At 44.3% G+C, this 51,769-nt stretch overlaps 2 protein-coding genes across 4 annotated transcripts in view; both read left to right on the forward strand.

Annotated features, from left to right (window-relative positions):
• The window catches only part of LOC121535924 (nephronectin), a 12,948-nt gene extending 12,859 nt beyond the window's left edge, over window positions 1-89 (forward strand). For both annotated transcript variants that reach the window (XM_041843139.1, XM_041843140.1), the window contains exon 7: window positions 1-89. This exon is cut by the window's left edge and continues 1,268 nt beyond it. The gene's annotated coding sequence lies outside the window, so the exon portion shown is untranslated.
• An 8,831-nt stretch (window positions 90-8,920) lies between these two features.
• Window positions 8,921-39,750, forward strand: LOC121536002. Of its 2 annotated transcripts, none has more exons than XM_041843272.2 (10): window positions 8,921-9,051; window positions 10,709-10,987; window positions 11,200-11,292; window positions 11,458-11,514; window positions 11,719-11,798; window positions 11,996-12,089; window positions 12,519-12,590; window positions 20,735-21,028; window positions 22,329-22,420; window positions 38,297-39,750. In XM_041843272.2, exons 1-9 carry the CDS (start codon window positions 9,006-9,008, stop codon window positions 22,379-22,381), a joined length of 1,068 nt encoding a protein of 355 aa, XP_041699206.1. In that variant the 5' UTR covers window positions 8,921-9,005; the 3' UTR covers window positions 22,382-22,420; window positions 38,297-39,750. The 2 variants fall into 2 exon arrangements, with proteins under 2 accessions (XP_041699206.1, XP_041699207.1); XM_041843273.2 differs by having other exon boundaries at window positions 20,738-21,028.
• The last annotated feature ends 12,019 nt before the right edge of the window (window positions 39,751-51,769 follow it).

Genomic DNA, 51,769 nt, shown 5'->3' on the forward strand with positions numbered 1-51,769 from the left:
TGTTAAGTCATGTTAATTAACTAAGGCACTTTGAGAGATCGGCTGTTTGATTATGTAAAGTGTGTGGAATAAAGGTATAATTGTTGAATGGGGACCAACCAATAAAGTGTGTTATTATTAATGTTGTGTGGGCTCTGTAATGTATTGTGGCTTCTCTTGCCCTTCACATGGGAATGGAAGTCAATCGGGATTGTAGGCGTTTCATGATTTTGGATTCCGGAGCGACAATTGCCTTTGAATCCATATTTGGTCACAATAATACTTCTGACTTACTAACATGGTCATGCCCACTTCATAACCCATCATGGCAGGAAATCAGGCTAAAACAAGCAGCTACACACTCTACACACACAAGCACTCACACACACACAAACACACACACACACAGCAAGAGAGCACAGACAGGTCAGACAGGTCAGACCAAACAAACCAAATGTCTTGTTTCTCAGCACCTCTCTAATCCCCAACCCTTTCTGCAGTGACAGCATAATGACATGTCCCATTCCTGCACTGTCTGCTCTCTCTGAGGTTGCAGTGACAGTGGGTGGTGGTAGGGGGTGCTATGTTGTGTGCTATGTGGGCCCCAGTCCCTTTGGTTCTGGTTGTGGTTGTACTAGCAGGGCTCTATCTGGCAATGTGAGTGTCTGTGGCTGCAGTGGGAAGAGGCAGCTGCTGGATGGGCCCTGCCGCTGACCCCATTCATCCCAACAGCAGGTGTCATGTCGCGTTGCCCTCACATGCACACAGACGCACACACAGATGAGTGTGTGTGTGTTTGTGTGTGGGGGGGGGGACCTGGAACTACTTACAGCATAGCTGAGAACAAAGGGGAGAAATCAGGAAGAAATGCAGCCTCTTGGAATAACTCTCACCACAATGCCCAGACAGAATCCCAAACTCACCCCCAGAAGTGCGAGAAAACCTGTTTTCTCTCTTTCAAAGCAGCACAAATAGAAAACCTTTTAGATTAAAGGTTCCAGGGCCCCTTTATGAAAAGGACCTCACACTAAGTTGTGTGTAATTCCTACCAGAAACAGGTTTATTTACCAAAAAATAATAAGATTTAATGCCAAGTGTTAGGCTACAAATAAAGGACAACAAGGAGTGGGAGGAGAGGAAGGGGGAGAGAGAGAGAGAGAGAGAGAGAGAGAGAGAGAGAGAGAGAGAGAGAGAGAGAAAGGAGGAGGATCAGGAAGGAGTGGAAAGTTTCTTTTTGCTTGTGCTTGTTGTTCTCTGTCCTGTGTTGACGTGACACACTGTGATTTCACATGGAGGAGTAGCTACGGGAACACAGCACTGGGACCGTCTGCGTGGAGAGAATGCCCTCCTCAGGAAAGAAATAGGAAAACAATAAATATGGTAATTGAATTTGGACATCTGCGATGACAACAAGCTCTCTCGTCCTGCGGGCTGTGCTGTGTGTGTGGGGGAATTCAACAACGTCCCTCTCGGCTTTCATTATGAAACAATATTAACATTTTCCGAGCAAGTGAGCAATGGCTCTGACAAGTGCAAAGAGCCAACTACAATACTGGGGAGAGATGGTAGTAAGAAGAAACCTTGCCACCCACGTTGCTGAAAGAGCATGCTTTCAAACACAGGCACTGAGCTGCAAAACCACTAAAACCCCTGTCTTACCCATACTGTCCTATTCACTTTAGGTGAAATAAGCCAGTCTTTTCTCCCCTGGGACTGGCCCATCAGCGAAGGGATTTTCCATGGCTGTATAATGTACCCGGTGTGGGACTGGGTTCGCATCTCAAATGGCACCCTATTCTCTATTTAGTGCACTACTTTTGACCAAAGCCCTATCAAAAGTAATGCACTATATAGGCAACAGGGTGCCATTTGGGACCTGGGACTGCCACTGCTTCGACACCCAGGCAGTCACTCTGAGTAAGACAACACAGTCACAGTGTGTTTCCATGAATGAATAATTAAAATGACAAATGCTGACCCGGCCCACTCCAGGGAGCTCCGGCACAGCTTGAGATCATGTCGTAAAATTATAAATCTTGTTGGAGAACCATTTGCTCCTGATTTTAGCTCGCCACACACACACACACACACTCACACACACATTCGATCTGCGGTAGTGCAGGCTTGATATACTGCGTTATTACACAGCCTTGTGTGATGACACTCTTTCACAGGTTATAGAGTCTCAGATAACTATATAGAACCTGACAGAGTGCTGTCAGAAACGACTGTGGACATCATGCCTATATCCTCTAGCTCACATTTACATTGGATTTTCTATGTTATGTATCACTGTCTATACACACTGTCTATACACCTAAAATAGTTTTTGGATGTCCCCATAGGAGAACCTTTTGAATAACCCTTTTTGGTTCCAGGTAGAACCCTTTTGGTTCCAGGCAGAACCCTTTTGTGTTCTATGTAGAACTTCTTCCACAGAGGGTTCTACCTGGAACCAAAAAGGGTTATCCTATGGGGAAAGCTGAAGAACCCTTTTGGAACCTTTTTGTGTATGTATTACTGTCTCCAATGAAACATGTCAATGTACACTTATTCCATCTCCCACACTAGGGCATTCATCGCTCTTTTGTTGAAATCCTCATTCATATTACTAATAATCCTGACGGATGAATGTAACCCAGCTATGTGGTGGGTAACGTCGGTCCGTGTGGCTGAAAGATGTGGAAATACCCCTCAGACTTCAAACCTCTTAATAACTTCACTCCCAGGACCCCCTGGTTTCAAACCACACACACACACACACACACACACACACACACACACACACACACACACACACACTCTCCTTCAAGGGCCCAGACTCTGCCCTTTACCAGTGACCCTAATTCCTCTACTCACATCCACATGATGACTTTGAACTCTGTTTTCCCAGCATAAGTAGTATAAATTGCCCACTTTCTTGCACCCCTCTTCAACCACAAAATACCCCCCCCTCAACAATGTAAAACAATCGGAACACCCAAATCATGGGGGGTGCAATGAAAGCTGAGATCCAGCCATGTCCTGCTCTGCCCGGAATACAGTGTGCCTAAATCATTCCTAATACACGGTCAAGGGATTATCCTGGCAGAGCAGGAAAGATTTCCAGCTAATCTATATCGGAATGCCTGGTGAGGACAAGGTAAAGGAAGTGGCCGAGACTAGGAGGGTTGCTGCTCTTGGAAGCCAACACTCTTCATTATTTTTTTTGTACAGCAATTAAGGGGCGGACGGATGCGAGAGAGAGAAGCTAGAACCTATTTCTGGTCCTCTGGAACAACACATTTGCCTTGAAATTACAGAAGGAGGCTATCACTATTGTGTAATTTTGTGGTAACAGGAAGGTTTCCGAGCACCAAACCTGGAGGTTGGCAACGTGGGAAAACAATAACACCAGGGATGTGTAATGAACACCTGATAATACTGTGTCAGTTGGTGGCACGACCTTATATGGTATTTCCTGTCATCTGAGATTATAACTAAGATGTTTTAATTAGGCCAAGATCACCTACTATTATGGCGCAATTGGTATTTATTTGCCTTGCTGGCAGCAGGGTGCACCACTGCTCTGCGCTTAACTTCCCAAGCAGCTCTTTAAAGCCATAGGGGGAACCTGAGGTAGGGAGGGGGAGCAGAGCAGAGAGAAGCCCACAGAGAAGGAATCAATTACATGAAGATTAAATCAATGGGGGAAAAGGGCGAAAGCAGTAAATTTAGTTTACAAAAAGGCTGGTCAATAACTCAATTCAACTGTGCAGTGGAGGCAGCTGTTGGGGTGGGTTTAGGAGGGGGGGAGGAGTTGAGGGTAGAGGGGGGAGGAGTGTGTGTGGAGGGGAGGGGGGCGTTCTGGCAAGGACAGAGATGGGCGCAGTTTTAATTATTTCTGTATTGGAAGTGGAACAGTGGGAGCGTTGTGGAGCGGGACGGAACAGCTGCAACGGGGTGCAGGGATCGCTGGCTAGCTGGCTGGCTAAAAGTCTGGCTGGGCTCTCCCTCCATCCCTCCATCCAGCCCTCCTCTCCTTCTCTGCTGTGCCAGCTCAGGTGTCTGGGTCTGCCTGGGGAGCAGTGGGTGGCACACACGGTTGTGTGGCTCTGCGTTGGTTGGCAGCGGGTGGGTAAAGGCCTTGGGCTGGGGGCGATGTGGGGGAATGTATGAAAGGGCCGGTGGCTCGCTGGGCAGGCTGCCCCGAGGGGATCACTGTATGAGAGAGGCTGGGAGCCAAGGGCCTGTCACCGGCCAGCCAGCCCAGCGCTCTGCCCTGCTCTTACAGGGCCAGGGCCCAGGGGCCGACACAGACAGGGAGACTAACTGTAGCCATGCTCCGTGACCTGACCACGCTGTGGTACACACGCATGCATGCACGTATGGAGGCACGCATGGAGGCACGCATGGAGGCACACACACGCAGGTTAGCATTTTTCGTCATGAATATTGTTCTGGAGGCAGCTCTGCAGAGTGGTCACTAGCTGGCGCAGCCACAAAGTCATAAAATCTGATTTTAAACCTAACCCTAACCTTAACCTTAACCACACTGTTAACCTTAATGCCTAACCTTAACCTTAAATGAAGACCGAAAAGCTCCTTTTTGTTTATATAAATTTTTACAATATAGCCAATTTTGACTTTGCGGCTGGCCTATCTAGCGGATATCGCTCAGTTCTGCCTCCAGGACAAGACTCATCCCAAAAAACGTCAACCTGCCACACACACACACACTCCTTCACACTACACACCCTTATCCAACTGTATTCCTCCACCCATCAAAACGTTTCTATACACAGGCACAGCAACCTATTATATCCAGACATATTTTGACATTTCTCAATTGTTTTATTCCGCCTTATCTCACTGTAGTTAGCCTATCAAAATATCATATCAAAGCCTATCAAAACATATATATTTGTTTATATTTAAAATATTTTTGCATGACAAAACTAGGCTTAATGATCCCTAAAAGGTTTACTAGTGTTGCTCAATTTCTAAAGCTACAGAGACCAGGCCAAACCGGACCTCAACTTCCACTCAAGTCTAAACCCCAGGAACAACCCACAACCCCAGACCTCACCTCGACCTAACCGCACAGCACCACACTCACACTCCGGTCCAATGTTGAGATCTTATGAACCAATTGGTTTAGATATTATTTTACTGTAGGCCTCAACTCTGTCTACTTTGGCTCTGTAGACATCAACACTGGCCTGTACTGACTGTACATTTAGCTACATGAATTACTAGCACATTATTTGAGATTAAAAGGGTTTCTCAGAACTTTGGCTTGTTTTAATGGGGAAAGTGTAAATCATTTGACATGGAATGTTTCTTGAGGACTGAGTCAGAGTCCAACTTTCCGCCCAAAGGTACCAGCAGCGTCTGTCTCACTGTTGGGTCAGATGTTGCCAAGACACTCTCAAAAGCTCCATTGACACAGCGTTTTGAATTTAGAGGAGAGAGCTGTGATGATGGTTTTATTTGCCTATGATACAATGCTGACCTCTTGTGGATAAAAATAGAACCGGCATTCCAATCTCCAATGAAGGTCATAATCAGAGAAAGGGAGGTGAATCGAGAGCCATATATCTGCCCCAAATCTGCCCACTTTAAGCAGATCCTTAATTATTAAGCAGGTGAGGAGTTTTTATATGGGGGGCAATAAGAGTGTTGAATTTAATCAAGATAAACATTAATTTATATTTTGATACGTGAGGCTTATTTGTTTTAATATAAGTTTCGTAATGCTCACGTTGTTATGAGTGTACTTATACAAAAGTGTGATGCACGTGACATCCCGGCAACTTTGACAAAAAACACTTTATTTTGGAGCTGTCCCTGTTGAAATTCGAGACGTCTATGCATATTCACTTGTTGCTATATACAGGTGGTTGAGCTCAACACCTCTCATAGAATATTCCCAAAATTAGGGTGTGTAGGGATTTCACTTAAGGACCAATGGAATGGTCTAAAATGGTCAACTCCGCCTACTCGGGGCACGGGCCATGCAAAACGAATTTGCTCATTGTTTCCATGTAGCTGGAGAGATGGTAACGAAAGGTGGCGATGCCTCCAATTGGGTCCTTGCTATCTGGGATCCTTGGGACATCCCTACCCCCATTGAAGTTGACATGTTAAATGGTTAAGGGTTATTTTGGGTATGGTAGGTCATTGTTAAACTGACTTCAAAACGTGGGTCTATGTGTGTAACAATCAAGATGTGTTTGCTCATGACCGGAGTCACGTGCACAAGGTGGAAGTACACCTGTTGTATTCGGTGCATCAGTGCATGTGACAAACAATATTTGATTTGATTTTATCTGACATGCACGCACTGAATGCAGTTTTGCACATGTGCCAGGTGATAGAAATTTCAACTTCAGTACTGGTGCTCTAAAAGTCGGGTAAACAATTATGTCCTGTGGATATTTGGTCTCAAATTTCGAGCAGCTGAAGGACCAACCGCACAGCTAGACAACGGGTAGAGTAAGTTGTATTCAACATTCTGGCTTGTAAGGAAAATGTCCATGATTTTGCAGTGTTTTGTTTGACTGTATACCAATAATTGGTATCAAAGTCTCATTTATTAGGCAACTGGAGAGGATGAGGCCTTTAAGTCCACTAACACTACACTCTTAGAAAAAAGGATTCCATAAGGGTTCTTCTGCTGTGTCCATAGGAGAACCCTTTTTGGTTCCAGTTCGAGCCCTTTTTGGATCCAGGTAGAACCCTCTGTGGAAAGGGTTCTACATGGAACCAAACGGGTTCTACCTGGAACCAAAAAGGGTTAATTCATGGGTTCTCCTATGGGGACAGCTAAAGAAACCTTTTAGGTTCCAGATAGCATATTTATTTTCTGAGAGTGTACTGACTACTGCTATGGTAAGTAGTTATTTGTCCATAAAAAGATTGCATGAGCTCCATCATCACTGTACAGTCGTGGTCAAAGGTTTTGAGAATGACACAAATACTAATTTTCACAAAGTCTGCTGCCTCAGATTTGATGATGGCAATTTGCATATACTCCAGAATGTCATGAAGAGTGATCAGATGAATTGCAATTAATTGCAAAATCCCCAAAAAACTTTTCCACTGCATTTCAGCCCTGCCACAAAAGGACCAGCTGCCATCATGTCAGTGATTCTCTCGTTAACACAGGTGAGAGTGTTGACGAGGACAAGGCTGGAGATCACTCTGTCATGCTGATTGAGTTAGAATAACAGACTGGAAGCTTTAAAAGGAGGGTGGTGCTTGAAATCATTGTTCTTCCTCTGTTAACCATGGTTACCTGCAAGGAAACACGTGCCGTCATCATTGCTTTGCACAAAAAGGGCTTCACAGGCAAGGATATTGCTGCTAGTAAGATTGCACCTAAATCAACCATTTATCGGATCATCAAGAACTTCAAGGAGAGAGGTTCAATTGTTGTGAAGAAGGCGTCAGGGCGCCCAAGAAAGTCCAGCAAGTGCCAGGACCGTCTCCTAAAGTTGATTCAGCTGTGGGATCGGGGCACCACCAGTGCAGAGCTTGCTCAGGAATGGCAGCAGGCAGGTGTGAGTGCATCTGCACGCACAGTGAGGCGAAGACTTTTGGAGGATGGCCTGGTGTCAAGAAGGGCAGCAAAGAAGCCACTTCGCTCCAGGAAAAACATCAGGGACAGGCTGGTATTCTGAAAAAGGTATAGGGATTGGACTGCTGAGGATTGGGGTAAAGTCATTTTCTCTGATGAATCCCCTTTCCGATTGTTTGGGGCATCCGGAAAACACCTTGTCCGGAGAAGACAAGGTGAGCGCTACCATCAGTCCTGTGTCATGCCAACAGTAAAGCATCCTGAGACCATTCATGTGTGGGGTTGCTTCTCAGCCAAGGGAGTGGGCTCACTCACAATTTTGCCTAAGAACAAAGCCATGAATAAAGAATGGTACCAACACATCCTCCGAGAGCAACTTCTCCCAACCATCCAAGAACAGTTTGGTGACGACCAATGCCTTTTCCAGCATGATGGAGCACCTTGCCTTAAGGCAAAAGTGATAACTAAGTGGCTCGGGGAACAAAACATCGAAATGTTGGGTCCATGGCCAGGAAACTCCCCAGACCTTAATCCCATTGAGAACTTGAGATCCTCAAGAGGCGGGTGGACAAACAAAAACCCACAAATTCTGACAAACTCCAAGCATTGATTATGCAAGAATGGGCTGCCATCAGTCAGGATGCGGCCCAGAAGTTAATTGACAGCATGCCAGTGCGGATTGCAGAGGTCTTGAAAAAGAAGGGTCAACACTGCAAATATTGACTCTTTGCATAAACTTAATGTAATTGTCAATAAAAGCCTTTGACACTTATGGAATGCTTGTAATTATACTTCAGTATACCATAGTAACATCTGACAAAAATATCTCATAACTCTGAAGCAGCAAACTTTGTGAAGACCAATACTTGTGTCATTCTCAAAACGTTTGACCACGACTGTACGTGCCTGCTGTCTGTTGCCTTCTAAGGAAAGAACTGAGAGGTTACAAGGAAGACATAAATACAGCAAAATCAACAACAAGTATCTGTGGCAACCTGATAAAGATAGACATGACCCAATGCAGTCATAAGATGAGGTAAGATAAGGGTGTTTGGCGTTGTAAGTGTACCACACACACAAGCATCAGGAGTCCAAATTCAGTGTCCTCTTTTAATGATGGAATCAAAACCTATTTCCAAACAATAAATGTCTGGGGTTGGGTATGGGCAGAATTCTAGATGATAGAAAATCATTACTCCTCTGCTTTTGAGAGAATGTGGCTGAATTCTGAACCCGAAGGGAAGTAGTTTTGTATAAAAGTGCGTAATTTCCCCCGGTACTTCTTTGAGCAACGCTATTTCTCTATACATCCTGTGGTGCTGGATCGTCTCTGTGGCGTCATGGCCCAGCTTCATGAGAGGGATGCACTAGACTGCACTGTTCTCCCTCATTCTGTTAGTGACACAGCCTATAGCAGGCTACCAGAGTACCAGGGAAAGTTAACTACACACAAGGGTTACTCAAAATGGACAAAATACCATTTACTTTTCCCTGTCTCATTGTCCTTTTGGGTAAGCTGCCTCTCTGCCTTTCTCAGTTTTTGCGACATTTACAGTATGTTTACATTTTAGTCATTTAGCAGACGCTCTTATCCAGGGCGACTTACAGGAGCCATGTTGATGTGCCCTTGTGCAAGAGCACATCGACCTAGTCGGCTCGGTGATTAGAACCAGCGACCTTTCGGTTACTGGCCAAAAGCAATTTTTTATCTTTAAAAAATATATTTATTTTATTTTATTTTGGGGGGCTGGCCAAATGCTCTTAACCACTAGGTTACTTGTTGAATTTGATCTAGTATAACATTACTTTGATGTACTTTGCTTGTTTTTGTTTAGTTAAGATCAAGTCATTGATTATTTGGTGCAGGTTATTATACAAATACAAGATTGTTTTCTCAACTGGTTTTGTCAATTCCTTTTATCTGCCAAAAAGCTGCAGATGTAATCAATGCTCTATCTATGCAATGGATTCTTCTCTATATATTCTAAACAGTGTTGGGGAAGCTACTCTGAAATCATAGTTTACCAAACTACCTATTACTTTACATTGGAAAAAGATAAGCTACACTAAAGCATACTATGCTGACCTTTTTTACAAGGAGCATGTGTGCGCCTAAGTTGAAAAATGCAGGCGCACACAAATACATTTAGGAGCACAATGAAAAATATCTGAGATATTACATCCTTCATTTTTCTATTCCAGGTTGCACAGCAAAATATTTAGGCGCATATACGAGTAAAATGGTCGCACTGTAGAGCCCTGCCTTAAGGGAAGTATAGTTTACTTAACTAAAGCTACTTTAAAAAAGTAGTTCACTACATCCAAGCTACTTTGTGAAAATGATCATATCTAAATCTCAGTGGAGGCTGGTGGGAGGAGCTATAGGAGGACGGGCTCGTTGTAATGGCTGGAATGGAATTAATGGAACAGTACCAAACACAAGGAATCGGCTATGAAAAGCCAACTGAGATTTATTCCTGATTATTATTTGACCATGCTTGTCACTTATGAACATTTTTGAACATCTTGGCATGGTTCTGTTATAATCTCCACCCGGCACAGCCAGAAGAGGACTGGCCACCCCTCATAGCCTGGTTCCTCTCTAGGTTTCTTCCTAGGTTTTGGCCTTTCTAGGGAGTTTTTCCTAGCCACCGTGCTTCTACACCTGCATTACTAGCTGTTTGGGGTTTTAGGCTGGGTTTCTGTACAGCACTTCGAGATATTAGCTGATGTAAGAAGGGCTATATAAAATAAAATTGATTGATTGATTGATGGAATCCACATGTTTGACTCCGTTCCATGATTCCATTCCAGCCATTACAATGAGCCCGTCCTCCTATAGCTCCCCCCACCAGCCTCCTCTGCTAAATCTGAAATGCCATAGACCAGGGTTTCCCAAACTCTGATACCGAAAAAAGGCAAGGAAATGATTTCCTACATCACCCATACTTTCTTTTCTTATTGCAAAAAAAGTAGTGTGTAGTTCCAGTAGTTAGCTACACCGTTACATGGCAACAAAGTTATTAACTACTGAAAACACTACCAAGATTAGAATTCAGTTCAACTACCACCAAGCTACTGCAAAATGTAGTTCAATTACTAGTTGAGCTACATGTAATTCACTACTCCCCAACACTGAATCTAAACTATACCCATGTCTTTTTCCAGGTCTTGTCATGACTTCTACCACCACAGCCCAGACACAGCCAGTCAATCCCACTGTACCCCAGCCCACCTCAGCCTCCAACCCAGCCATCGACACAGCCACTCCAGGAGACAACACCACTCCAGGAGACAACACCACTGCTGTAGACAACTATGATTTACCATTTTCCACCATAACCCCAAGCTCAGGCGTTCCTGATCTAACTTTTGATAACATCCCTATAATCAATTCCACCGGGAGGCCTAACGCCACGGAAACCACAACACTGAAGACCAGTCCAGGTATGTTGGAGGTGCTGCTTTCACTTTATGGTCAGTTTATGGTCAATGGTCGGTACCAGAGATGGAGTCTCGATCTCGTTGTCTTGGGTATTGAGACCAGTCGATAAATACAGTCTCGGTCTCGAGGGGTCTAAGTCTTGACTCCATCTCTGATTGATGCTAATTTCCTACCTGCTTTGGTGGAGGTAAAGTAACAAATCATTTATCTCAAGATGGATCTCCAGGCGTCTCTACGAAAAAGCCCCCAGCAGAGGCCAGCAGCACAGCTGCTAGCACTTCTGCTACTAGCACCACCAAGGATACAAGTGAGTTGATCTCACCAGAGTTAAGTGAATCCATTGTGAAGTGAATCCATTGTGAAGTGAATCCATTGTGAAGTGAATCCACTGTGAAGTGAATCCACTGTGAAGTGAATCCACTTAGAAATGATTCCATCAGTACACAACTTGTATGTTCTCTTTATTTAAAAGGTTTGGCGGGAACTACTCAACAAAAAACCCCTGCGGGAAAAACGTCCAACCGCATTGGTAACATGATTGCATTTAAAAATGTCTCAAACATGCCCAACGATGTGTGTTCTGACACCAAATCTGAATTGGTTAACCATTTGTCAGAGTAACCGACATTATAAATAACATGAACATTTAGGTCATTTAGTCATCGTATCCAGAGTGACTTACATGGCCTTTATCTTGTTGCTCAAAAATGGATTGTTTTCTGTTTCTTAATAGGATTGATCATCCTGTTTGTGATCATCGTCACTGCCTTTGTGCTCGGAGCAGCATGCTTATTGACAAAGAAGAGGTCAAGGGTGAGTAATGTATATGCTGTTTGTCAAATTCAATTCCAATGTGATTTGATCAATTCTAACATTGTCTAACAAAGCTTCAACTTGGCTTTGTACAAACACCAAACGCTAGCGTTCAACTATGTCTGTCGATGCCAGTATGCTTTCTAGCCCATTGAAGTGTGTGTGTGTGTGTGTGTTGTACCCTGTTGTGTTTCCAGAGGTACTCCGTAGATCTCCGAGACAGGCATGAGGATCTGCCTCTGAGTACTGCGGAACATGACGCCGTGTTTGACAACTCCTCAACACAGAAGGGTGACAACATAGAATTACATCACATATTTATAGAATAAAACATGTATTATATATCTGTATGGAGGAGGATACACTCTACATTAATTTACACTATCATTATCAATGATCCTCTACTACACATTAATAGTGTTAGGGAAATGTAGACTTTGTAGAAACATCAAAACACTAATGTTACTGTAACTGTAAACCCAAATCAGATTAAATTCGTCACATGCTTTGTAAACAACAGGTGTGGACTAACAGTGAAATCCTTCCTAACAATACAGAGAGAAAAAAAAAAACTGTACCACCATAGCATTTAAAATAAATAAGTAATAATGAGCATCTAGCTAATGCTACTGCACATTAACTCGTGGTCAAACTGATAATACATGTTTGACTGTAGTAGTAACCATGACTAATGCATGTTGTCTTTGATCACTTCTCCAGGGATGGACACCTTTACCGCCGTGGGTCTCAACAGCACCGAGGTCCTGGTTAAGGGAAGTGAGGGAGGAAGAGGTGAGACTGATGAAGTAATGGACAAGTGCTCTGAAGTGAGAGAGGGCGCTAGACACGGGAGGTGGAGGGGGGAGGTTAAAGGAAGGGGAAGTAGAGATGGGGAGATGGGGGGGTAAAGGAGGGGGAGATCGACACAGGGAGATGGGGGTAAAGGAGTGGGAAAAAGACACAGGGAGATGGGGGGGGTAATGGAGGGGAAGATAGACACAGGGAGATGGGGGTAAAGGAGGGGGAGATAGACACAGGGAGATGGGGGGTAAAGGAGGGGAAGATAGACGTGGGGGGAAGGAGGGGGAGATATACACAGGGAGATGGGGGGGTAAAGGAGGGGGAGATATACACAGGGAGATGGGGGGGTAAAGGAGGGGGAGATAGACATGGGGGGAAGGAGGGGGAGATATACACAGGGAGATGGGGGGTAAAGGAGGGGGAGATATATACACAGGGAGATGGGGGGGTAAAGGAGGGGGAGATAGACGTGGGGGGGAAGGAGGGGGAGATATACACATGGAGATGGGGGTAAAGGAGGGGGAGATAGACACAGGGAGATGGGGGATAAAGGAGGGGGAGATAGACACAGGGAGATGGGGGGGTAAAGGAGGGGGAGATAGACGTGGGGGGAAGGAGGGGGAGATATACACAGGGAGATGGGGGGGGTAAAGGAGGGGGAGATAGACGTGGGGGGGGAAGGAGGGGGAGATATACACAGGGAGATGGGGGTAAAGGAGGGGGAGATAGACACAGGGAGATGGGGGGTAAAGGAGGGGGAGATAGACGTGGGGGGAAGGAGGGGGAGATATACACAGGGAGATGGGGGTAAAGGAGGGGGAGATAGACACAGGGAGATGGGGGGTAAAGGAGGGGGAGATAGACGTGGGGGTAAAGGAGGGGGAGATATACACAGGGAGATGGGGGTAAAGGAGGGGGAGATATACACAGGGAGATGGGGGGTAAAGGAGGGGGAGATATACACAGGGAGATGGGGGGGGTAAAGGAGGGGGAGATATACACAGGGAGATGGGGGGGTAAAGGAGGGGGGAGATAGACACAGGGAGATGGGGGGTAAAGGAATGGAATATAGACACAGTGAGGTGGAGAAGGGGGGGGTAAAGGAGGGGGAGATATACACAGGGAGATGGGGGGGTAAAGGAGGGGGAGATATACACAGGGAGATGGGGGGGTAAAGGAGGGGGAGATAGACACAGGGAGATGGGGGGTAAAGGAGGGGGAGATATACACAGGGAGATGGGGGGTAAAGGAATGGAATATAGACACAGTGAGGTGGAGAGGGGGGGGTAAAGGAGGGGGGAGATATACACAGGGAGATGGGGGGTAAAGGAGGGGGAGATAGACACAGGGAGATGGGGGGGTAAAGGAATGGAATATAGACACAGTGAGGTGGAGAAGGGGGGGGGTAAAGGAGAGGGAGACAGACACAAGAGCATCTTCCTCAGGTAAGTAAGTAGCCTTGCATGAGTCTTGGCTTGGGTGAGCCGGAATGGCTCATAGGAGCAGGATCTCCTGTTTCCGTAGCGTGAGGCACCCCTTTCCTCAGGTACTCAGTCATTATGATGTGACTGAAGTGGCTAGTAGAAAAATACATGTACTGTCCTCTCATAGGGTCAGTTTGCTGGGCCTATGACAGTGTGCCCCCAAAAGAGGCACAATTCTCAATAGTTTTAGTTTTTATCTGAGTTATTGCACAGTGATCTGTCAAGTGTGATGTATTGTTTGGTTACTGGAATGGGTTTTGTGTTCAGAGTGGATTTCCTCTTTTGCAACAGCCGTTAAAGAGAAGAGAGAAGGAAGTCGATGTGTGTTAACTATACTGTACATTCATAGTTATCTACATTTTAAAATGACCAGAGTCCCAGCTGAAATAATAAAATGTTCAACTTCATTTTAAAACGTAATGTTATCTTGTGTGGCAGGTGTGTGGGGATAATGCGATAACACTGCTCTTGCCGGCTCTTGCTCATATCACTGTTTTTATTCAAGTTGATGCTTGAATAAAAACAGTGATAAGAGCACTGTGTGAGGTTTAGAGTCCCTAAGAGCTTGCAGTTACGGTCACGACCGAAATGATTGGCACCCTTGATAAAGATGAGCAAAAAAGACTGTGTCAAATAAATAATGCAAATACTGAGCTGTATTGTATGGGAACATTATATTACTAATACAATTGCTCAAAGAAAAATATTTTGTTTAACAAGTAATAAAACGAATCTAAAAAAAGATGGTATCAAAATGATTAGCATCCCTAATGATTCTTATAAATAAAATCAAACAAAATTGAATCAGCTTTAACATTGTAGTAAAAAAAAAAAAAAAAATCTAAGCTTAAAGGGGAACTCTATTCAAAAACTATATTTTAGTGTTTTTTTCATTAGTCCACTGTTGATACAGTCCCAAAATGTTTTGCATGTCAGCAGTCAAGTTTTCAAGATATTGGCCTTTCAATAAGAATAATGATTTATTTTTTTTTGGGGGGGGGGGTGCTTATATTTGTCCTGTTATACACAAATGTGTCATGGAAATGTGTTTTTTTGCATATCACAACTCCCCCTGATGACACAAAAAGCATCATTTAAGGAACTGTATTGTGGCTTTTCATGGCTTCCTGTTTCACTGGGGTTCAAAAAGGTAACACGCATGTAAAATCCATTTGTCCTCCATCACCATGGGGAAAAGCAAAAAAACTAACAAATATACTGCTTACCACTTTTAAGGCAACAATTACAAAGTATAAAACAGTGGTAAACATGCCTGGTAGAGGACCCAAGTGTATGTTGTCCCCAATCACAGTGAGGAAGATGGTTCGGGAGGCAAAGTAAAGACCAAGGGTCATAGTTGGAGAATTACAGAACTTGGTCGCATCCTGGGGTCACCAAGACACCAAATCTACAAATAGACGCCACCTCCATGCCAATAGGAGCCTTTATAAAAACACCTTTATTGATCAACCAACAAATGTAAACGCCTGGTGTTTGCTAAACAGCATTGGCACTTGGATTGGAACCGGGTGCTATGATCAAATTCGACAAAAATAGAGCTCTTTGGTCATGCACACCAGTGATGGGTTTGGCGTTTGAATGAAGGATGCATATGCAGAAAAAACCCCTCATACATACTGTAAGATATGGTGGTGGATCTTTGATGTTGTGGGGCTGCTGGTCCTGGGGCCCTTGGTAAGGTCAATGGCATCACGAACTCTACCAAGTTACAGAACATCTTCGTCAAAAACCTGGTTGCTTCTGCCAGGAGGCTGAAACTTGGCCGCAAGTGGATCTTCTGGCAAGAAAATGACCCCAAGCACACATCAAAATCCACAAAGAAATGGTTAATTGACCACAAAACGAAACATTTGCTGTAGCCATCTCATCTCCGGACTTTTGACACCTATCCTTTTTATTTATTACCTGTTAAACAAAATACTTTTTTTGTGAGCAATTGTATTAATATAAAATAATATAATTTCCCCAAAACGTTGAGCATACAATATAGCTCAGTATAATGTATTTATTTGATACAGTCTTTTTGCTCATCTTTATCAAGGGTGCCAATCATTTTGGTTGTGATTATAGATAAGAGCTTCCCCACTGGGCAAAAACTGGTTGAATCAACATTGTTTCCAGGTGGAAAAACTGTTAGAATCAACTTGGAAAACTGATTTGATTAGAAAAAAGTCATAAATTTAAGGGAATTTTTATTTATTTTTTTAACCTTTTTAGCCTAAATCCAATGAGATGGTGACATTTTTGGTCATGTTGAATGCCCGTTAGTTAGCAACTCAACCAAATGTACTGTAAATCAAACTAGATGTTGAACTGCCCAGTGGGTCAGCTCTCATTGCCCACTCCTTTGCGACACCATGGTCACCATTCATAACACATTTGATTTGTAAAATGTTTTCTCACGCCCCAGGCAAACTCTGCCTGGTGTCAGATCATACATAGGAAATACTTTGAATAACCAGAGCCGCATGACTCGTGGAGGTTGATATGCGAGAATAGACTGTATGACACGTGTGTGTGTGACTTCAGTCTGATCTCAGTGTGATAACCTCCATATAAGGAGTAGACTGACGTCGATGCAGCAGACCTGGGTTCAAACAGTATCAGATTTCTTGCCAACGCGTTAAGCGTTTGACTGAGCCTTTCTGGAGTGTCAGATAGGAAGGGTTTACGCATTTGGGACTATTACAAAACGTCAAATGATTAGCATGAAGTTGCCCATGCATTCCAGTGCGCTCAATATTTTGAATGTAATACTAGAGACACTAGAAAATGGAATGTCCCATCTTGCTCCATTGAGTGACAGCACCCAACCTACTCTGTGATGAGGTGCAGTACTAACGTCCGCCACTGGATGGAAACAAAAGCCTAGAGAATGAACAGGAGAGTAAAAATCACAGAGCAAGTTGTTCATTGGCTTTGATGGATATGTAACTACAGCTTCTATTGTATAGGCTACCCTTGATATGTTCTTGTGTTATAAGACATTACCTTTTATACTTCGGTATATTATTCTCAGTGATTTAAACAGAAGACGTTTCAAAATAGTGACACGTTTTGTGTCAGAAAATCCACAGCTCAGCCTCCCGAGTGGTGCAGTGGTCTAAGGCACTGCATCGCAGTGCTAGCTGTGCCACTAGAGATCCTGGTTCGAGTCCAGGCTCTGTCGCAGCCGACCGGGAGACCCGTGGGGCGGCGTACAATTGGCCCAGCGTCGTCCAGGTTATGGGAGGGTTTGGCGGGAAGGGATGTTCTTGTCCTATCGCGCACTTGCGACTCCTGTGGCTGGCCGGACGCAGTGCACGCTGACACGGTCGCCAGGTGTTTCCTCCGACACATTGGTGCGGCTGGCTTCCGGGTTAAGCGGGCATTGTGTCAAGAAGCAGTGCAGCTTGGCTGGGTTCTGATGACGCACGACTTTCGACCATCGCCTCTCAGTACGGGAGTTGCAGCGATGGGACAAGACTGTAACTACCAATTAGATACCACGAAAAAGTGGTAAAAAATAAATACAATCAGAAAATCCCACAGCTCTAATATGCTGCTCAGCTGGCTGTGGGTGAGCGTATCTATTTCAAGAGTGCTATCTTGTCAAACAAGTGTATCGTCCTCAACTCCATCTTATCTGCAAAGTAAACATGTTAATGTACTAAATAGGGCTCTCACCTGACCTTTTTTTTAAAATCTAGGCGCACGCCCGCAAGACCATTTAGGAGCACAATGAAAAATATTTGAGATATTAAAGCTAGAATCCTACATTTTTCTAGGTGCACTGGTGTTCCTAAATTAAAATTCCAGATCGCACAGGAAAATATTTAGCCAAATGTGCGAGTAAAATGGTCTCACTGTTGAGCCCTGCTAAATAATCCTGGATGTCAGGCCTCAGACACCTGTGTAATAAAACACACATTGTGAAATAATGAAAACATCAACAGTTCTAGTGGGAGAAGGGAACGTCATGTAGCATTAGCTGTTTAATTCATTCTCAATCTGTGATAGTCCTTCCTTTGACATTTCATTCAGGTTGAAAGTGGTTGGAATGGGTCTTCCCAGGCTTTGTGACTGTCATGTCTGAGCTTGTCTTTCTTTCTCTCTCTGCCCTGGGCCATACTTTGTGGAATTGGTCAGTTTTGATTGCAGCATTTAAAAGTAACTAACCTTCAAATAGTTTTATCCTCTCCTTTTTCAAAATCATCAACTCAAGACGTTGCATTGACAAAATGATGGCTTCTCAGACAGACAGCTAAACTGGTAATAGGATTCTACAGGTGCACATCATTTTTGACTGCTGTTTTGATACACCTCAGTGGCAACAGACATCTACTACTTTTTCAGCTCTTCCGGCCACAACCTTTCAACTTGACTATTTTCTGTGCTCTTTCCAGAAGAGATACAAGTCAAACAAATAAAACTATGGTCTGGGGAGGTGTGAATTCCACTGTTGTAACAGCATACTGCTACCCCATGACTTAAAGTCAGTCTGTTAAAAATGATAAGACAACTGTCACTAGTACTGGGTTTGAGATGGACAAAATGGAAAGACTCTTCATGTGAATGAAGCAGAGTAATGAGAACTCCATTAGAATGAAGTACGCACACACACACACCAAACGCGCTCAAACACAAAGGCCCACAGCCACACACTTAGACATGGTCTCTGTTACCTCTGTGGTCTTTATGGGTCAGTGCCAAGATGCTTGCAGTGCAGTCAGTCTCCTTTACTAGAGGTGTGGAGAGAAAGCCCTTTTTAAATATCTGGGTTGTTGTTGGTCCTCTGTTTATGTATTTGTGTTCCTTTTTGTGGTTTGGCTTGACCAAAATGTCCTACATGTCCGTCAGCTGATCGATTTGGTCGACTTCGACTTTGTAGTATTGTTTCTCAGTACCATGATGTAAGGGTTAGATTATGTTTTTGTAAATATGTACTTGGTTTGATGTTGTAAGAAATCAAATGAAATCAAATTGTATTTGTCACATGCGCCGAATACAACAGGTGTAGACCTTACAGTGAAATGCTTACTTACAAGCCCTTAACCAAAAACCCTAACATTATCATTCATCCTAGCTAGCACGCAGAGATCAATGCCCTGGCCGCACTAATTAGTCAGCTACTCTCAACTTGTACCTCTGCCAGCCGCTCTCTCCTTCTTAGCTTTGGCTCCAGCTGTGAGGGATGTCCTGACCTGAAACATAACCTTAATCTCTACCAACTGCTCCGGCGACCGACCATGACACTTTCTTTTCTCAATTATTGAGTCTGGTCCCAGAGACTGATTAGCCCTCATCAAGGTTAATTACAGATCTCACTCTCCATTCCCACATTCCCTTGGACAGTAAAATAGCGTGTTGGCTTTGAGTGAGTCAGGGGGGCCTGGGAGAAACTGAACTAATGATGGGGATTAGCGTTAGCAACCAGACACTGAGTGGTGCGGTGGGGGGCTGACCGTCAGAGAGACACACACACACACAGCTTTGTTTTCATGCATTTTCAGGACATTTTGGGGAGTAAAAATGTATTCCCTATTTTCCTAAACCTAACATTAACCCCAAACTCTAAACCTAACCTTTAAGCCAAAAATAGCATTTAACAAATTCAGGACATGAAAAAAGTCCTGATTTTTCAAAATGTGTCTTGTTTACCTACCTTGTCAGCACATTGTGATGACTTGTCAGGACATTGTGGTCCTGATAAGGTAGGAAAACGTGTACACACACACACAGTAGCCAGAGGTAGCAATAGTGGTTAACAGATAGCGGTTTACAGATATGTCCTGTCCAGCACAGCAGTGGTGTTACCCCCCCACCCAAGCCTCCTAGCCTACTTGCCCCCTCAGCCCCCCCATCACCTTGGGTAAGATAATAATGAGGCGGCCATACTTTCCCACAGCTCTTAACCAGCTGTGTGGCGCTGCTCTCCCAGCCAGGCCTGGTCAGTAATCAGGACCTCATTAGGCGACCAACCAGAGGCCTGGCTCTGGCCTGGATCAGCTGGTTTAGTAGAGGAGAAATCCCCCAACAGTCAAATTGGGCAGAAAACAGTCTTGTAGGAACAGAAAGAGAAACACTGCAGGGCAGGAGACTCAGATAGGAAATGCTGTCATTATAGTAATGCTTAGGGGTAATGACAAAGCACAGTGTTGCAGAGCAAGGTAAATATGCCTTTCTTAGGTGGGAATTGGGTGAAAATGGGGGCGGCAGGTAGCTTAGTGGTTAAGAGCGTTGTGCCAGTATCCGAAAGGTCGCTGGTTCTAATCCCGAGCCGACTAGGTGAAAAATCTGCTGATGTGCCCTTGAGCAAGGCACTTAACCCTAATTGCTCCTGTAAGTCGCTCTGGATAAGAGCGTCTGCTAAATGACTCATAATAATAATAAATAAAATGTGTTAACTACAGGTATATGCAATTGTGTGGTGTTGAAATGTGCTGTGTCAAGCTATTCTGACATATTGTGTGTATAATTTGACTGGATTTGTTTACCTAGGCTGCAATTATTGTACAATATATACATTACACATCTTTTTGTCCAAAAATCATGTGATGAATCATCTGAATGCCTAACTGAGCATGGATGGACTTGATATCTTCCAATATGTTAGACACTGACATGATTAGCTCTGTACTCCCTCCGCAGCAGATAGTGAGAAAAGCTCTGACCACCCTCCACCTGCCAGCCCTGTGGACAAACCTGATGCTGTGGCCCCTGGAGATGTGGCCGCTGGGGCCCCTGGAGTTGTGGCCGCTGGGGCCCCTGGAGTTGTGGCCGCTGGGGCCCCTGGAGTTGTGGCCCCTGAGGCCCCAGTGGGGGAGACTGACGACGAGAACACTGTCTCCAACAAGACCTCAGTGGAGTCAGTGGAGGCCAACGAGAACAAGAACAACAACAACACCATCACCACAGCCAGGATCGCTACAACAACACCAAGAGGTTGGTATAGTTCAATATCTGCTACAACCTCTCCATCCTCTGTGTGTGTCGTTCTGACGGGTTGGGATAAAAGAGAAGTCACAATTCTGTTGAACATTTCTATACATCTTCTTCTAACGTCATGGTATCTATGGCTATTGATGTCATGTTGTTCCTCGCCGTTCAAAAAAAGTGGGCTAAACAAACCACACCTCTCTTCGCTTCTTTGCGTAGTTTGAAAATACAACGAGACAGATTGGTTTATCCACTTCCTCTTTCTCTGTAATTGACTCAGGGATACAATGTTGAACAGAAATGTTCTACTATATCTTGAACATGCCTCCCCTGGGGAGAATGTAATTAACACAGGATGGTGATAGCTCCACAGCTCCCAGACTATGTCCATATCTTAGGGCGAAGAATTCTTCTATAATTGTGTGGTGAAGACTGAACCAACAACTCAACAGGACATTTAGTTCAAGCTGTCGTTGTCTAAAGCAAAAGACAGTTAATAGTTGTGGCGTTCCTCATAGCAGTGGAAAATAGGTTCATGCACACTTGGGACGCTTCAGTGAGTTTTAAATGTCTTGTGAAAAGCATCACTAAATGGTCAAGCCATTGCAAGTGACAGGCAATGGTTAGCAGCAGATGTGTGTATTTGACCTTTCCCCTTTACTAAGAGATGTCCTAGAGCTCAATCCGAGAGAGAACTCCAGTTGGCCTTTCAGTCTTTCAGCGGTCCAAAAATGCATGGAATGTTTGTAAACTGTGGCTATACGGTCACTCGTAAGGATGACTATAGGACACATATTCCATTGTTTAGTCCCACTACTATCGGATGGTTCTACAGTATATGATTCAGAACACATGTTCTACCCATCACATCACATCGGTATTGAATGTTCTACTTTGGCAGGGATGAATGTTCTACTTTGGCAGGGATCCTGACTTTAGGTCTGCTGCCATTACTCAAATATTTTCTGGAATGTATGAGTGCAGGGATACAAGTATCTTATATCAGCATACATCCTTTTGTAACCATGGTGAAATGTAGCTATAGGTCTAGGGTTAACACTCCCCATGTTCATCACTTCATCTATGTCCTGTCTCCTCATTATGTTGTTTCTCTTCTCTTCTCTCTCTCTCTCTCTCTCTCTCTCTCTCTCTCTCTCTCTCTCTCTCTCTCTCTCTCTCTCTCTCTCTCTCTCTCTCTCTCTCTCTCTCTCTCTCTCTCTCTCTCTCTCTCTCTCTCTCTCTCTCTCTCTCGTCTCTCACTCTCACTCTATCTCACTCTTACTCTCACACACACACACTGTCTCAGGATGGGCCATTACCAGCAGCTTCTCTGAGGTTCCTCTGGACAACCCAGCCTAAAAGAGATCCTCCTTTATCTGCAGCCCCTTCACAACCACGGTAAGCCCACATCGGACCCCCAGTTAGCCCCCAACAGACCCCCAGACAGCCCCCATCGGACCCCCACCGTAACCCCTAGATCCCCAATCACCCCCCAACCTCCCCCTGCAGCTGCTGAACCACTTCCCCAGCTCAGGTGTTAGTAAACGGATCAGCCCCAGCCAGGTCAGCAGGCCGCAAACGACTTTTGCTGGAAGTGCCAGAAGTGTTACTGAACCGGTCTCCCTGAATGAACATTGCAGTATAAATAGGACGTCATAACCACCAATCTACCGGTACTGCTGGTTATTAACATGTCGTTATCTATCTGCATTAGATTATGGGTTCCCATCTTCGTAAATCTTCTTGACGAGGCTAATCCACATTGATTTATATATATATTCCTTGAAGGGATGTTTGTGGTTGTCGATGCATCTGGACTCAATTCTCCATTGACAGTCATAAGATATTGCAGCATATATATAAGTTTAATTACTTGTGTAGGGAGGATTTATATAGGCTCCTGGTTGAGTGAGGGGGACATATGTAGGCGTATTTGTTATACCTCTGCAATTTTCTAATTTAGTTATTGGACAGATGTCATTTAGCCTCTACAAGAACAAGTCGTACTGTTAGATGGAAACGACCACAACTTGCGCATCAAATATCTTCCACAATCTACCAAACAGCTCCCAACCATCTAAAATATCTCCTTGCCCACTTGCCGCAAAACAATGCATTTCCGATTTCCACTCATACTCTCTCATATACCTTTTCTGCTCATACCTCTGCTTCTTATCTCATTTCGATCAGGCACTCTAGATAGATTTCTCAGACAGACCCCAGCAGTTTGGGTCCTCTCAGTCAGTCAGTCAGTCAGACAGGAAGTTATAAATATAGCCCCCTGCACCTGTGTTCCTCTTCTCTCTGAAGCCTGCCGCCAGTGTATTGCTGCAGTCCAGGGTCTGGACCTTGAAGACCTGAGGAATCCACCCCGCTCTTAACAGACGATGATAGGCCCAGATCTTAGGCCCTGCCGCCGAGACGCATCGTGTTAACAGTCACGGATCGTGTCCCTTATCACAAAAAAGCAGTCCCCCAGAAATCCCTGGCATCTCAGGTCCATCTTGGGTTGTCAATCCCTCACTTGTTCGCACCCCTCTCGTCCGTCCTCCCCCCTTTCTCTATCGCTCAGTCAGTAGTTTTGCTTGGCACGCTTTTTTGTGTGACCCTTAAGATGACCTGTAGTGTTGACATTTCCTCATACTGTATAGTAGAATCACATAATGTAGAAAGATGTCTAGTGACCATCCCTTATAAAACTACATTTACAGCAGAATTAATTAGGTCTTATAAAACTACATTTACCACAGAATTAATTAGGTCTTATAAAACTGCATTTACAGCATCATGAATTATGTCTTACAAAACTACATTTACAGCATCATGAATTAGCTCTTATAAAACTACATTTACCACAGAATGAATTAGGTCTTATAAAACTGCATTTATAGAATAATGAATTAGGTCATGCAGGAGAGTGCAGTTAGAAGAGAAGGCTACTGCCTAGCACCCCTGACAAACATAACACAGTTTTTTATAATGCAGGTATGCATGTATACACTACGTATGTACACAAATATGCACAGTGTAACCATAGTCATTCTTAAAGATGACTGACGTGTCTCCAATCTCCATCTTTAAGGTGGGTGAAAACATCAGAGAAAGTCTCGCTAGCTTCAAATAAGGTGGCTATGCTGTGGCTGTGTATGTAATTACAATCGTCGTCTTCAGACCGCCATAATTAGTTCATTAGAGGATTGGATACTTGGTCCAGACAGAGCCACTCTCTGAAGAAATGACTACCTTGGTCCAGAGTCTTTTACAGTACAGGAGGCCCCATACCACCTACATTGTCCCTGGATCCATTTGACACGTGATTTATTTACAGATGTATTTAACAGGATCGTTGGAGACAGAGTAGACCATGTAGATGGAGAATAACTAACCATAGATAATATATGATGACGTTAATAATCCTACATGTGTAATGTAGCAAAATACAAGTGTTAAAATGACATGTTTTATGCTAGTTTCTATTTACCTATGTCACAATCATTTATAATCACATATACACACCGTGTAACATTATAGTTCCTGGAGATTGTGCTACGTAATTGCTCCTATACCATTGCCTTCCAGAACTTTTGTATGACTTACACAAACAGTGAGAGCTGAGTCTACCAGGGCTACCTTCTAGCAGCAGGTTATTGATATGGTGTAGAGTTTCACACTGGGGGAGTGATATTTGATCACGGTAACTACAGCAACATTATTTATATTTCAGCATAGGAAAGCAAGTATTCCCATTGATAGGCTTGGTAGTTACACTCTTAGAAAAAAGGGTTCCAAAAGGGTTCTTCGGCTGTCCCCATAGGAGCACCCTTTTTGGTTTTAGGTAGAACCCTTTTGGGTTCCATGTAAGGTTTTACATGGAACACAAAAGGATTATACCTGGAACCAAAAAGGGTTCTTCAAAGGGTTCTCCTATGGCACGTGTCAAACTCATTCCACGGAGGGCCGAGTGTCTGCGGGTTTTCACTTCTCCCTTGTCCTTGATTGATGAATTAAGGTAACTGATTAGTAAGTAACTCCCCTCACCTGGTTGTCTAGGTCTTAACTGAAAGGAAAAACCAAAAACCAGCAGACACTAGGCCCTCCGTGGAATGAGTTTGACACCCCTGTCCTATGGGGACAGCCGAAGAACCCTTTTAGGTTCTAGATAGCACCTTGTTTTCTAAGACGATAGCCTATTATTCTCACTGTTGAATTGTAGTTATTAACTCTTTATTCTAAATACAGTGGAAAAGAGGATCGATAATACAGTAGATTCAGCTGTGGATTTCACATTCAGCATGAGGAAAAAAGGCCCTTCTTGGAAGGCAAGGTCGGCCTTGCTCATACACAATAAGAAAAGCTGTCTATTCTGTGCTTTACATACAGAGAAAACAGACTGAATCGACCTTGTAAAAAAGGAGCCAAGAAAGAAAGAGAAAAGCTAGAAACAACCACTCCTTTCTTCCTTCCACCTGGTTTAGGTAGTGATGAGCAAGCTGAAGTTGAAAGGCCTCTTGCCTCCCCCATCCAGGGGAGATAATGGATATGACCTGACAGCTCATAAAACAGCATAATTAGCTGGTTAGGCCGGCTGTGTTATTTTCCAATCAGGGGTTTTCTTTCATGTCCGTCAGCCCACGTTGGAGGAAAACATTTCCACTGCTGTCGGGGGGAACGGGGGTTATCATAAATTTGACTCTGGAATAGCCCGCCGGTCCAAAGAGAGGGGAGAGAATGTGGACAAGCTTAGCTAGTAATTAGTGTGGGCTATTTTATTGGCCGATAGGGGCTTTCGTTCGATGTGATTGGACACACAGGTTCAAAGACAGGGCAAGGCTGTGTAGAGACTCAGAGGTCAAGGGTCAGATTATGTTATCTCATTGTGCTTAGATATATTTGTCATTCATCTACCCCAAAATAAATCATTTTCTTGTTTATGTAGTGGCATTGCTGTCCCCAGTAATAAAAAAGAAACCAGATCTCCATTTTGGGGTTTGAGACTACCATTTTGGACGTCCCAATGGATCTATGGCAGGATAACAGTGGCGTAGGTGTGAGAGGGGGCCTGGGCTCAGTAATAACAGTGGCTGGGTGTGAGAGGGGGCCTGGGCTCAGTAATAACAGTGGCTGGGTGTGAGAGGGGGCCTGGGCTCAGTAATAACAGTGGCTGGGTGTGAGAGGGGGCCTGGGCTCAGTAATAACAGTGGCTGGGTGTGAGAGGGGGGCTCAGTAATAACAGTGGCGTAGGTGTGAGAGGGGGCCTGGGCTCAGCAATAACAGTGGCTTGGTGTGAGAGGGGGCCTAGGCTCAGTAATAACAGTGGCTGGCTGTGAGAGGGGGCCTGGGCTCAGTAATAACAGTGGCTGGGTGTGAGAGGGGGCCTGGGCTCAGTAATAACAGTGGCTGGGTGTGAGAGGGGGCCTGGGCTCAGTAATAACAGTGGCTGGGTGTGAGAGGGGCCTGGGCTCAGTAATAACAGTGGCTGGGTGTGAGAGGGGGCCTGGGCTCAGTAATAACAGTGGCTGGGTGTGAGAGGGGGCCTGGGCTCAGTAATAACAATGGCGTAGGTGTGAGAGGGGGCCTGGGCTCAGTAATAACAGTGGCTGGGTATGAGAGGGGGCCTGGGCTCAGTAATAACAGTGGCTGGGTGTGAGAGGGGGCCTGGGCTCAGTAATAACAGTGGCTGGGTGTGAGAGGGGGCCTGGGCTCAGTAATAACAGTGGCTGGGTGTGAGAGGGGGCCTGGGCTCAGTAATAACAGTGGCTGGGTATGAGAGGGGGCCTGGGCTCAGTAATATCAGTGGCTGGCTGTGAGAGGGGGTCTGGGCTCAGTAATAACAGTGGCTGGGTGTGAGAGGGGGCCTGGGCTCAGTAATAACAGTGGCTGGGTGTGAGAGGGGGCCTGGGCTCAGTAATAACAGTGGCATAGGTGTGAGAGGGGGCCTGGGCTCAGTAATAACAGTGGCTGGGTGTGAGAGGGGGCCTAGGCTCAGTAATAACAGTGGCTGGGTGTGAGAGGGGGCCTGGGCTCAGTAATAACAGTGGCTGGGTGTGAGAGGGGGCCTGGGCTCAGTAATAACAGTGGCGTAGGTGTGAGAGGGGGCCTGGGCTCAGTAATAACAGTGGCTGGGTGTGAGAGGGGGCCTGGGCTCAGTAATAACAGTGGCTGGGTGTGAGAGGGGGCCTGGGCTCAGTAATAACAGTGGCTGGGTGTGAGAGGGGGCCTGGGCTCAGTAATAACAGTGGCTGGGTGCTGCTGGGTGGTGTTTCCTGCATGTATGGGTTTTGATGTAGTGACTGAGATGACAGGGCTCTGTCATGTCACCTGACTGGGTTTATGGTTTATCACAGGGAGGGATTGGTGGAAAGGCATATACACATACACACACACACACACACACACACACACACACACACACACATACATACACACACACACACACACACACACACAACCAGGACAGAAACAGCTGGTGTCAGCTGATCTAAAATCTGCCTCTTGTGTCCTGCGCAACACAACAATGTTAGCCCACTGAGCTAAAAGCCTAAGCATTCGCTTGGGGAGCTAACATAAGTCTTCAGGACTCAGGAAGTTACTCATTAGACAAGTTTGATTCCCCAAACCATCTCCATTACATAAGCAGTGTACCCTCCGCCCTGGCTCACCAACTGAGTTAGACATTGTGCAGGGCTCCACACTGAGAATCATTAAACAATAGACCAATAATCTATTTTCAGCTCAGGTCGTGTAATATGACAACAGCTGCATTTATCTACAGACTGATATTTATAATGTTAGATTAGTATTATGTGGCTCACATAGCATGAGTAGTCCTCTATCCTGACAATTATTAGTTATTACAGTATATAGCCATGAGATTAAACACTTGTATTTCAAATTAGATTAAAACACACACGTTTGTGTTGGTGGCTGACTGCTGTCTGTGACCGAAGTTTGAAGGTGGAGTCAGGTTTCAGTGTTGATAGTACTAACTGTCTGAGGGTCCCAAATGCCCTATGACAAAATGGCGTCTCTGGCGTCTAGCTTTTTAATGTGATACTGTTATATACAGGCTCTGGATGCTACTGTTAGCCACTGTTGTTCTGTCAAAAGACATTTCTTTGATAATGAAATGTATGCATCTTGTTTGACATGATGTCAACTTTTAATCCCTAAATTCCATTACTGACTGAAAGACCACATAATGATAATGTTGATAGTCATTGTTTATCACACGACATTGTCAAACGACACCCCACATCTAATTTTGTAAACACATTACCCTAAACATTGCATACACCCCTTCTTTAATCCCTTGTGCCCTACTTCTTTAAAGCAGCCCCACACAGAAGGTCTTGAATTTCCTCCCTGTCTCCTTGTTTCTACCCAGCCAGTGTGTTGAGAGATGCAGAGTAAAGGTTCCCTTTGATGCTCAGATAAAGAGTTAGAAGGTCTTCAGACGCCCTATGCTGGCTGGGCTCAGCACGCACGCGCTCACGCACGCACGCACACACACTGGCCTGGGTCCCCTCCTACATTGAAGTCAGTGGAGGCTGCTGAGGGGAGGACGGCTCATAATATGGCTGGAATTGAGTCATTGGAATGTTATAAACCACATGGAAACCACATGTTTGATACCATTCCTTTGACTCCATTCCAGACATTATTTTGAGCCGTCCTCCCCTCAGCAGCCTCCACTGGTTGAATTTGCTGTGCTACATCCATCACAGATGGTGGATTTCTCTGTAAATCCTCACGCCTTCTTTGTTTACCTCTATTTGTACTGCTAACCCAGGCTGGATTGTAACGGGATAGGTCTAGCAGTGGAGCTATTGACATATACATGTATATTCCACGTGGGAGTATATTCACTTCTGGTTGGTAGGCAGAAACAGAAGCACTTCCTACAACCGCAACCCAGCTGTCTTTTCCTTTTGGCTTTTTATAAAGCGACGAGGTCGTGTACTTCGGACAATCTAAATGTGTTTAGAACGCAAGAGGTGAATTTACAAGAGGGTCACTTACATGTGTTAATTAATCCATTATAAACATTCACCCGAGGCTTCCTGTTAGCTTTGCATCTGTCGTGAACTTGTCGTAGCCTTTTGCCCTTTTCCTGTTTCTTTTATTCTTTTATTTTTTATTTTTTACAAACACTCAGTTAAAACATTAGTATATTTAGCCATGACTATATTTAAACGTTAGTATGCAGCCCTATCTCACAGTACAGTACACAGCTACTGGTGTGGGTGGAATGTAGCTAATGTAGCTGGCTAGCTGCTCGCTATGGAAACACTTTATCACTTCCTGTGGCAGAGGTCAGAGCAACCTGGGTGTCAAATTCAACTCGTGAAAAATCCAATAACTGAGTGAGAAATACATTTACTAGTTCAACCAGTTGATTTAGTGGCAGTTGTTTGCTATAACGACCTTAAGTATACAAGTTAATCAATGACAAAATTGAGATAACCCTTAGCTAGTTTAGATACCATTTGGCTCGTTGACTATTCTGGATCTCCACCATTGTTCACCCCACGACAACCTTCATTTGTAGCCTGTGCTAGAGGACAAGGCTAGTTGAAACCTAGATTGCTTTCCAAACAATTTAGAGGCAGCTTGTTTTGAAAGCAAGCCCCATTATGCGGTCATGGCTTGCCTTTATAGAAGACGCCGAAACCTTGACAAATGGGGTCAAGGCAACAGATGCTTGAGAGCTATCTATAACCAATAAGGAACTCCAACCTCTCTCTCTCTCTCTCCCATAGTCATATAGTCGCCTAAAATATAGCCTCTTGTTGCTATCAAACTCTTGTTGCGTAGTAAGCTGATTAGCCTTGTTCATTAGCTTTCTGTAGGATACAAGGGAGTATAATTGAGACATTGATTTGTGTATGTATTGCTAGCCCTGATCCCTGATATTTTTACACACTATACCGTGCCTCTTTATGAAAGGAAGTATCTCTCCTTTATGTGACCTGAAACCATGCGACAACCCATTAGTCATATCGGCAGTGCGTTTACCACTGCTATCTGGTCCAGAGATCAGATCTCGTTTGTGTAATACCACACACACATCTCACGTGTTCACTTCCTGAACTTGTCTCCACATCACAAAACCGCTAGGTGGGGTCGGTCCAACTTCCTGCTTGGGTTCCTTGACCTTCAGTGACCCTTCGCGATGGGAGCTAAGTGAAAAGGTCAGAGGTCAGCGGAACCTAATTAAAGGGTATACACTGACCACAAGGAGGAGAGTGATGTACTCCCTGTGTCCTAGGAGACACACCCACATTCTTTAGTGGTCACTGAGACAGGTCCATGCAGAGGTTGAGGTAGAGGGAATTGTCCTCAAGGAACATCTAGACCTGCACACACTTAAAGCTGCAATATGTAACTTTTTGGGCGACCCGACCAAATTCACATAGAAATGTGTCATTCTCAAGTCTAAGAAGCGGTAGATCTGTTCTAGGTGCGTTATTTCTATGCTTCCCGTTCTTACGTTTCAGTTTATTACACCAGCTTCAAACAGCAACATATTTTTGGTTAATTATAAGATATTTCACAGCGGTTTAAATGGTACAATGATTCTCTTGCTTGATTGGTCAGATAAACTGAAATTAGGCAAACTATTAGAATTTTAGCAACAAGGAAATGGCGGAGCGATTTCTGCATACTGCACCTATAAACATACAGATGCCACACACACACACACAAGGTAAAGGAAGAGAATTCTTAAGAGCTTCCTTTTACAATTTCACTGTTCACCATACCCTCTACCTAGCCTATCTTTGATGGACGTCAGAGGACGGTGACCTCTGACCTTTTGAGTGTTTATGTTTTAGACTCTTCACAAGAGTTCCACCGTAGCGGTCACATTTGCCCTTCTTCTCTCTCTTGTATTCCCGCCATGCTATGCCAGCAGACAGCTGGTTGCCAAGTGCTGTGACACACACACACACCGTTATCGACTTCGCTTTACGGAAATGGTATTTACACCTTGGTAGCTTAGCTTGTCTAAATAGGTGTCACGCCCTGGCTCTGGGGACTCTAATATGTTGAGCCAGGGTGTGTATAGTCTATGTGTGTTCTAGGTTTCACTTTCTGGTTTTGTAATTCTATGTTGGCCAGGGTGGCTCCCAATCGGAGACGGCTGTAGCTCGTTGTCTCTGATTGGGAGTCATACTTAGGTAGCCGTTAGGCATTCATTTGGTGTGGTTTCTTGTTCGTATTTGGTTTGTGTTTACCATTGACTGTCACGTCATCGTTTTGTTGTTTTGATCGTGTGATCATTAATATAATAAATATGTTCGCCTTCAACGCTGCGCCTTGGTCCTCCTCTCTCACCGACGATCGTGACAGAAGAAACCACCAAGACTTGACCAAGCAGCGTGTCCAGGAGCCATCGCCAGGGAGATCTCTAGCAGATCTCCTTCGCCTCCTCGACTGGGTCAAGCCGAGTGAGGAAGAGAAGGGCTTGACATTGAGGCAGAAGGGCGAAAGGCTGGCGAGGGACATGGAGACCTGGTCCACGGGTAGGAGAGACGCCCAGAAATTTTTTAGGGGGGGGCTAACGCCGTGGACGACGGGCCAGCAGGAGACCGCGGCAGAGCGGCCCAGCGGATTGGCAGAGGAGGCCGCCAGGTTACGGGGGCCACTGGTCGAAGAGGGGGTGGAAGGTGTAGAGGCACGGCGAGAGGTACTGGGGTGTGTTACCAGTCCGGTCCGGCCCATTCCAGATCCCTGCGTAGGACCAGTGGTGTGTGTCCCCAGTACGGTCCGGCCTGTTCCTGCTCCCCGCACCAAGTCAGTGGTGCGCTTCGTCAGCCCGGCTTGGCCCGTTCCTGCTCCCCGCACCAAGTCAGTGGTGCGCTTCGTCAGCCCGGCTCGGCCCGTTCCTGCTCCCCGCACCAAGTCAGTGGTGCGCTTCGTCAGCCCGGCTCGGCCCGTTCCTGCTCCCCGCACCAAGTCAGTGGTGCGCGTCGTCAGCCCGGCTCGGCCCGTTCCTGCTCCCCGCACCAAGTCAGTGGTGCGCCCGTCAGCCCGGCTCGGCCCGTTCCTGCTCCCCGCACCAAGTCAGTGGTGCGCTCGTCAGCCCGGCTCGGCCCGTTCCTGCTCCCCGCACCAAGTCAGTGGTGCGCTTCGACAGCCCGGCTCGGCCCGCTCCTGCTCCCCACACCAAGCCAGTGGTGTGCGTCGTCAGTCCGGCACGGCCCGTGCCTGTTCCACCGGTGGCTGGTCCGGCACCGGTCAGATGCTTCACGCCAGAGCTAGAGCAATCCGCTCCACCAGTGTGCAGTCCAGCTCCGGCCAGCGGGGCCAGACCGGACCAGGGGTACTTTGGGGGGTTGGAGAGGGAGCGGGGTTCAGGCCCGGAGCCGGATCCGCCGCCTAAGCGGAGTGCCCACCCGGTCCCTCCCCTGTGGTATTTGGTGGGCGCGGTCGGAGTCCGCGCCTTTAGGGGGGGGTACTGTCACGCCCTGGCTCTGGGGACTCTAATATGTTGAGCCAGGGTGTGTATAGTCTATGTGTGTTCTAGGTTTCACTTTCTGGTTTTGTAATTCTATGTTGGCCAGGGTGGCTCCCAATCGGAGACGGCTGTAGCTCGTTGTCTCTGATTGGGAGTCATACTTAGGTAGCCGTTAGGCATTCATTTGGTGTGGTTTCTTGTTCGTATTTGGTTTGTGTTTACCATTGACTGTCACGTCAACGTTTTGTTGTTTTGATCGTGTGATCATTAATATAATAAATATGTTCGCCTTCAACGCTGCGCCTTGGTCCTCCTCTCTCACCGACGATCGTGACAATAGGGGTCCGTTGTTTAACACGGGCTTTCCAGATAGCATCTATCTTCGTTGCGGGTAGCAGCAGCCCTGGACATTGTGTGTGTGATCTGGTAGCGTGCTATGATGTGATGCCCACTTTTCCCAGACACTATTCCTAGGGATAGAGGCTACTACTCTATTCTATTATTGCATCCGGATGTTCCATTGAGCTTTACAAAGGAGACCAGGCCTAAAGGCAGTCTATTGCAGATCTTAATTTGAGCCAGTTTGCAACAGGAAATGTGAATTATTATGTGGATTATAATTCATCAACGTTTTTGTAGGGGTAGATACATTTTTCGTAAGGGAAAATCAAGTCTGAAATTTCAACGTGGAAAATGACTAACTTCAGAAGCCATTTTGAACCTCAAATAGACCACGAGTTTTAAATGTCCTCCTCAACAGGGCGATCAAATTAAGATCCTACATCTGTACCTAAACTCTGAAGTTTAAATCAAGTCTCCTAGACAAACAATGAAGGACAATGATCCAGTCATTGAACAAAACCCTTACAGTTTCTCTAATAAACACCCTCTGTCACTTCCAGTTGTCTTGCAAACAGTCAGTGCTTTGAGAACCTACTAAGAGTTCAGAAAATCATTTGTGGGGAGTTGGGAGGTGCAGTTAGTCGAACGTCTCTAGCAGTCGGCAGAACTAATGTCAGGCTTTGTTTATGGAACAGAATTCCCCTGGGGCAGGATTATCCAGATAAACTCAGAGGAATGGAGTCCGCCCGCCAAACGCAGGATTAGGGAAGTGGCCGATCCTTTCAGCTCCTCTAGAGCCCCTGGGCTCAGTTTTTCAAAAGTTATCTATCTGGATTTTGGCAATCGGATACGATTAAATGCATAGAAATATAATGAATAGAATGTGAGTCCCCATTCAACTCAATCATTCATCCGTTTTATTCATTCTATTTCTATGCATTTAATCCTATCCGATAGGCGAAATTCAGACAACTTTTGAAAAACTGGGCCCTGGTGATGCCTTCTCCACATCGTGTGTGTGAGCTGTCAGGAATGTCACCCATTCACAAATACTGTCACCTTTCTATGTACAAAGCAATAGGTACTGTGGATGGATTTAGTCTTAGTTCCTGACAAGGTCTTTCTATTCTCATGAGCCATAACCAAATCTCTACGTCAGTCAAGAGAGAGCATGGTATTTCCAACTATCTTACTATCTCTGGATGGACTGACGTCACAGTACCAAACCAGTCGTCATTCTGATCTCATTGACAGTCCCCATGTGATCAGATTCTGTGCTGGTGGCTCACTGTTTGGGAGGAGCAGCAGCCATATCAGCTTTATGTCCAACCCCACAACGTGTTACAGTCTGTCACTTCAGTAGCATGTAAAGGATAGACCTGTCACCATCCTCTGCTTGGTGTATTTTCTGCCGGTGTCCCCATCCAACATGTTTGGTTGTTTTAGCATTCCTGTCCACTCCTCCTGGGTCTGACCTGCTCTCCGGGCCTGGCGGGGCTACTGTGATCAGAGACTTGGTGAAAGATGGACATTCACCTGCTGGTATCGCCTCAGGCATCAGCTCCAACCTCCAACATTCCTTCCTCAGGCCCAAACTGACGAGTCACACCAGTGCTTAATATGCCTGTGTCTTTCAGTGTGTTAGTCATCACAGTCTGGGAACTTTTCTCCCCACTCTCCAGGTGTAAGAACAGTTTACTTTAAATGAAAGCTTTAAGAAAGTTAAACTGCGGCCACTACTGATACACTTTGAAGTGTGTGTATGGTGATTTTAAAATGGAGATGTTTTACCAGATGTTCGATAGTGAAATATTACTAGTTGAGAAATAGTAATACAAGTTGATGAAGGGCTGTGCATATTCATGACTATGATGAATTTGGCTTTTGTTGTTGTAAATGTAATGTATTATGGTTATATTGCACATAAACCCAATAGAAGAAACACCTTACCTTAAAATGAACTTGTGGTTGTGTTTGTCCTCAGTGAGCTTTCACATTGATATTTACAACCGCATACTAAATCTGTAGTAAATCGCTGTGTTGCTTTGACCTAATAGCTATTAAACTTTTTAGCACTTAACCTTTCAGTTGTTAATCCATCAGATCAAACAGGTTTTTGCTTCCCCAGTTATTTTCTCCTATGGGTTATTTTGCTGTTTTTACATGCCCATACTAATAGGTACAGTGAGGGAAAAAAGTATTTGATCCCCTGCTGATTTTGTACGTTTGCCCAATGACAAAGAAACGATCAATCTATAATTTTAATGGTAGGTTTATTTGAACAGTGAGAGACAGAATAACAAAAACAAAATCCAGAAAAACGCATGTCAAAAATGTTATATATTGATTTGCATTTTAATGAGGGAAATAAGTATTTGACCCCCTCTCAATCAGAAAGATTTCTGGCTCCCAGGTGTCTTTTATACAGGTAACAAGCTGAGATTAGGAGCACACTCTTAAAGGGAGTGCTCCTAATCTCAGCTTGTTACCTGTATAAAAGACACCCGTCCACAGAAGCAATCAATCTATCAGATTCCAAACTCTCCACCATGGCCAAGACCAAAGAGCTCTTCAAGGATGTCAGGGACAAGATTGTAGATCTACACAAGGCTGGAATGGGCTACAAGACCATCGCCAAGCAGCTTGGTGAGAAGGTGACAACAGTTGGTGCGATTATTCGCAAATGGAAGAAACACAAAATAACTGTCAATCTCCCTCAGCCTGGGGCTCCATGCAAGATCTCACCTCGTGGAGTTGCAATGATCATGAGAACGGTGAGGAATCAGCCCAGAACTACACGGGAGGATCTTGTCAATGATCTCAAGGCAGCTGGGACCATAGTCACCAAGAAAACAATTGGTAACACACTACGCCGTGAAGGACTGAAATCCTGCAGCGCCCGCAAGGTCCCCCTGCTCAAGAAAGCACATATACAGGCCCGTCTGTAGTTTGCCAATGAACATCTGAATAATTCAGAGGAGAACTGGGTGAAAGTGTTGTGGTCAGATGAGACCAAAATGGAGCTCTTTGGCATCAACTCAACTCGCCGTGTTTGGAGGAGGAGGAATGCTGCCTATGACCCCAAGAACACCATCCCCACTGTCAAACATGGAGGTGGAAACATAATGCTTTGGGAGTGTTTTTCTGCTAAGGGGACAGGACAACATCACTGCATCAAAGGGACGATGGACGGGGCCTGTACCGTCAAATCTTGGGTGAGAACCTCCTTCCCTCAGCCAGGGCATTGAAAATGGGTCGTGGATGGGTATTCCAGCATGACAAAGACCCAAAACACACGGCCAAGGCAACAAAGGAGTGGCTCAAGAAGAAGCACATTAAGGTCCTGGAGTGGCCTAGCCAGTCTCCAGACCTTAATCCCATAGAAAATCTGTGGAGGGAGCTGAAGGTTCGAGTTGCCAAACATCAGCCTCGAAACCTTAATGACTTGGAGAAGATCTGCAAAGAGGAGTGGGACAAAATCCCTCCTGAGATGTGTGCAAACCTGGTGGCCAACTACAAGAAACGTCTGACCTCTGTGATTGCCAACAAGGGTTTTGCCACCAAGTACTAAGTCATGTTTTGCAGAGGGGTCAAATACTTATTTCCCTCATTAAAATGCAAATCAATTAATAACATTTTTGGATTTTTTTGTTGTTATTCTGTCTCTCACTGTTCAAATAAACCTACCATTAAAAGTATAGACTGATCATTTCTTTGTCAGTGGGCAAACGTACAAAATCAGCAGGGGATCAAATACTTTTTTCCCTCACTGTAGGTAATTGGCCTAGACACACGCATCGCTCTTTACAAAGTGGACAATTACATTTCTATTCTATTGTATTCTACCATGCAGTGTAGGAATATTGACTGCATGGAACAGGTGTGAAGGTTAGAGGAGACCGTTGTGATGACGAGTGGTCGTTTCCAGAAGGCCAGATCTGCTTTACTGCACGCTGTAAAAGCCCAGAGGAGAGGGAAAGAGCGATGATAAATTGTAACGTTTGAAACTTTCCCTCTGTGATGTCATAAAGCAATGATAAAACAGGTATATAGTCAGTTTAGGACAGAAAGTATTTCTGATTTCACTTAGTTTCCACCTGTCGTTCTTAGAGGGGGTGAAGGCAGTAAACAGGTCTATGCAGGTTGTAGGTAATGAGACTGAAAACCGGTTGAGGTTTTGCTGTATTACTTTCCATCTCCAAAATGATTGGTGAAAACCTTCCTCCACTACAGTGCAAACACTTGACCCATAGACCTTACTACAATGTGAGCAATCTAATCAATTGGAATCACTACTTTTGTGACCCAGCATTTGAGCTCTTTTGTTCAGAGACCAGATTGAGGAGGTGGTAGTCTCTAGCTGGATTCAAGTTAGCCTTAGTAGCATTTTCCCCAGAGTCACTAAATCCCCAGTGGAATGTCAAGTCTTTCAGTGACTAGGTTTCTCCTTCACTATAGTAACTGCCTAACTGGGGTCCTCTCCACACAGATCCCTATCTGTTCCTATATGGCTCAACTTTAGCTCAGTTTAGCCCAGCCACTCTACAGAGCTGTGCGAGAGCTCACCTGTCCTGCAATATGCAATCAGACCCTTAGTAATCACATAAGCTCTGCAATATGCAAACAGACCCTTAGTAATCACATAAGCTGTTCTCTGTTACCTGGTCTCCTTTTTATTGCATGCATTTGAGATTAACGGGGGTCACGTTTGAAAGTGCAACGGCAGGATATAAGAACTGTAAGGATGAGATACTCATACAGCATGGTCGGTTTAATTTATTTGTGCATTTACTATATAGAGTGCACTCCATCCATACCCAATAAACACCTGTTAGCTTACTTCAATTCTTATTTGGGTATGTAGGTGTTTTATGTATGAAATCCGTACACGCAGCTTTTTGTCAATCTAAAAGTTAATCTAGGCTAAGTCATCTATGAATTTTTAAGGGGTTGAACCACCTCAACTCCACAGTCTTCACACCTAGGGGGCATACACCAGTTCGGAGAATCCATAAAAGGGTTATCATAAATCACTTCAATAGAGTTTTTTGATGAGGGGGAGGGAGGGAGGGGGGGGCATGTCAGGTATCCTGTCCCTCAAACAGATGTTTCAGCACAGGGGTCAAGGGTCATGTCAGAGGCCACATAAACATGGTCAAAGCAGAAGGTACGGCAGGGGGTTACAGGTGAGGAGAGCCAGGATAATGGTGTCACAGGATGACTAAGGACACAACTTTCCAGGAAAATCCAGCCAGGTAGAAATATAGATGGAGAAAGGTAGCCCAGTGATAAAGAGGGAGTTTGATCTCCCCATCGTGACGCCCCATCGATTACAAAGCAAGATTAGCAAAGGTTGAAGCTAAGGGCGTTTCAGATGAGTAACTGTTCTGCACAACAAAATGAATCATTTGAATCATGAGTGTCTCACTGACTTCTGTTGCTGACTTCCACGTTGTTTTCTTTGTGTTTTTTAGACTGAAGAAAAAAACGTGAAGTAAAAGGTAAAATCATCGGAAACGCCTGAAAACAAAAGTATTTCATTCAATTCATATTATATAGGCTAGCTGATTAAGTTGATGTTTTCTCTGTCTATAAACCATTTGTTAACTATCGTTGTCTTTTAAATCTCAGGATAACCTATGGATATGCTAAGTTAACTTTCACAAATGCTATCTTTATATTCTGGTACTTACATTTTATTATACTGTATTTTTGTCATCATAGCCTTAGGAGTGAATAGGCCTAATTTTGATTAATTCATCTTGTGTGTATATAGTTTAGATAGGTATTATGTCTTTAAGGAAGAGTAGCTGTCAGGATGTATTCATGTTGTTATTCTGATTTACTTAGGATTTATTCCATGGCATTGTTGAATACTCATTTCTGATTGGCTTGAAGGGCATTCTAGAGCGTGCATTATATATTTATATGAAGTCATACGAGATATGAGGTCATGTATGAACTTTCAATTGTTAATATCTCTGTTTCCAAGATAATTTTTTTGGGGAGATCAGTTTCAAATCTTTATGCAGATTCTTCACATTCCCCCTCACCCTCAATCTATATTGTCAATTCATTTGTCATTTTGAAAAACCGGCAAAACTTCCATCGTCATGTTCTGTACATTTTGATTACATCCTTTTTGGCTCTTTTGATGTCAGTCGCTAGATAAATGTAGTGAATGTGTCACAATATTTCTGTTATTGGGCCATCAAAGTCCTACTCAGCTTGAAGCGAGTGTTTTATTAATATTCTACCCCTCATGTGAGCTGGGCCAACGTTGCAGATAGAAATGTCATGATTAGAGCTGAAGTTATTCCTGATTCCGCATGTCAGAGAGGCATGCTTGTTCTGCACAATATACTTCTATCTGAATGTTGTGCCCTGCTGAAAGCAGCGCTGGTCCCCACCTCCAGTAAACTGGACCCTGCGAGGCCACCTGTTATTACCCTCATGAATTAGAAACCAGGCTATCGAGCCAATCCACTGCATCTCCATCCAAGAATAAATCCTAAAAGGCTTATGGGTGGATTGCTGTGGATAATGCTAATGCTAATAATAGCAGATATGCTATAATTTACATCCAGTAAAACAGGACAAATAAAAGGAAAGGTCCGCCAGGGCTAGATACCGTGATATAGCCTAGCTATGACGACTGGAAAAGAAACAGCTGGGAGAGGTGGGATACAAACTGTTTCCTTTACAGGATAGTTGATCCTCTTTCTACACACTCATTCACAAACATCCCAATGTAGTGTTTCATATTATACCTCCTTTTTTTCATGCATCAAGTCTCAAATCTTGACCCAAAGAAAACATGTAAAAAGCAAAGTAGTCTAGAAGATGTTTCCATAAATAATTCCTTTAATGCTCTGTGTAGAATACCTGTTTCTCATGTTTGTACATTTAAATAAATCTATCAAAAACATTGGCAGCATTTAGTTGTTGTATTTCTGAAAGGTGGAGACAGCACTTCCTTCTCACAGATTTTTCAGGAGGATTTTTTTTTTTGTCAGCAAACCTTTCAAAATAGCCGTCATTGTAACGAAGTGCCCCTAGTCTCAAACATGTAATTTCTTCTTGCTGACTGGCCAACTGTCCAGCTGCCCGCCTCCGGTCCAGCCGGTCATATTATGGTAAGTGTAAACACGGGCTACAGGTGAAAATGCATTCGCTTCAAAATGACAGCGTTAAAAGACAGGAATTCCCTGACACTGTGCCACACACATTCCTGGGACTGCAGTGCAGCACTCCTTCAAGTCTCTAGCAGGGCTCTTTTAGCTGGTCTGGCGTTCAATAGCTAGCTCATTATCACCGCTAATTAGACCTTGAATATAGCCTTGGAACATGGATTGACGATGACATTGTGTTTGTAGACTATCTAGCACTCCATCTAAATCCTTCAGTGTGAACTCCTTCGGCCGTGTGCCTTCTCACACCGCTGGAGGTGTACGGTTATTCCCTGACAATGCCATCTGTTGTGCATTAATGCTTACCTTATGACCATAAATGACTGTATCGTGATCAAAAATACTTTTTTAAATCTTATATAATGTAGTTATAGTACCACCCATCTAGTGCCTAGTTTTTGGGCCTGTTCCAGGTGCTATATGAAGCTTGTCTCCAGGGCTTCTGTCCTGTTCTGCCTAGTGATAACGCAAGGTGATAACACCAGCGGACCAATCGGGTGGTTTTTACATCTTAATCCACCATTAAGAGCTGAAATGCTGCGTTGGGCCTTGTGGTGAGGTAGTGACGGCAGGAGAGGCACTGGAATGGAGGCTCATACCCTTCAAACCTGACCACAGTCATGGGGGCCTCGCGCCAACCAGCTAAAGGAGGCAGAATACTACCCTCCTCCTCCCATCCTCTCCCTGAACTGAACCGGATCCAAATGTATTAGGATCCTTCTTGGTATCCCCTATTTATACGCTGTGTATTTTTACAGGCGGGCCAGATGATTAGGATGCTAGCGTCAAAGTGTGAAAGCAAAGAGAAAGTGGTTATGGTGAACCCTTTTTCTGGGTGCTATTCTGAGGATGTGGAGGGGGGTTATCAGAGGTGATCAGGGCAAGAGTGTGGCCTCTAGAACTTCTGCATGTTCAGAACCTGGTAAATTGGACCTTCTAAACATACAATACATGACCAACAGTATGTGGACACCTGCTCGTCGAATATCTCATTCCAAAATCATGGGCATTAATATTGAGTTGGTCCCCCCTTTGCTGCTATAACAGCCTCCACTCTTCTGGGAAGGCTTTCCCCTAGATGTTGGAACATTGCTGCGGGGACTTGCTTCCATTCAGCCACAAGAGCATTAGTGAGGTCGGGCACTGATGTTGGGCGATTAGGCCTTGCTCGCAGTCGGCATTCCAATTCATCCCAAAGGTGTTCGATGGGGTTGATGTCAGGGCTCTGTGCAGGCCAGTCAAGTTCTTCCACACCAATCTCGACATATTTCAGTATGGACCTTGCTTTGTGCATGGGGCATTGTCATGCTGAAACAGGAAAGGGCCTTCCCCAAACTGTTGCCACAAAGTTGGAAGCACAGAATCGTCTAGAATGTCATTGTATGCTGTAGCATTAAAATGTCCCTTCTCTGGAACTAAGGGGCCTAGGCCGAACCATGAAAAACAGCCCCAGACCATTATTCCGCCTCCACCAAACATTACAGTTGGCACTATACATTCAGGCAGGTAGCGTTCTCCTGGCATCCGCCAAACCCAGATTTGTCCGTTGGACTGCCTGATGGTGAAGCGTGATTCATCACTCCAGAGAATGCGTTTCCACTGCTCCAGTGTCCAATGGCGGTGAGCTTTACACCACTCCAGCTGACGCTTGGCATTGCGCATGGTGATCTTAGGCTTATGTGTGGCTGCTCGGCCATGGAAACCCATTTTCATGAAGCTCCCGATGAACAGTTCTTGTGCTGATGTTGCATCCAGAGCCAGTTTGGAACTCGGTAGTGAGTGTTGCAACCGAGGACAGACGATTTTTACGCGCTACACGCTTCAGCACTCGGCGGTCCCATTCTGTGAGCTTGTGTAGCCTACCATTCGCGGCTGAACCGCTGTTGTTCCTAGACGTTTCCACTTCACAATAACAACACTTACAGTTGACTGGGACAGCTTTAGCAGGGTAGAAATGTCACAAACTGACTTGTTGGAAAGGTGGCATCCTATGATGGTGCCACGTTGAAAGTCACTGATCTCTTCATTAAGGTCATTCTACTGCCAATGTTTGTCTATGGCTGTGTGCTCGATTTTATACACCTGTCAGCAACGGTTGTGGCTGAAATAGCTGAATCCACTAATTTGAAGGAGTGTCACCCAGCGACAAATTATGCAACATTTCTCCAAAGGTAGCTCTTTACGCTCATACCAGTTACGGGTACAAAATAGCAGATTTGGACATTGATAAGCACCTAAATTGTAACGCAGCGGCTGTACAGTAACATGGAATACATGACGTCAGAGCTCAAGGTCTCCACTTCACAGTGCAGTATTGGTTTTGACTGACAGCGGTTCTGAACTTGAACACCGCACGCAACAAAAAATTGTTGTGCAACATCTTTTGTTGTCTGAGTGAGGGAAATGCTGTAAAGAAAGAGGACTAGATGTATTTTGAAAGACAAGATGATTAGGATTATAATAAATATACCGCGATGATGTCATACAAGCCAAACACCCGTTAGTCCAAATGTACACTTCACATTTCCATCATAAAATGTCATGTCAATGTTTATGATCACTATGCTTGATGTACAGTTAGAAGATGACATGGCGTCATCAACCCCGGGTTGTTCTGAACAGAATGAGCCTGTTTGTCATATTGTGAAGAAATTCGGCGTGGAACAAGCATGCACTCGTGACTATTCTATGCACACCAAAATTACGATCTGCTTCTCTGAATTGCCTTGTGAAAGCCTAACACTGTAAGATCGTAAGAATGGCTTACCAAGAAACACTTCCAAAAGGACTAATTCCAGATAAAAAAGGAGTTGGAGCACTACAAAAAAAAGTATGACTAAGATCGTATTTTGTAACTTAGCTAGCCCTGTTGGCAATATAACAGGCTTTCAAATGATGCCCACCAGATTGCGATTGATAATGAACCTTTTTGGAATGGGTAAACAACAGTAAGTGTGTGATGCCGGGGATACAGGGCTGTGTTCAAAACTACTACAAGTCTGCTTGCGCTAGTTCCTCAACAGCACAGCTAGGAGAGCTCAAAAAGTACCTTTATAGTTGAAGACTCTTCTTTGAGTCATAAAAGTGCATTGAAATTACTTAGGAACTGTGCACACTTTGGAGAGGTGTGTGGCCACTTGGAGAAACCAATTAGTCCTCTCACTCAAACCCTTGTCATTTTTTTGTCTTATGTTGTACCTACCCCAAATTTGCCATGAATATTCTTATGTTACTGAATGTATCCAGAGTATTTTCAGATGTTGTTATCAACAAATCTGGCGAAAAGTACAGTAAATGTAATATACACATAAAATCAACAATGTCATGTTTGGATTCAGTCTTGTGTCAGATTGACTGTTTTGTCCTCACCTTTAGTCTAATAATTTCCCCATAATCTCCAAACTGTTCCCTTTTGATTGCTACCATGGTTATGCATACGCTTTCCATATTTCTTCTGTAAGAAACAGTACAATTTAGCCCTGTCCATATAACAATTTCCACGAGTGTAAGTGGTTAAAGTAACGTTATACCTGACAGAATGGGGACAGCATGGACAAGTGGGCTAGTCTGGTCATTCAATGATACAGTACAGTGCAATGTAATATTCCTATGTAATATACTGTAACTGTGGCAGACAGCGTCCCGGCAGGGTGCAGGGCTTTTGCCTGGTCAGCAGCTGCAGACCCAGCTCTGCTATGTAGGACACTCCATCCACAACTAAGAAAACATTCCACCCCACTGCAACTGTACTATCCCCTTCCCTCTTCCCCCAAGATACCTCAGGCATCAGTTCGGGAGTGTCTGTTCATCCCTAGAGCGTGTTTACATTGCAGGGTTTTACCCTCATGTAGCCTACAGTTCCAGGTTTTCCACTAAAAGTGCTAGGGGCCCATAGGTTCACTGAAGTAGGATTTTCTATGACAAGACCCAAGAATGAAGTGACTGAATTTATAGGCAGGTGCTGAATATTTGCCATTGCCTTATTGTCACGGAGCACATGTCTGTGACTTCTAGACAATGACACTGAAACAAATTATTGGTTTGAGAAAGACTCTTTATTCATTGTGTCACTGCAATGTATTATTATCAAATCATGTTTTAATTTTGTTTTTTATAGCTACAAGGGACCTAAAATTCCAAATCAAATAGCTAAATGATCCATGGTATGACCATCTTAAAAAAATTCCATATGTTAGCTTAGTAGAACACCCCTCATGTGTCCATGTGAAATTATGTAAAACCGTTGTTTATGATGTGTTGGGATGTACATGTGAAATTATGCATTTATGGTAGAAATGTATTATGGGATATCATTTTGGAACATTCCTAGCGGAAAGGAGTTCCGGGAAAGAGTTCTTAGGTGTTCAGTTGGCCTTTGCCTGGGAGAGAGCAGGCTGGCTAGAGTAGAGCCATATCTGAGTTTTGTTATCGGCAAAGAGTTGTTGCCTGAATAGTTTTTACTGAGAATATCTTGGATTTATTCAAGTCTCTATGTTAACGTCCTGTTTGTTATTTGCTGTACAACGTATATTGGCCAATTCGTTATGCACCTGTTAATATTGTAAATAAAAGTGGTGAGCACCAGAACATCCTGTCTGTCTCCTCACTGTCCGATCCTCCGCCTCAGCTTCTGCTTCACACTTATCAACAGTCCTGACAAATCTTGCTCACTTGAGCGCAAAACTGTGGGTGATTAGGGCTGCGTTTACACAGGCAGCCGAATTCGGATAATCTTCCACTAATTGGTCTTTTGACCAATCACATCAGATCTTTTCACATCAGATGTTTTTCAGAGCTGATCTGATTGGTCAAAATCCTATTAGTGAAAAAAAAATCAGAATTGGGCTGCCTGTGTAAACGCAGCCTCAGTCATGACTAGCCAGAGTGTATGGACACTATAATTTGTCGTCTGTTAGCACGGTAGCTTTGATGGTGCATAGGTGAACACTGAGGGGCCTAGTAAGATAACGGTATGTCCTCTACCATTAACGTTACTCCCCCTTACTACTGACATTGGCCTACAGGGATGCATGTCCACAACTGTCCCGTGCAGCTGGACCTAGCCATTCATCAACACCATGATGTAGAGGTTATGAGATGTTCAAGAGCGATAAACTTTACGGACTTGTTGAGAATGCCAAGAATGTTTTTAAACACGGCGTGAACACAGTGTGACAGATATCACCAGACAACCTACACAACGAGGTGTTACAGTACACAGCAGTACGCAGCAGGAAGTGGTGTCATGGACATGGTTAGGAATTTACAGACATATATATATAACGCTAAAGTAAAAAATATGTCTTTATATGGTAGTCTACACTCTTAGAAAAAAGGGTTCCAAAAGGGTTCTTTGGCTGTAACCGTAGGATAACCCTTTTTGGTTCCAGGTAGAACTATTTTGGGTTCCATGTAGAACCCTCTGTGGAAAGGGTTCTACATGGAACCCAAAAGGGTTCTACCTGTAACCAAAAAGGGTTCTTCAAAGGGTTCTCCTATGGGGACAGCCGGAGAACCCTTTAGGTTCCAGATAGCACCTTTTTTTCTAAGTGTAGATGCCATAATTAAATGATTTTGCTTTATATTTTTTACAAGGTTACTCTTAACATAAATGTTACCTAATAATAACTTTGTTAATGCATTAATTTGATTATAAAGTGGAGAAAGTCTTATATTTGGGTCATTCAGATTTGTGGTTAATTGCTGCCCTGGACACACAGGTGAGTATTCATACACTGAGTATACAAAACATTAAGAACACCTGCTCTTTCCATGACATAGACTGACCAGGTGAAAGCTATGATCCCTTATTGATGTCACTTTTTAAATCCAGATGAAGAGGAGGAGACGGGTTAAAGAAGGATTTTTAAGTCTTGAGACATGGATTGTGTGTGTGCCATTCAGAGGGTGAATGGGAAGAGAAAAAATGTAAGTGCCTTTGAACAGGGTATGGTAGTAGGTGCCAGGCGCACCGTTTTGTGTCAAGAACTGCAAAGCTGCTGTGTTTTTCACGCTCAACAGATACCATGTGCATCAAGAATGGTCCACAACCCAAAGACATCCAGCCAACTTGTCCCAACTGTGGGAATCTTTGGAGTCAACATGGGCCAGCATCCCTGTGGAACGCTTTCGACACCTTGTAGAGTCCATGCCCCGACGAATTGAGGCTGTTATGAGGGCCAAAGGGGGAGTCCAACTCAATATTAGGAAGGTGTTCCTAATGTTTGGTATATTCAATGTACATGATAGATGTTTGACAATGTAATTTATATGCATGACTAGTCATCTGTTAGGGACTTCTGTAAATCAAATCCATGGAAGATAAATAAAACATTGTGAGAGCTTGGGACTATAAGGTTCTATCTGCAGAAAGATGATTCTGAGATAATTGGCTTTAAAGTTCCGAACCCTCATTGGTTTGAATGGTGTCAGTGATTTTTATCTTGTATTCTTTGGAAGTTAACAACACGAATTGGGGTATTTAGAGTACTATATACACAACCAGTCAAAAGTTTGGACACCTACTCATTCAAGGGTTTTTCTTTATTTTTGCTATTTTTTACACTGTAGAATAATAGTGAAGACATCAAAACTATGAAATAACACATATGGAATCAAGTAGTAATCAAATAGCCACCATTTTCCTTGATGACAGCTTTGCACACTCTTGGCATTCTCTCAACCAGCTTCATGAGGTAGCCCCATTTGGTAAAAGACCAAGTCCATATTATGGCAAGAACAGCTCAAATAAGCAAAGAGAAACAACAGTCCATCATTACTTTAAGACATGAAGGTCAGTCAATACGGAAAATGTCAAGAACTTTTAAAGTTTCTTCAAGTGCAGTCGCAAAAACCATCAAGCGCTATGATGAAACTGGCTCTCATGAGGACCGCCACAGGAATGGAAGACCCAGAGTTACCTCTGCTGCAGAGGATAAGTTCATTACAGTTACCAGCCTCAGAGATTGCAGCCCAAATAAATGCTTCACAGAGTTCAAGTCACAGACACATCTCAACATCAACTGTTCAGAGGGGACTGTGAATCAGGCCTTCATGGTCGAATTGCTGCAAAGAAACCACTACTAAAGGACACCAATAAGAAGAAGAGACTTGCTTGGGCCAAGAACCATGAGCAATGGACATTAGACAGGTGGAAATGTGTCCTTTGATCTGGAGTCCAAACTGGAGATTTTTGGTTCCAACCGCCGTGTCTTTGTCTGACGCGGTGTGGGTGAACGGATTATCTCTGCATGTGAAGTTCCCACCGTAAAGCATGGAGGAGGAGGTGTTATGGTGTGGGGGTGCTTTGCTGGTGACACTGTCTGTGATTTATTTAGCATTCAAGGCATACTTAACCGGCAAGGCTACCACAGCATTCTGCAGCGATACGCCATCCCATCTGGTTTGAGCTTAGTGGGACTATCATTTGTTTTTCAACAGGACAATGACCCAACACACCTCCAGGCTGTGTAAGGGCTATTTGACCAAGAAGGAGAGTGATGGAGTGCTGCATCAGATGACCTGGCCTCCACAATCCCCTGACCTCAACCCAATTGAGATGGTTTGGGATGAGTCGGACGGCAGAGTGAAGGAAAAGCAGCCAACAAGTGCTCAGCATATGTGGGAACTCCTTCAAGACTGTTGGAAAAGTATTCCAGGTGAAGCTGGTTGAGAGAATGCCAAGAGTGTGCAAAGCTGTCATCAAGGCAAAGGGTGACTATTTGAAGAATCTCAAATGTAAAATATATTTTGATTTGTTTAACACATTTTTGGTTACTACATGATTTCATATGTGTTATTTCAGAGTTTTGATGTCTTCAATATTATTCTACAATGTAGAAAAAAGTACAAATAAAGAAAAACCCTTGAATGAGTAGGTGTGTCCAAACTTTCGACTGGTACTGTAGATAGCCTTGTTTTGTTCAATATTCTCTATGTCAATAACTCAATTTTGACAAAAATGCAGATAGAACCTTATAGTCCTAAACTCTCTATGGTTGTAATGGGAAAATGTGGAAGATGGGGAAAAAATACATTACCGGAAAGCATGAGTAATGTAAGCTTCTGCCTGGACCTCAATGTGACTTAACTTTGGTGGGAACGAACAACTGCTGCAAAAGTCAAGCATGACCTAGACAGTAGGAATTCCCAATTTCTTCTCGGGAGGGAAGAGGGGGATTTAAGAATACACTTCGGCTTTGTTCTCCATCCATCATGGGTCATTAAGGGTCTGTCATCGTGTGCCGGTCCCCAGGATGGTGAGGTGAGACTGGGCAGCAGCAGGAGCTGAATGCCCTGGCCCCTGCCCAACCTTTCTCTGTTTACCCAAGGCCATCATTAAGAGCATGGCCCCAAGGGAACAGGGAAGGTAAACCTCACACAACTAGGCCATGGATACAGTACAGTCAAGCTAATGAGTCATTCAGCACTATGCCATGTGTTATATACTGTTACTGTACTGTGACTCAACAGCTATGGCTAATGCTAACACTAGGCTAATGCTAGGCTAGTGCTAATGTTAGGCTAATCCTAGGCTAATGACCCTTATTAGCAGCATCCATAGGCGGCACATACACTCAGCGCCACTCTTTTGGCAGTCACTGCTAGCATTTTCTACTTAGCATTTAACCCCTGGAACAATCTAATGGTCCAGAATGAACTACAGTGCTGCCTGGGTTGGATGACAACTTTAGCCATAGAGGAAATCCTATCCTGCTTGGAGCGGAACACAAATAGCTTCTTAAACCGTAGAAATAAAGTAAATAACCATTGGGGTTGTACAGTTATATAAAAAGCTTGGTTTGTTTGTTTCTATAGTTACATAATTTGGACACACCCACCGTTCCATTCCTATAACTGTCCGGACGAGTGGGGGGTACTGTAGGACTTATTTAGGAGATGTAAGGACCTAGATGTAGAATGCATGCCATGCTGGGTATTCGGCACACGTTAAGGGGCGTTTGTCACGGGAGGGGGTTGCTAAGTGCCATGCGGTGTTGTCCAAAACGCGTCAGCATCTCCAGAAACTGTACGGCCTTTTATATTTATCGGCGTTATAAAACGGAGTAAGTTCAGCAGCTCACCCACCCCCACTTATAAAAATCTTCTCCCGTATGATACAAAATATTTATGTCCGGCGCTTCCTATCCGTATTAAAGAGATTTATAGATTGAGCCCATTTCATCAGAAAGTGATTCAGTGACAGAACAGCTATATTCATCACTTGAAACTGCCAAAGTGATACTGTATTTCATTTGCACCAGCTGTGGTAGATTGTATAAGACTGAACAGTCCATTGATTGAATGAATGAGAAATTATAGCTACACTAAAGTTTCTAGAACAGTAAGTTTGTGTTTCTCCAATAATAATTCCTTATTCTCCTTGAAAATACTTGGTAATCCTGATGAAAGAGAAAAACATATAGAAGACTTGCGTTTTTTTACATTGAAGTTGTGGACCTACGTCATCACCGTTATAGCTTAATATCTATAATACACGTTACTCTATAAAAGGTCACTAAGTATTTTTATCTTACCGTGACCTTGCGCCGCGCCATACCGAGGCTGCATTCTCACATTCTCCCTGGATCCCCAATCTGACCGCTACATGTCTCTCTGTGTCATGCTGTGTCATCGTGACCCGCCGTCATGAGAACCCAGCGAACCCTCATGCTTACTGTCGTCCAATCGTAGTTTAGATGATAAATATAATAATCATACAAAATATTTAAGACAATGACGTGAGAATGTAGATGCCGAGATCATGTGTGGCGTCATGAGATGAGATAAAGTCATTACCATCTCTCCATATCCAGGGAGGAGGGGGCTCGGAGGGGGTTTCCATCATTGCATGGCTTTAAATCTGATGCCAGTGACAGCCCACCGCAAAGGATATATTTGGACTTTCTATGAATAATTCATAGGAAAGGTCATCCGGTGCTTTTATAACTACAGGAGGGACGTGGTCTATCGAGTTCTGCAGGTCACTTTCAATCATCAGTAATATAGCCTAGCTATCAACGATAATGACAAGAATCATAAATATGATATTTACTCATAAACATATGGAAAGCCTGGTTCCTCTCTAGGTTTCTTCATACTTGGGAGTTTTTCCTGAACACTTTGTTTCTGCTTCTTCTTGGACTTTGGGGTCTAGGACTGGTGATTGTAATTAAGCAGTAAGGCCCTAGGGGGTGTGGTATATGGCCAACATACCATGGCTAAGGGCTGTTCTTATGCACGACGCAACGCAGAGTGTCTGGATACAGCCCTTAGCCGTGGTATATTGGCAATATACCACAAACACCCGAGGTGCCTCATTGCTATTATAAACTGGTTACCAACGTAATTAGAGCAGTAAAATAAATGTTTTGTCATACCCGTTGTACACGGTCTGATATACCACGGCTTTCAGCCAATCAGCATTCAGGGCTCGAACCACCCAGTTTATAATATAATTTATAGATTGATTGATTGATTGAAATGTATTTTTGATTACTGTATGTGTCTGATTGTAACATAAGCTGTCTCTAGTCTAGTGTCATTAAGGGAAGGGGTTTGTTAGGGGATGAGGCCAGTGTCTCAGTGTCACTGTCACCCCCCTGTCCTGCTAGGCCAGCTGATGCCAGGTGCTGGGTGGTTCTCAGTGTGTGATCGAGGGGAGTTTGGTGCCGGGGTGTCCCAGAGACCTGACCCTAAAGGGCACCAACCCCGTGAACAGACCATAAACCGCCACATGACCAGGTCACACACGTCACATTGTTTAATTTATTGAGGCTTTCAATATTTGTCCTGCAGGCCTGTATAGCTGGTGCCATTTTGTTTTGCTGTTGACAGTTGCAGTTTGAAAATGTATTTTGTTGAACTGAGTGTTAATGTTGAGTTAGGCCAATGTGTACTGTTTGAGTGGACTGAGGGGCTGAACATCAATTTTTTAAACTGATCCTCCCATCTTTACTGTTGTCCATTTCTATTTCCCAGTGATGAAGGATATAGTAAAGAAATGGCTCATGTTACGAATAAAAACCTCTCCCTTAATTCATTTTTTTATTACACAGGGGTCATATGGAGGACTACATACAGTGCATTTGGAAAGAATTCAGACCCCTTCCCTTTTTCCACATTTTGTTACATTACAGCCTTATTCTAAAATGGATCAGATAAATGTTTTTCCTCATCAATCTACACACAATACCCCATAATGACAAAGCGAAAGCAAATTTATTAAAAAAACAATAAGTATTCAGACCCTTTGCTATGAAACTCGAAATTGAGCTCAGGTGCATTCTGTTTCCATTGAACATCCTTGATATGTTTCTACAACTTGATTGGAGTCCACCTGTGGTAAATTCAATTGATTGGACATTATTTGGAAAGGCACACACCTGTCTATATAAGGTCCCACAGTTGACAGTGCATGTCAGAGCAAAAACCAAGCCATGAGGTCGAAGGAATTGTCCGTAGAGCTCCGAGACAGGATTGTGTCGAGGCACAGATCTGGGAAAGGGTACCAAAAAATGTCCCAGAGGGAAAGAAGAACGGAGCAAAGTACAGAGACATCCTTGATGAAAACCTGCCCCAGAGCACTCAGGACCTCAGACTGGGGGCGAAGGTTCACCTTCCAACAGGATAACGACCCTAAGCACACAGCCAAGACAACGCAGGAGTGGCTTCTGGACAAGTCTCTGAATGTCCTTGAGTGGCCCAGCCAGAGCCCGGACTTGAACCCGATCGAACATCTCTGGAGAGACCTGAAAA

The sequence above is a fragment of the Coregonus clupeaformis genome, chromosome 22 (assembly GCF_020615455.1).
Source record: "Coregonus clupeaformis isolate EN_2021a chromosome 22, ASM2061545v1, whole genome shotgun sequence".
Lineage (NCBI taxonomy): Eukaryota > Metazoa > Chordata > Actinopteri > Salmoniformes > Salmonidae > Coregonus > Coregonus clupeaformis.

Excerpts from the sequence above, each read along its gene's own strand:
- LOC121536002 (XM_041843272.2), top strand. The coding sequence starts at position 9,006 with ATGGACAAAATACCATTTACTTTTCCCTGTCTCATTGTCCTTTTGG. Across the intron at positions 9,052-10,708 it reads CTGTCTCATTGTCCTTTTGG|GTCTTGTCATGACTTCTACC; the intron begins GTAAGCTGCCTC and ends GTCTTTTTCCAG. Across the intron at positions 12,090-12,518 it reads CAACTCCTCAACACAGAAGG|GGATGGACACCTTTACCGCC; the intron begins GTGACAACATAG and ends TCACTTCTCCAG.